Source organism: Toxotes jaculatrix, chromosome 8 (assembly GCF_017976425.1).
Source record: "Toxotes jaculatrix isolate fToxJac2 chromosome 8, fToxJac2.pri, whole genome shotgun sequence".
Lineage (NCBI taxonomy): Eukaryota > Metazoa > Chordata > Actinopteri > Toxotidae > Toxotes > Toxotes jaculatrix.
Window position 1 is genome coordinate 17,191,506 of NC_054401.1, and position 72,089 is coordinate 17,263,594.

General features: G+C 40.2%; 1 protein-coding gene across 2 annotated transcripts; it reads right to left on the reverse strand.

Annotated features, from left to right (window-relative positions):
- Positions 1 to 38,248: 38,248 nt before the first annotated feature.
- irx2a (iroquois homeobox 2a) lies at positions 38,249 to 50,609 on the reverse strand. Of its 2 annotated transcripts, XR_005894357.1 has the most exons (5): positions 50,166 to 50,609; positions 48,430 to 48,835; positions 45,870 to 47,634; positions 41,778 to 41,781; positions 38,249 to 38,260 (listed from the first exon to the last, which is right to left on the reverse strand). XR_005894357.1 is itself a non-coding variant. In XM_041043377.1 (3 exons), exons 1-3 carry the CDS (start codon positions 50,403 to 50,405, stop codon positions 46,730 to 46,732), a joined length of 1,551 nt encoding a protein of 516 aa, XP_040899311.1. In that variant the 5' UTR covers positions 50,406 to 50,609; the 3' UTR covers positions 44,772 to 46,729. The 2 variants fall into 2 exon arrangements, 1 of the variants encoding a protein (XP_040899311.1); XM_041043377.1 differs by lacking the exons at positions 38,249 to 38,260; positions 41,778 to 41,781 and having other exon boundaries at positions 44,772 to 47,634.
- Between the last annotated feature and the right edge of the window lie 21,480 nt (positions 50,610 to 72,089).

The following is a 72,089-nucleotide window of genomic DNA, read 5'->3' on the forward strand; positions in this document are numbered from 1 at the left end:
GATGTTGGAGGAAAGAAAGGGAAAAGAGCTTATTATTACAATGGCAGAGTCAATGTCAAGAGGAGCTGCACTGACCTTTTCAAGTCTTTGCCTAGCAACTATTAAAAAAATGTATCAAGGCGGGGGATGGTGTGAGTGTGCGTGTGTGTGTGTGTGTGTGTGTGTGTGTGTGTGTGTGTGTGTGTGTGCACACATGTATGTGTTTGTGTCCACGTAGCACTGTGCACATTTGTATGTGTGTGCAAGACTCAGAGGTAGTGACATGAAGCAGCCGCTAAAAGCTAAGGTTAATGGATTGACTGTTACCTGTTCTCGAGGCTTAACATTGGCCTGTACACAAGGGGAATCATCCGAATCATCGGTGCTTCTGCTGGAAGGCTAAATTAACAGAGCTGTGGCTTGTTTGTTTTTGGAATTTTGGAGGGTTTATCTCAGTCAAGGATATAAGGTCGAGACACAGTCTTTAATCACTGTACCTCACCATGATGGCTTTATCCTGAGGCGGTGGGTGGTGCTTTCACTTTATGCTGTGTACGCGGTGGACGGAATCCTGGGAAACATTTCCGCTATGAAACAGACGACAGCTATATCTCGTAGTCAGCGTATTAAGGCAGGAATTTACTTCAACTGAAGTTCAATTTAACTTCATACACATTGGAAATATAAAATGTCCAGCTAAGAACTATGTAAAAATGTGCATACAGTGTGACACAATATTAAGGCAAACTTAGATACTATGAGAGTTTGTGCTCATATATGCAAAGTGAACGGCAAGGATTCAAGGAGGACTGTGCTAGATAAGGCCGAGGATCAGGGGCGTGTCTAAAGGGGTGGAAAGGGGTGGCACCGCCCACCTCTAGAGTACTGTCTGTCTGACAAAGCCCAACGCCACTGGAGTGCTTTTAGTAGCTGCTTGATTTTCACTGCAGAATCGCAGAGAAGATGCATACTCACACACACACACACTGCAATGTTTGTACTGAAAACAAAACAAGCTGAATGATTAATTAATGCTTATGTGATTATTTTTTATTTAATAGAACAAAACTGTGTTGTGCTATCCATGCAAAATGACTTAAAGGCTATTGTGCACTGCCGCTTTTCATGTAACACCACCTGTACTATGACACAGGACACTGTGCAAGAGCCTGAAAACTGTGCCAAATGTTTTCTATGCCAATCTTCAGCACTGTATTTATTTCTAATAGAATTTGTTTTCCAGAGATTTGTCATTACTCTCCCGTACCATTGTTGGACTTCAGATGGACAGTTTAAAAAATATATCAAAATGGAGAATTTATTTATTCTTTTATTATTATCTTTATGAAAACCCAGCGCCTACATCACCCACAATGCAACTTGACTACTCACAGTCCTGTCACACAGCCCGTACCACAGTTGCCAAGAAAAATGTTGTACAATGACCATTTTTGGGGGGGGGGGAAATTATGTAAGTATTCAGTAATACAGATTTTGCAATTGATGTCTCACCATTATGTGACTTCTGAGTGCTGCAGTACTGCAGGTTGAATTATAAAGTAGCAGGTCTACGTTTAATATATCTTTTTTTCTACACTTCCATTCCCATTCCTCTTCATCAGAGCAGCCAGGCACACCGTTTCACACCAGCTCGCTCCATACCAACTGCCCTCCACTGATAAATGAGAGGATTAGTGACTGGTACACTTTATTAAAAAGTAATAACAATTTTTGTTGGCACCCTTCACGTAGAAAGGAGTGCCATGAATCACAGGATATTGGCTGTCTGTATCTGATGAATGCATCGTTTACCAGCCGAGGAGTTATTTAGTAGCGGCTATTAATTTAAATCACATTTATCTCCCCCCTCTAGCTCGGGATGGGGGAAACACAAGCTCTGCAATGGAAGGCAAACTGAGAGCAAAGAATTATACTTCACAGAATGAATACTGAGGTATTTTATCAAGGTAATTTCCTTTAGTATGACTAAAATGACAACTGGTATTTCGATGCTGCTCTTTAATAGTGATGCTATTGTAGAAACAAGCTCTAATGTCCAACACTTAATGTTGACTCCAACAGTGAATAGATGCAACTCTCTTGGTTACATGCCACATTGTACTCCTCCAGATGTAACATATCCTTTTTTTCCCCCCGATTCTCATGCACCTAACTCCTAAGATACCCAATTAATGAAACCATTATGAAACATTCTATTGGCAGCCAGGAAACATTGGGCATGATACCTACAATTTAAAAATTATAATTTCAGTTAAGGTGCCTCTGTGCATTTCAGCTTTGTGCTGAAGTGAATCTGTTTGTGAACAATCCAATGGCTAGTTGTTCATCATAGTTAGAGTCAGGTTGGACCAAGTGTGTTTTAGACTAATAAAAACCGCAGCTGTCTTAACAACATCAAAGACATACCTATACTTGGAATTAGTCTGGTTCTCTTAAAGATATTATAGTATTAAAGGGTGGTGTTTTGAAATAATCATACAAGTCATAAAAGTCTAATAAGCTGAATTACAGCACATAGTTTGTTATGTCTAGAAGTTTTTGTCTCTGTCTATCTTTGATATCCCTCACCCACAAGACCAATTCATGAAACGCTGGTGGCCCCTCATTTCCTTTTTCCTGTAAAAGGGTTTGAAGGCTATCCAAACATAAAATGGGGAGCTCATGTAAACACATAACAGCCTTAGCCAGACATATCATCAATTATTCAATACAATAACAGTGTTTCAAGACTGAATAATTTGCCTATGGCTATGCATTTGGAATTTTGAGGCAGGCACCTGAGCAGAGGTTGGGAAATCAAAGACTTAACATTACACTTTTTATGTTGCTGCTGCGGTGTTGACAATCTTCTGCTCCATCCACTTAGATGAACTGTGTACAAATGACTTGAACTTTAGGCTTAACTATGTTATAAAAAAAAAAAAAAATCATAGGCCTTCTGTGTCTAAACATATGAGCATGTGATTCATCTTTGGACCTCAGTTTGCTATACCACAATGAAATTTAAGTTGTGATAAATACTCTTACTGGTACTGTCACTGACAAAGTACTTAGGGAATATTCACTTTACAATAAATTACTTCCCTAAACTGGGTTGAGGAGTAGATAGAGCATTTAAGCAAAGTTGACATTTATAGCTCTGATAATAAGGTAGAAAAGTCAGTTATGTGTGGATATAAAAGTTTAATGAAGCCAACATATAGTGAAAATGACTTGTGGGTGACCTTAAAGCTTTGGGGCCAGAACCCAAATTACCAGCTCCCTCATAAACAAGCCCAAGCTCATATTTACTATAAGTCTGGGCTTAAACTTAATTAAATAGGCAGATCGGAGCATTTAGGCTGGAAATGTGTGCACCTACAGCTTAAGTATATACTATGTCATGTTTGCTTAACCTTCCTGTGGACTCCTAAGGTGTGTCTGGTAATTGAAACTTAACAGAATTAGGTTACAAATGTCTAACAGTGCCCTGTGTGTACAGCAGAAGCCCATACACCACTGAGCTTAGCACATGTTTTCATTTAATTAGTTTTTCATTAGGCCCTGAATGCCTTGTGTCAATACAGGCAAACAAGTAGGTGTAGAGGATTTTCTGTGTGCATGAGACATACCCAAATATACGTGTTCGTTTTGATTTTCTGCTACCCGCATTTGCCAAAATACTGACAAGCAAGATATTCATGAATTCTAAACTGGGGCTAAGATTCCCCCATGACTCACTGCTGTGTTAACTTTACAAAGAAATCAAAAGCTGACTGTTTGTCTAAATTTATTTATTGATTGGAATTTAGCAGACATCTCTTGAATGAGTTGCATCCTTGTCTGTATGATCTTGACAGTTAAACAGTGTTTTGATTCCCTGACCCCCCCTTCTCCTCCCACACAGACACCTGAGTAAGTGTGTCAAAAGTGAAGCTCAAAGAAGTATGAAACACTAAAAGCTAAGGTACGGCTTGCAGCAAAGTGCTATTGATCTTTTTTTTTTTTTTTTTTTTATCTTTGCTGTTAAGGAAGAATGCAGCTTCCCTGTCAACTTCACTGCGTACAAGCACAGAGACACTTTCAGGTATTGACGTTTGTTGTTAAAAGAAACAGCAAAGATACATACTTCAGTTCTTATTGTTGTTAACTCTTCATATGCAACACAGGTGTGATGACAAGATGATCAACAATTGACTGCATTACTTACTGAAAGGATATTCACAGTAGGTCTGCATGTTTATGTGTTTAGAAAAATATTGTTCTACAGAATCTGCCATACTGATCCGCCAAAGCAAAGAAATAAGAAAAAAAATGTGGGGATAAATAGTAAAGGTTACCTTATTGTAACTGCAACTTTGAGAAAGTTGACTTTTTGATACTGTGGGAGGGGAGTTTGTAGTGCATTTGATGATATGTATCTGCATTCCCACTGTACTGGCACTCTGTCCTGATGATTAATGTAAAGGAATTTGACAGAATTCTGGGCCTCATGTCCCTCCTGGGCGACGAGTGATAATCTGCCTGCTTCAGGCAGCTCTCGAGCGGAAAGGGAAGCTACGCTGGGCCTCCTGTCCCAGGTGAAGAGCCCCAGGGGCTGGGGTGTGTAGCCTGGAGGCTGCCCAGGTGTTCACAGTTATTACTGACTGTCTGTCCCCAGGTGGGGAGAAAACAGCACAAATATCAGTGAATGTAACGTTTGCATTCAGTCAGGTTTGTCTAACTGACTTTCTGTCTCTCACTGCCGTCCTTTCTGACCTTTCGCACACACTCAGACAGACACTTTGTTTTGAAATAATGTTGAACATGACATTTTCATAACTTTCACTGCTGTGAAGCATTACTAGCATTGTTTCCTGTCTGATCCTGCCATCTTAAAAGCCTCGTGAGAACTTGCTGTGTTAAATATACCTGCATGAGAAAAAAAAAATAAAAATTGTGAGGCAACAAACAACCAGCATTTGCTGTGAAAATTACTCACGTTTTGGAATAATTGACTTTAAGCATCATCTGAGCTTTAAACTGATATTGAACACAGTGCTATTGTATCTGTACTGTGAAGGAATGAAAGCTGGCAGAGAGGCAGCATAATTTCTAGGGCACAAAGCCGACACTAGATGGCTGCAGATAATGGAGAAAAGGAGCTAATGATACACACATACTGTAGGCAGGGTGACAGAGAGAGAGAGGAGGGAGGAGATGAGAGTGTGAGAGAAGAGAGTAGAGTGAATAAAGCAAAAGGGAACCTGAAAAGAAGAAAGATTAAAAGAGAAAGAAAGGGAGAAAAACCAAGAGCAAATAATGGAACTGCTGTTCAGATATAATTTTTACAGGCAGCGACATAATAATTTTAACCTAGATCTATTCAAATATCTGTTCACTTGTTGAATGGAAAAGGACACAGCAGAGGCAGCCACTGTTTCACATCTGGACATGCAGAGTTATAGTTATTACCCATAGTCAAATAACCAGTGGGTGACTTCAGGTTTGAAAGTGACCCCTATCCAAAATCAACAGTTCCCACTGTGTTTAAATGGTGTGACCCTTTAAGTCAGATGTGTACTAGATCTGTCATGGATGGGGTTCCATTCAAATTTGAAAAGATCAGACAAAAAAATAAATCAGATTTTGTCTCATGTGGTTTGTGTTAATACAGTACACTCACTGACTTGTTTGTCCACATCATTATCATGTTTGAACCTTGTCTTCCTTCAAAGGATATGGTGACTGAAATATCCTTTGTTACAATATTTTGGTTTCAGAACGTTTCTCACAAAAAATATACAAACTGTATGTTACACATTATATATGTGTATATATATATATATGTGAGAATGCGTGTGTATAAAAAAATGCCAGATACTACAGAACACTCACATAAAACAGCAGAGGTGAAAAACTATACACACCTGTGAGCAGTAATATTTCAGATGAGAATATATTAATGTTTCTGGGCCAAAATGGGGGGTATACATGTCTTTGTCTATGGAAAGATTAAGCTATTTCACAATCAATAGAGCAGTCAGAATACAGTTTTATTGGGTGCATTACACCGCAAATGAATTGTAGAGCTTGGTAAAAGCCAATTGGATAGGTGATGGAATATCTGTGAGCGTCGGTCTGACAATTGGTTATATTTCCAGAACATGTAGATTAATGGTGTTCACAGTGTGCCACATCTTGGGCATTCATTACACACACACACACACACACACACACACACACACACACACACACACGCACACACATGCACACACACTTGCGCTTCATTTTATACCATTCAACATCCAAAGACGGCTGTAGTGAGAGGGATAACAAGAGTCATTGATTATCTCTAAAAGGCGAGAGGAGGATCATAATCTCACAAGAGGGGGAAGTCTTGAATGTGGTTTAAATATGTTCTCAGTGCCTCTGAAATATTTATCACTTTCAAAATGCAATTGGTGTATTTGCTTGGAGTTTATAGCATTTTCCTTTACTGGTGCTGAGGGAATAAATGGGAAAGAGGAGAATATAAAGGATATGTCTTTATCAGGATTGGCTCAGACAGACTTATTAAGAACTACTATGGTATGTACAGTGGTGGAGACTCTTGTCTAGGGCGCAGATCAGAGCATGGACATCAGTGGAGAGATTGGTCTTATAAACTGTGGGGTATAAGTAATGTAATATATTTCCATGGCTTTGGGACTTCTGTTTTATTTATGCTTTGTGATTTCAGGGGAACTATCTCCATTACTGAGATAAAGAGGCTGGTTAAAGTATGGGTATACTCTATAAGAATAACTGTTTCTCTCCTTCACACATGTGAGAGGAATGAAAAAAACATAGCCAAGCAATCAGCCAGCACATGTCATTTGAGGTTATTTATTTAGATTGACTAGGTACAAACTCTAGTGTGCTAATAGTGTTTCTATAAGCTCACAGAGATTTATGTAAGTGGTGAATTACTTACGCGTGATAATGAACTCACATCCCTGGAAAAGGATTAAACTTTTTTTTTTTTTTTAATGCTTTATATTTCTTCTTAACGTAAACGTGTTTTTCTCTGAGTTTCAAATCAGACACTATCAATATATGCAGCTGGCACCTTCAGTCACAACAGCACAAGCAAGATGTTTGGAAAGCTGTAATTGGAATTATCCAGGCAGATGAGTGGCGCTACCTGACTGACAGAATGAGGGAGGAAACTCATTTTAAGGTATATGGTCACAATTCGTAGTGAATATTTTGCTTCCTTTATAAATGAGAAACTGATGCCTGTGATGGCAGCTGAGTAACAAATGTGCTCTTCAAATAAATATCTGTCTGATTTCACAAGGCCAGTCCAGTGGGTTTTGAGGAAGTTCCTATTAGATGTTTGGATTCAGGGCACCCACACACACACATGCTCACACACAGGTTGATTCTTACATCATATGATGAGGGGCTGGGTTTGATACCAGTCTTATTTATTTATTTATTTATTTATTTATTTAAATTGCATACCTTAATACTAGATTGACTCAGTCCAGGAACCATGACTGTTACCACTCTGGAGGTTTTTTTTTTCATTGCAGAAAAGTCAAACACAGACATACACACTGCCGATACCTGTAGTGTGTATGTCTTTGTTGAGGATTGGACCCTTCTGCACAAATAAAGAAACAACTGTTTAAAAGGCATTGCTGGCGACTAACGAATGCTTCTGTTCCTCCTTTTATGACAGCCTCTTCATTCCTCTGTCTTATTATACTTTATGTATATTCAGTCTCATTCCATTTTCAGTGTGGTAATTGGATTTGATACAGAGAGCCAAATAATGCTAAACACCCTAACAGAAAAAAAGGAATTGATTCTTGAGAGCTTAAGCATCTCATCTCCAAATGCTGCTTTACAGTGTAACCCCCCCCCCCCCCCCCCCCCCCCCTCAATTTGAGGGATTTAAAGAAATCATATTCAAGTCAACCCATATGGATAGGAATTTGGGTTTGTATTTCATTATCATCTTCTAGCATATAGTATGGACTGGTTGTCTGCTTCAACAGCTACATTCAAACCCCTGTGACAGCAAACATATATATTTTAATAGAATATCTGACAAATGTGTTTTAAAAGTCCCCTTAAACATTCCATCACATTTTACTGACTCAGAGCTGTAACTCACATTTAATACTTACTTCCTAAAGAACAAAGAAGAACCACATATCCTCTGGTCTGTGTTCAGATATCACAGCAGAAGGCTGACACACATGCTCTTTGAGGGCATCTTAACAATCTAAATACAATTGCTCTCTACGAGTTAAATTAGACTCTCCCTGAATGGGAATTTGATTCTTATTTCAGAACTTCAGAGGCATGTTCATTACATCGGCAAACAACATCCAGCAATGAGTGATCTGACATCGACAGGCTTTGTTGTTACAAAAATGCAAATACTCACAATACAGGATGGGTGCAAATACAGAGACAACACACATTCCTCCTTTCAGTTCAAATTAAGGAGAAAGCAAAGAAAAGTGGTTCCATCGGGACATGTTATCCTCTTCTCTGAGTTTATCTGGGTAAAGAAATTATCAGAGTAGCTGCTTTTGGACGGAAATAAACAGAATTATAAAGAGATTGTGATAAAATTGTATTTGGGTGATACATCGATGCATCATTAAGCTTCAGAAACAAAGTTTTTGTGGTTAATTGCTGTAGCTGAGTCTCTGTAAATTGTTTTAGCTGTGCTGAAGGTTTCTCCCAAACAAACATTCATTTCAGGAAAAATAACGCTGTTGATATTCAACTGCGGCGCAGACCGAAGAAGCCAGAAAAAAAGTCTTGAAACTTCTTGAAACCCAGGGAATGTTTCTTAGTGTCTTAAAGACATTAACACTTGGCAGATATTTGCCACTGGCCTTACATATTTACATATCTCAAGGTATGTGAGGTCTTTACCTATAATCTCACCATCACGTTGATTATCCAGCTGTTGGTCTCTGAAATGTTATGCACACTATTACACGTTGATTTTATCTGCAATTTATTAGCATGAGAAATGTCTGAATTAATTAATGTTTTAATTTAATAGAGTTACTTGCTTTTCAGTTCAAAGTATGCATTGTTTTCTTTGTAGGAGGGTTACATTAATAAGTTTAGACTGTCTTTAAAAGTTACTTTCATCACTGGCATACAGGCCATTCGGTATTTGTTCTGTATTCAGGCAGAACTAATACTACAGGGAACAATGTATTTATCTCCTGATGTTGGAAGCAGGGCTCCTCTAGGGCTGGCCTGGGGCCTGAGTACCAGAGAACGGTACAGGGGGTCCCTTGTTACAGTGCTGGTAGCGCATTCAGGGGGCAAAACAAGCCACAGAAGAACAGTTATTTGAGGATGTAGCAAAACTTCCACAAGCATTTTTCACTTTTTCATTTTTGGTATTTTAGGTCATTTAGTTACATTGGCATTTTCTGAAAACACATTGATCAGTTCCCGTTGTGGATAATTCTGCATATTTCCAATCAAATGTGGGATTGGTAAAGCTAGGTTCACATTTTACCTCTTGCTATATAAATGTTTCTTAGTTCAAATCAAATATCAAAGCCAACAGCAGCGGTTTAATTGCATTCGGCCATAAAGGTTAACCAAACAATCACTTTATGCTTTTTTCTTGTCATATGATCCTTTTGTTAACAGCCTAAATAACTCACACAGGCACACACAAACCGTTCCTACTTCACACTTGGCTGCCTAGAGAGATAGAAAAACTGCCTTAATTCATCATCATGGGACTCCTATCAAGCCCTGCGGCATAATAATATAATATGCCTATGACCTATGTTAATTAACGATATATTCTTTAATATTAACATGCTATGGTCAAGGTAAACGAGGATCTGAGTTAATTTAATTAAGTGATTCACGTTCCTGTGGTTATGTTTCAGTGGTTTCATCTAATTCTAGGTTACTCATCACCCATTATTTCAGAGCACCTCTGTGGTCAGTCATCATCACTTAGGAAGAGAGAGAAAAAAAAAAGAAAGACAGAAGGAAGATAATTACCATAAATACACCCAGCATAAGGAGCCCCTGGAATCCTCTAGCTAATTAAACCATCACCTAAAAGAGAGGTGTTCATTACAGTTTGTTTGTTTTTGTTTTTTTTGTTGTTGTTTTTTTTAAATTTCAGCAGGATAAAAGTTATACTGCTTGACATTCAATGTGATATTTTAAGTTAGCTTCTTTGAATGTTCAGGGGAAAGTTGAAAAAGAATCAGTTTTAGCAGAAGCAGAATCAAAAGGTCAGCCAGGGCTGCTCTTACATTACCTTTAGAGGAACTAACCAATGAGTGTTTTTTGTTTTTTTTTTCCCCCGTGTCTTTCTCTCCTGAGGCATTTCCTCAAGCAATCCCAGCCAACATCCTTCTTGGCACCAATCTAGATCCAGTCTTTAACTTGATTTCACACTACACTTCTTCAAAACAAGATCTTGTACACTGCTTGGTTTTGTTTTTGTCAAATGTCTTGTACAAAACCACACCTGAATAATCCTTTCTGACACAAATGACCTGCTTTTGCTTTTAAAACATCATCGCACTTAGGGTAAAAACAGGACACTTTTCACTACAGTGTCCAGGATGGTTGAATCCGGAGGCATCGAGCATCTCTTTCAATTCTTTCCACTGTGATGTTTGAGACATGGAGGACGGCTAATTCGTATTAGTCATGAGAGGTTACATGAATGATCCTTTAAGCCAGGTGAGGAGAGAGAAGGACAACGGTGATATTCCAACACAGGCTTTGGTTTCTAGACCTTCTCATGTTTTCTCTACGTCATGTTAACACTGCTATTTGATATGTCGCGCAAAGTAGACATATTCATTACAAACAACTGGTACAGCTTCTAACACCCCTAGCTAAGATCCAGGCCCAGATAATGGACCAGGGAGAGGCAAAGGATGTCTTGTTGTTGTCTAAGCACTGTCATTATAACATTTAAAGGACAAAATAGGATTGCATGACTTGGTTAGGCACGGTTACAGTGTTGTCCATCTCATACAGAATGCTTGCAGAAGACTCATACTTCAGGCCCACAGGGATCAAATTGCACATAAAATAGGAAACTACTGTACAGGACGTGACAGTTTCCAAGAAAGGTCGAAACTTTATTTATCTTTTTAATATCACAGCTAAAGCAGGTCATGGGTTGCTATAGTTACCAGTTTCTCTTATAACAATCTATTCATTCATTTTCCACACCCATTTTATTCTTTCCAGGGTCACATGGGAGCTGGAGACCAACCCAGAATGTATTTTGAGGACCAGGCACAGAGAAACAACAAACAGATCTTCAGTCAATCAAAATGGTTTGAGGAAAACACACACACACACACACACACACACACACATATTTTTTCACAATCTCATCTTGGCCATTAAAATGTTCATTATCCCTTTGTTTTATTGACTAGCAATTTATTAGAGCTTTCTTCCTGCTTTGTTCTTTTCTAGTGCACTACTAAGAGAATCAAGACCCAAACAAATCAAAACAATTACTCATGCTCATTGAAAGGGGTGATATAGCAGCATATTTTCCCTCTCCCTCGCTTCCTCAGTGAAAACTGCATTTGTGCATATCTATGCATGGTTGGTCAGCCATATAGATGCTCATCTGTGTCTTTCATCAACTTGACAGCTTTTTTCTCCTCAGAAAGATAACATTTATTATAAGCGTAAGCAATACATATTGGCCCGGAGTAAGTTTGTGGCACATTCCCGTACCTCATAATCACGGCTGTCTGCAGTTAAGTATCCCCCATGATCTATTGACTCCATTTTTATTCACTGCTTTTCTGCCCTGGTAGGTAGAGGGAGTCAGTTAAGCACAGAATGCAGAGCAGCCATAATTCATAAAATAGCAGGGAGTTAAATAATAAGAGATGTCTATGCTAAACACTCAGTAATTGAGCAGATTAAGTTGTTGAGAAATTATAAATATGTTTAAAATTCACTTTTAACTATGTTGTGAATTTGTGTTGTAAATTTGTTGTGAAACGCAAAAAGTCATTTTATTGTTAAAAAAAAAAAACATATTAAATACACATTCAATAGTGACATATAATATACCCAATAATGAATATTTCTAAGAACTGTTTAAAGTCAAATACATGGGACAACAATAGACTGATGTAACTTGACTCTTCAGCATTGCTCTTGTTGCACTGGGGTTGAGTTAACCTTCATTACAAGCACGAGTTATTGTTCTTTTGTGTTTGTGGAATATGCAAATCAGGCCTCAAGAGAGCTGAACCTACAGCGAAGAAAATGAAAGGAAAAAAATATAACAGAAATCACCAGGAAATTAATGTTTTATTAATTATGTTTAAGATAATATATGATAAGGCTAATTTTACGAATTTTCATAAAATAAATACAAGGGAATCATATCTCGTGAGAGAAACCACCACGTTCTTTAATTTATCATGAAATTAGCTTTTCTACGCTAACTGCCGACGTGTCATGGGACTTCACATTGTGTTGTGTTCTGTTCTCATATTTTAATCACTCTATGGGAAAAGCCCCCAGCATTATGCTAATATTTATTTTGGTTTGTATTACCCTAGTGTTTACAGCGAATACGCAAGGGTCAAATGAGAGTCAGTATTACTAATGTGATCAAGTTTCATATAATTTTCTTCCCCTTTTCTGTTTATTTACAGTAAACTGCATCCTGAAATAACATTTGGGATCATGTGCTTGCGGTGACATTTACACAAATTCCAGGTTGAGATCATATCTTTATGGCGTGCTTCTGCAGGATTACAAGAAGCAGAAAACAAAGAACTGACAATCCACAGTTAAAAACTAGTGGTGAATGAATTCTCCTGTGGTGTTTTCGTGCACAAAAAAAAAGAAAATCCTAACATGATAATCTCACATTGTCAGTCTATCTCTCAAAACAACAAAGCCTAATTGTCATGTGGGCATGCAACATTTGTTTGGATATAGAGAGGAGAGCTGCCAGTTTTGCCAAGCCAGTATGCCATATGGCTTGTGCTGGTACGTCTCACAAGTGCCCCTTGTTATATCCCAGCCTAGCGGCTTTCGATTACCTAGCTGTGGCAGTTCCTTTCCCAAGCTGCCACTACTTCTGGCAGATTATAATAAAGATGACTCTTTCTCAGTGTGAACTGCTCTCTTATGGCCAGGAAACCAGACATACACACACACACACACGCTGTGAGTACAGGCACAGAACGCACATAATACACACAACTGTATTCGCCTCATGCAAAATACACACAGGCTGAAGCTGAGCTGGGGCTATGTGGTGACTGACTGGATGAAATGTGAGGATTAATGGATATTTATATTTCATTATGTTTTTATACTGTCCACAGAATAATGTATGACTCTCCAGGAGATGCTGAAACATATGTCAACCCCTATCCACTTACGGATATAATTCAATTAGACTTTAAATGCACTGATCAAATTGTATTATCATCTGATACATCTTCCAAAAAAAGGCACAGAAAATACAATATAACTGTCCCACATTTATCAAATAAGAGGGCACATGTAGGGTTGTAATCCAGTTTAGGGCATCACTTTGGTTGTGTTGAATGACAGAACAAAAGTGATCATGGAGAGTTATGACGTGAAGGATTTTTATTAAACTGAAGGAATTAACAATTGTATTCATGGTTCAAACTGTTAACTTATGGTCACATCAAAGGCTGCAACTAAAGGTTAATGAATTATTTTCTTGATTCATTTATTCATTGTTTGGTCAGAAAATAGTGAAAAGTATCTAAGACAATTACAGAGGGCCTAGGTTCAGTCAATTACCACAGAAAACTAGGATAACTATCAAATAGAAACAGTGAAAAATCTAAAATTAGTGGCATTTTTTTGGCATTTGTGCTTAAAAAAATATTTTTTTGTTCATCAATTAAAATAATAATTGACAAATTGTTTTAGCTGTAGTTTCTGTGTGCTGCACACATAAAAAACGCAAACTAATCATGGAACAAATTATTGTTTTTTTAACAATATTTACTCAGTGATTTATTCATGCATCAGACAAATACTTTGCCTTCCTAATTTAACACATGGTAGATGTTAAACATATGTTGCATATTAAGGGAAATTTCCTACTGTGGCCACCACTGTGAGAAATTGACATTTTTCAAAAGATCAGCTTAGCAATAACTTTTTGTACTTTATGTTAAATTTTTAGGGAAATCTATGCTTTCTTGAACAATATTTAGCCTAACCCTGCATCAGGAGTTTCATCACTGTCTGATAAAAGCAATGCTTTCTTCATTGCTTTTTTTTTTTAATACATGGTCATGAAATATTTTCCTCCGGTGACAAGGCACTTGCAGATCCTCTTCTCCTCCACCCAACTATCGGCAACAATAGGCTCCAATCAGTTACCTGACCACAAACAAAAACGGCGCGCCACATTAGTTAGCCATCAACTTCCTGACTGAGGTAACCTTCCACCCTCCTCAGCCAAATGACTCACCTCAGTGAAAGACCATCACAACAGCTGAGACAATATGCTTCAAAGGCAATGACAATGGCCATTCTGCGGCCATGGTCCGTTTGTGTGTGTGTGTGTGTGTGTGTGTGTGTGTGTGTCTGTGTGTGTGTGTGTGTGTGTGTGTGTGTGTGTGTGTGTGTGTGTGTGTGTGTGTGTGTGTGTGTGTGTGTGTGTTTGTGAGTGTGCGTCTGTGAATGTGTGTGTGTGTGTTCTGCAGGTTTTGTTCAACCCGTCACACTACACTTGGCTCCTGGTGTTGCCAGTAATCAATACAGGGTTGAAATCACCTACTGTTACCCGCCTCCCATACTGCCTGTTTTGTCTCTGACTTAATAATGAATTAGATCCCCCTTCAAATGCAGTGGTGACTCTCTTTGTAGCCTCTCATGACACAAACCCACACACACACACACAACTGTCATGTAAATGCTTAAATGTACACAATATACAAACACACACAAATGCTTACTCGTGCACATGAAAATGAACATTCTGTAGCTGCACACGTGCATTTATGTTTATATGAACATACAAACATGAACTTTTGAGGGGCTGACCAAGTGGTAGAGCGGTGACACACACATGCACACAAACACAGACACACACACTCAGCCAGCCAACATCAAGGCTAACATTTCTATTGCATTTGCTAATCACTGATCAATAATTCAGAGCCCCCTTCTCATCTTGAAGGGTCCCTGGCTTCCTGCAACATATGGCAGCTGTATGTGTTTGCATGTGTGTGTGTGTGTGTCTGTGTGTGTGTGTGTGTGTGTGTGTGTGTGTGTGTGTGTGTGTGTGTGTGTGTGTCTGTGAGTGTGTGTGTGCGCACCCTTGCCTGACATCTTTTTATTTGCTGTTCAGGGCACAAGCTCCTTATCACAGAGGCCTGTCTGCTATGACAGCCAAACAGCGAGAGGAAACAACTTAGCTGAAGTTGTTTTTCAGAACTTGACTTTTGTTCCTTCCCTCCCCCAGCCATGTTACATCTAACGATGGAGCGTCTAATGCCAGTTATAACAGCCAGCCCAGTAATTTGCTGTGTAAGTCGACACGATGGTTATCTGTGTACAGGGCACCTTTCATTTCCTCCAAGCTGGGCTTTGCCTCGTTTCATGCTGTCGTTATCTTTCTTGCTAGGTCTTTTGGTAATTTGTCCAGCATGGGTTGATTTGCTAAAGGTCTCCTGTTCCACCCTCACCACCCACACCCATCCCTTATTTCTTTATCTGGAGAAAATTCTGATTAAACTGCTTATATCTTTTATATCATTGACTTGTGTTTCTTAAAAACCAGATAAGCACACAAGTAGTTTCAGGGAAGCAACAACTTTCACTTATGAAAACTTTGTTTGTGTGTGACTTATCTTTTTTGTACAACAAAATGTTAAGTCAAAGATTAAAATGGATCAGTTGGGCCTTTTAGAGTTATTTATTTCTATCCTCCATTCAAGCTTCGTTTCTTTATTCGTACCTTCATTTTTTTTCCTGCTTTAATCCTACAGTATTGTTCCTGTCTTCTGCTGCTTTCTCCTAATCAGAGTGAAGCATCATCTTAGCTTACTGAGGACTTGTCGTGTCTATCAATTGCTATTAATGTCACTTAAAAAAAAAAAAAAAAAAGTCCTTTCTGCCTTCCTTCATTCCTTGCCTCAGTGGTTTCTTCCTGAAAAAGGGGAAACAGACTCCTGAAACAGACTTGTCTCGATAAACAAATGCAGGCTTTTCTTCTAGTTCTTAATTTAACAAAATGTTGAATACTGTACTTTTAATTAACTGGCAAAACAAGCTACATCTTGTCTCCTCAAAGGCCAATAACAGGCCAGAAAAGTTAACACCATGAAAAGTGCAGCCACCTGAGGAAGGTTTTTTAAAGGACTTTAAGTTTCTCATGCTCTACTCTAGATGGAATAGAGGTGTCAAACGGTTTTGGCAGTCTGTTTTGTTGTGTTGTATGCTTGTGCCTGCCTATTGAAAGATGAGTCTTCTCAGGCTTGCCTAGATCATGCTGTGCACATGATAAATAGAGAGAGATGGTCTTAGTGTTTCACAGGAGGTTCAACTGTGACCCTGCAGCTCCCCTGTGGTACTACAGTACTGAGCTTTGTCCTGGAACAAACAGCTAGAGACAATGTGCTGATAAACTTTGGCTGAGTAGCTTGGTGAGAGGAGGTATAAGGCACAGAAAGAGACTCTTCTACTCAGAAACACAAGAGCCGATTAATCTAACATTTTAAAAATATAGACAAAGATTATATTTTTGCAGCAAATTGAGTTGGATTCGGTTTTTACATGTTATAATGGACCAGTCGGAAATAAAAGGAAAAACTTACTATTCACAGCCAGAGATAGTGTATGATAACTGTGTAATATCCAACAATTTCTTCAGTGATTGGTCACGAATAATTAGTGCTGATAAACTTATGAGGGGATAATCACCAATCTCCTAATGTGATCTCCTTGGATCACTGCTTAAATCACCCCAGAGGAGAGAAAGAGAGGGAGTAAAAGAAAGAAGAGGATGGAGACAGAGAGACGCACAGTGACAGTGTTATGAAACTGGATCTCATCCCTTATTTATTTATTTATTTCCCTCCCCGCTTCTCCCTCTCTTCTTGAGCTAATTCTAATGAAGAGGCCTCAAATGACTTCATTTAGAGTGAAGTTAATTGGGTTTGGTCCTACACGGTTGCACTTCCTGCCTGGATACTTTCCTATGTTTGGGGGGGAAGGGAGGGGGGTGAGGGAGTGGGGGGTGCAGAATATGAAAGAAAAATAGATAGAGATTGAGAGCAAGATAACGAATAACAGAAAGACGGAGAGTGAGATGAGAAAATTAAAGTGAACAACAGAGAATGAGAGGAAGTGACAAACACAGAGAAACAGAGATGAGTAAGGGGCTGGGGGCCCTCATATCAGGCGCGTCACCCCCGTTAGCCCAGGACTGTAATTAGATCTGGCAGCCACCCCGTAATGATAAATGCCGGGATGATGAATGGAAATGCAAATGTGTGTGAAGTAGCCCCAGCCATCAAAGGGGGAATATCATTAACACTTTCCTCTTGTCAAATCCATCATTGTCAAGGGTGGCTCCCTGCGTCCCCCCATGTCCCACCAGCTACACAGGGGCAGCTTAGGAGTTAAGGAGGAGGTAGTGGTGAAGGCAGCGAGAAAGAAAGCAAGAGAAGACGAGCATGTATGTGTGTCAGTTTACAAGTACAGTTGTGTGCATGCCCACGATTTCACATACGTGACACTCTGAGTACAATGGACACTCTGAGTGGTAATTAGTGGTCACTGAGTGCTAATGCACACATTACATTGTGTCACATGCAAATTCCAAACAAGTCAGAACATACAACAGACATAACTGTGGCAAAGTAAAGTGTATAATCAACGGTATTCTGTTCAGAAAGAAGGAGAAAATGAAATTACTGCAAAAATAAATATATATAGTTCTCATAACATGACTAAGAGTTTGCAGACACTCTAACAGCTTTGTGCTGCTGCATTTAGGCACAGTGGTACTCTGAGCTAAATGATAACATCAGCATGCTAACATGCAGAATGACATGGTTAACGTTCTGTTTTGCAGGTAATGTTAACGATTTTCACCATGTCATCTTGTTATCTTGCTATGATTTGCTAACCAGAGGTAATGTGGTGGACATTTCTAACAAGTTATAACCATTAGCAGGGATGGTAAGGTGACATGAGCAATGCAAATAACCATAGAAGAAACAACAGATGCTTTACTTCCTCTCTCTCTCTCTCTTCCTCTGATCCCCTCTTTCTCCTTCAAACACCTGCTACATCACTTGAGCATCTTGTCCTCTGCCCTTGCCAAGTCCCTACACTGTGCCAAAAAAGAGCTAACACCACTCACATTATGCTGGATTTGATTACAGAGTACTTGCGTTTGTGCGTCCAGACAACATGCGTCTATAGCCCTTGTCAGCCTTTGCTAAGCTAACCACATGTGTTTATGTGTTCACGTGTACCTGCTGCCCTGTCAGTGTCTTCTTGTCTGACCTGCTGTCTCGCTGTCTTTATGTTTGTCTTCCTGTACAATCGTTGACCAGGCAGTGACGGAGTGATGCCTGTCTACCTGTGTGTGTTTATTTATTTCTATTTTTTTCCCCCTAAATGCAATAACTGGATTGACCTCTGAGTCCCAGACACGATCCAATTACCTGCTCAAGGACGAGTGTGTAAGTTATACGTGAATAAATCTCACACCATTAGCCACAGAAACAAAACAGCAAAAAAAAGGGCCAGGGACACAAGCTATTTAGATGCTAGTACTTATCCTTGTCATAATCTGGTTATTTGATTAAATTAATAAGGGTTGAGTGAGGGTTTCTCTGTGGTGTAGACATACAGACAGAAGACAAACGAAAGGAAAAACCTGAAAAATGAGTGGAGAAACAAGATGACAAAGCCCCTATCTACAGGGCACGAGGAGCCATTGGATGGTTTAATGAATATGAAGATGATGAGAATCATTAGCAGTCACCAGATCGCAACCAAGTTGAACACCTATGGACCGACATGTTGGACAGCGCTCTATGCTTTATTCCTGTTTCCACTACGGTTTTTGTTTGCATGCATTCACCTCTAAACACTTAGACAAATGTTTAATTGCGACAAGAAGGTGGTGGGGGGTAGAGATGTAAATCAGTGAAGCAAGCAGTGGTGTCTTTTACAGGGGTTGTATGAGCCAGGGCAGCTTTGTCTGACACCTTGCACTGAATTATTAAGTGGAGGGGGGAAAGAAGCAGAGAGGAGGACACTGTGACATTAGTGCTTGTTGTTGTGGCTGCTGCTCAGCCTAGCTTATAGCTGGACGGACATGGTGCGCGCGTGTGTGTGCACATGACATCTACAGTCAGTTACAGGAAATGGGGAGGAACTGCCGTAAAGGTTAATTGATACCTACTGTACGTGTACAGAGACTGTCTCAAAAGAATCTTTGATGCATTTATAAGGATCAGAAGAATAATAAAAAAATACAACAAATGTGAAAAAGTGTTATGCATGGAAAAATACCTTATAGCTTGCTTTCATCCAATTCCGTAACATACCTAACCTTTGCAAATATGCTGCTAAAACTTTGGATGTACTTCAATACTATAAGTGGTACTGCACATTGCTGTTTAAACGCTTTTCATAAAGTGGAGAAAAGTTACAAGGTAATATGAGGAAAAGTCTATAACTATACAAAGAAAAATCAACGGAGTGATCCCACTTTAAGATGTTGTGAAAATATGGCTCATTGTCAGACACCCTGCTATCCTCTTCCACTGACCCAGACACTGATCTCATCTGCAGTAATAAGGAGTGTGTGTGGGGACTCTCTTGGTCCTAATCAAATCACTCATTAACTATTTAGTGGATCAAAGGTTCAGTGGACCATTGTTGCTGCGTCAAGCATCTATGACAGCTAAACCACCTGAATTAAACACACACACACTCACGCAAAGAGCTACAGCAGCAAGCAAACGCATGTACACTCGAGCCACTCACTCACACAGAGAGACACACACAGACTTTGATGAAGCCAAATTAGAGTACAAGGGTGGGGGTGGTTGGCTGGTGTGCAGCTTATAAATAATTTGGTATTCGGGCGACTCTGCTTACTGCCGTCTGTCGGCGACTAAGAGGTCATCTGGGCAACTAGCAGGAAAGCAGATCAACGTCAGTCAACCTAATCCAACTCAAGATTCAAACTTTTTTTTTTGGGTTATCATTATGTCATATATAACTTGTCCATAGTATACAATTACACAGAAAGAGAGAGTGAAAATACTCAGGAAACTTATGTTTTACACTACATTTTAGCTATTGTCACCTTTCGTCGTTTGTCTTACTTGTATCTTTGTTTGCTCTAATAAATTTGTTCCAAATTTTTTTTTTTTTTTTTTTTTTTTAATGTTAATTATCAGAATTTTTGGTTTGGTACCTTGTCAGGCAAGATTTTCCACACGGGAGAAATACTATCAGCTGTCAGGGATGGCACCTGTCAAAATCAGACAGCAGAGGTTGGCTGTAGACACATAAAGCCATGTCCTTTGCGTTGCCTCTGTTAGAGGGTAAAGGATTGTCTCTGGACACTGTGCTGTATGTATCTCACTGTCAGGTATAATGTGAACGGAACTGACAAGGTCTGCAGTACAGTCTCTTCATTCACCTGTCCAGTTTAATGTGTATTTGTATTTGTGGTGTGGTGTGGTGTGGTGTGGTGTGTGTGTGTGTGTGTGTGTGTGTGTGTGTGTGTGTGTGTGTGTGTGTGTGTGTGTGTGTGTGTGTGTGTGTGTGTGGGTGTAAGTGTGTGTGTGTTCGTAGGGCAAGGTGAAACATTTCTGACACAGCAGAGGGTTAAGAGATGCACACAACATATACACACACACTATACTCCCTACCCACCCTGTCTTGTCTGGGTCCCAGAGCAGGAAATCTTGAGAGGAGTTTCTGATGGAAGAGTTTCTGCGTTTAAATCTTTCATAGACAAATGTCCACTGGGGTTTGCTGCACTGTGTCCTCAGGACATAGCCTGAAGCTAAACACACTCTTACTGTAGGTGGTCACTTCTGTATTACAATGCTTTTCCTTGTTCATCAGCCCTTCTGGGCCCCAGAAGAATGCCCTGTAATGGAATGGACTTGCATCTGAAAGGCCCACAAGCAAATGTGAACTAACAGCAGACGAAGTTAAGGAGTCATGAAAGACCATTTGTCATTTCCAATAACAGGTCATGTAACGACCACGAAGACCAGTGTTTTTTGTTTTTTGGCCATGACTTATTTAGAGTTGCTGCCATGTGTCTCTGACCCCAGAGAAAAGTTTCTTCTAAGGCACATAAATGTGGATATACCAAAGCATTTTAAACAGACTAACATTAGTATTTGTATTTAAACAATACCTACTTTATCTAAATACATAGTTTTATTGAGGCTAGTTTTGTTCATCACAAACTGTCTCATAACTGTTAAACATAAATTTCAAAAAAGTGGTATTCTTTATCGGACAGTTGTTTTAGATTACACTACAGTATAAATTTATTTTCATTTTTCTGGACATTTCCTGCATGTTAGCCTGGCAAACTTATTCCAACTAAAATACAACAATTTAAAAGTGTATTTGCCAGAGATAAAGTTACAGAGGAGTGTTTGGGGTATGGCTAAATTTTAAATCAAATAACTACAACACAGATACCAGAATAAATTGTAGGCCGACATGTTTTGTTAAATGAAAATGTGTAAACCACTAGTTCATGGCACAAGATACAGTATATTAAAGAGAATTTGTTCTGACATATGATGTGAATATGTAGATGTCCTGAATCAGCTTTTCCATTCTGCTGCATGCCCTCAAGAACTTTTTAAGAAAACTATTTGCTCGTAATCAAATTTCCAAAAAAACACACTGAAAATTACAGGCCCCTTCTTCCTTTACAGAGGAAAACTGCTTAGCAACACAACCCCAAATACACACAAACACACAGTATACACACACACACACAATGCACACTCCCATTTCTCCGGGGTTTAAGCTTTGATGTGATGCCGTCTTAAGCCTGCCAAGGAGACTGCATCAGGGTCTAAGCCAAGACTCTTCACCTGCAGCTACAGACATCTTGTCTGGCCCCAAAGAAGCGCACACACACACATACACAGTCTCAGTCTCTCTCTCTCTCTCTCTCTCTCTCTCTCTCTCTCTGTCACAAACACACACAAACACTTGCTCTGCCTTAGACATACTGCTCTTTCTCAGCCCACTAATAAACTACTTGAAGCAATGTGCGTGTGAGAGAGAAGAGAGAGGTAAAAATTCACCAATAAAACAAAAACAATGTATTAAGTTGAATCACACTGCTGAGTCTTTCTTCCTATTGCTTTGCCTTTTTTGAAGGTGATGAAGGGGGTCCTTAAGCACAGGTACAAAACACACACGCACACATACACTCGACCTTCAACATTTTAAATGTCTAGTACCCCCTACGATTCTTTGAATTTAGACCCACAGATACATACATCCAATATGAGGTTCCACTATATATATCCCCCTTTTCCTGGCGTGTGGATCCGATATATAAAGCGTAGTGTGTAGCCCTGAGGACAGGACTGGACAGTGAGAGCAACACAGCTCAGCATGTTTGCTGCAAATCCAATTATTACTCCCCACCTTTGAATTCAGGAGCGGATCCACAGAGTCCTAAAGCAATTATGAGACTTGGTGAAGGAAGGAGGGAGTCTCACATAGAGGGAGCACACAGAGAGACAGGGAAAAACCGGTCAACAGGTTAAGTCTGTGTTGTTTTCGGTTCACAGCAGAATCTCAGTGTCACTGGTGTTCAGTTTTGAGGTTTCTGGATTACTTCTTCTGTGTATTGTATTGAGTTAAAAACTGAAAACACTTTAAAGCTCCAGCTAATGCAATTTAGTACAACAGACCTGCAAGTTCTAACTTTGGGAGGCCTCCAATATTCAGGTTTTAAAAGTTTGGATTCAGTTCATGCATTTGATTGCATTAGACAGTACAGGTGTTCTCCGGTTACACTGGTAAGTTCAGTCAAAAGTCTCATTTTATGACAGTGGTGAGCTTTTGGCTCCCTGATTCACACTGTGTCAGAATGTGTAAGCAGAAACCTTCACTGCCTGTAGCCCTACCTCATGTTTGTACTGCTGCTACAAACATGATTAATGTCCTATCTCATCTTACTTTAGTCCAGACTTTCCATACAGTTTAAAATGACTGAAAAAGTCAAACGCTCCAAAAATCCTTAACAGGCTTTTACATCTATCTTAGGGAAATGCTATTGCTCTGTAATATATTCTTTGACACTAAGTCAGTAATCCAATTCACCCTAAAGCTGTATTTCATTTTAATGGAGGTACAAATGTGAATGGTTGAAATGAGAATGTTTTTTTGTTTGGGAGGATCTCCAGGTAACTGTATTTGCCTTAAGCTCTGTCTGTCTGTTTCCTGACAAAGCGCTTTCATCAAGAAAGATTCACCATCCAGACCACAAGACATTCTTTTGAAAAGGGTTCAATTTAACATCTATTTTTGTAAGCTCTTGATAGATACTGATTAACACATTATTGAATGGAAAGGTAAAACGTGTCAGATATAATGACCCAAAAACAATTAAACTGTCCAATGTCCATTTCATAGGTTAAGGATTTGATATCAGCTTTGCTATATTTATGTTTGGTGTGGTTTTTTTTTTTTTACTCTCTAAAAATTCAAACCTTTTACCACACAGAATTTAATTGTACGCTTAAAACCTGAATGGATTTAATCTACAATGTGACATACATTGAGGTAGATTTTGCATATGATGCATGTTATCATTGGCTAGGTTTTTAAACAAGAACCTAGCATTTCCAGTTAACCAACACTCAACAGACTAATTAGTCCATAAAATGCAAACTGACACATTTTTACATGGAATGACACAGCAAAACACGCAATAATAGACTCACACCGACCAATCTAGATTTTCCTGTATAAGTATATATATACATATGACCAGGGGCGCACATAACTTTTCTAGTGAGTTACTCAGGTCAGTACCAGGAGATGGTGTTTGGTACTCACCCCGTATGTAGCGTGGTCTTAATTAGTGCAGTCTTCCTCACTGTCCTTCTCGGTGTCGCCCCCACTGTCCTCTGCTTCAGCTTCCTGCATGGTAGATGATGCAGATGCTGCACATGCACCTCCCCGTACTTGGATGAGCCCCTGATTAACTGTCTCCATCCACAGGTCAACAGCTGGCTTTGGGTCAAATGTCTCTGTGGTCTGCTTTGACAGGTGAATGTGTATCAGGGCTGAGAGACGAGCATGTGACAGATGAGATCTGTACTACCTTGTTGATGTTAGAGTAAGCATCTGGGTTACTTGAATTTACTATTTGGACCAAGTCGTACATGGAAGAGGCTCCCAGGCGTTTTCCTGCCTGCTTTAAGCACATCCATTCTGTAACAGTGGTGTCTTTGTCAAGTTGCAAGGTGTCCTCATATTTCTTGAGAATACTGCAAACCGTTGTGTTTCCAAAACTGTGGAGATCTTGCATTGCCTGAGGCCATGTTGAAGGATCAAATACTAAGAAATGATCACATGACTTGAGGGAGTTTTATGTGATCTCAAACTCAAAAAAGTTTGTCTTGTCTCTGTCAGCATCAGCATCAGCATTAGAAACAGTGTGTGCCCTGTAGTGGCCTTCACCATCAAGCACCCAGTTTCACAAAGGAGATCCCATTTTCTTCACACAGCTTCCCAGAATGTGCACAAGGGAGTCTCCAACCTCAGCAAGTTGACGGTGTTTTGGCACAACGCCGTTGGACGTACCGACGTTGACAGCAGCCCAGTCTGTGCACACAGTGACAAACTTTGTTGTCCAGTCCTCCAAGCCTGTGTCCTGGAAAAGTCTCGCAAGTCCGTCTGTTAGGCTATGGCCTGCGCGGTGAGGTCAGCACCCAGTTCAATCAGTCCAAGAAAGTCCGAGGTAAACTCTCCGCTGCAGGATACAGACACAATGTAAACAATTTCCTGCTCAGTTTTTGTGAATTCCTCAGAACCATCAAAAAGCAGCCCCAAAAATTCACCAGACTACAACTTGGCTCGTAACTCCATGCTTATGGTGTGAGCGATGCTCTGCACGATCCGCGTGGCCCCTTCACGTGAATGATATGCACCTCCGACATTTACTCCTAGCCGCTTCAGTAAAGGACTATCCTCAGAATAGGAAGACATGGGACATGCGTGTTTTGCTTTATGGAAGACGAGGACAAAAAATATTAAACAGAGCTTGCCGCTGTTCGTCATTCAGCTTGTCTCTCCATCTAGTAAGTTGGCGACTGGACATTTCTTCTCGGCTAGCTTGTTTATTAGCAATGACTAGCACTACATTCACGTGCTCCTTGCTCTTTTCATGTTTGTCAAATAAAGGATGGTTGAAATTCTTTGAGCCTTTATAAAACGCACCTGTTTTGTCTGCTAGATGTGGATGCGAGCGGCAAATCTTGCACCACATTTCAGTGCGCTCATCGATACCAAGCCACGGCACATCTTTTCTGAAAAAAGTCTTTTCTTCGGCTCTGGCTCCGGTTGGAGTTTCTTTATAGGTGGCGAAATGCCAAAGAAGCTGCTTAATGTCAGTTGTTTTTTGGACATCTCCGACAGTAGTTGACAAGCAGCACGTGTAACGTAAGATGAAACAGTGATGTCGTGACGGTCAGGTACGCAGAGGCGCGTGGTAACACAGGTGCGCGTTACGCATTCCTGATTTTTGTCGCGCATGCGTACATGCGTATCAGTTATGTGCACCCCTGCATATGACAATGCCAAGACATTTTGGCAGTCTTGGCATGTAACAAACTACATATGATGCTAGACTCAGTTCTGTCTGGGTGGGATTTTTAAGGAACTGCCTTGTTTAATTACCTAGACTAAGCACAGGACAATGCCATTGTTGATTTAGTGATGATTCACTGTTAAGCCAAAGACAAAGCAAATTCTCCATATAGACAATGTTCTATGATCCCTATTCAAACGTGTAATACCAAAGGGACATAAAAGACAACTAGAGGTCTTATACAATCAAAACTAACAACAGCGCTGCATATTGCTTGCGCTGCATAATCCTGACAAGCAACCTTTTGATGGTGATGAGCCGATCATTGTTGTACAACCCTGAGATGCTTTGAAAGAGCTCCTAATGCCTCTTCTTAAAATATTTGAGTTGGCACCTTTTCCTCTTTCTGACTCCTCTAGCTACATTTGCATATCATTTGGGAGGTGGTGAAAGAGAGGGGGAAAAAAAACAAAAAAAACAGTATTTTAGAGAGATTGGCAACGCAGGTACATCAGATGATCAATCACGCTGACAGAGCTGAAATAAACAGAATGGAATGAAAATGCGGTGGTCTGTTTGAGAGCCCAGGTGTTTCTCTCCCTGATTCTTATCACTTCTGTTTAATCTGTCACTGTTTTTCTTTGTTTTTCTTCTCTCCTTCCTTTTTTTTTTAGCTCTTTCTCCGCTTCACTGTCTCTATAGCATTTTTTTTTATTTATTCTTAAAGCAGGTAGAGGTGTAGGATGATTCTTTATCTTTGAACCACTATGTTTTCAGTTGTGATTAGTTGATGAATCTCTTACCTACTTCCATTTTATTTTCTTTTAACTTTCTTGTTATGAGAAGAGCTCAATTTTCTTGTGCAGGAGAGGACTTTGTGTATCATATCAGGAGCTAGTTACTGTATATATTTATACCAAGTGTTGGGTTAGGTACATACCTGCTAAAGTGAGCTGCAGAGGATTTGTTGAGTTATTTCCCGAAAAGGACGAAGAAGCCCTGGGCATAGCCTGACTGAACAGGAAAAGAGGCATTACATAGATCATCATTATAATTCTACTGAAGCCTGACAGTTTCTGTTGGTAAAAATGTTGACAGAGCATCAGCGGTACCTCTTGCAACGTTCAAGAAAAGGCTTATTTTCACACACAATCCCAAATATTCTCCATTTCATATCAGATCTCTAAACAGTTTTTCCACATCGCCAAATTTTGCATGTCTGGGAAAAAAAAGGAAGAGTTTTTAATCTTTCAGATGAACACATCCAACAATGCCACTTTAAATTATGCGTAAAGTTACACAAAGGGCATATAGGTCCTGTGCTCTAGAACTGCAGATGTTATTTGAAGAATTGCACAACTGACACTTCATATAAGTGAAAAATTGCATTGCCAACATTTTACAATTCATCCTCTCAATAAGTAGCTGTGGCCAATTAGTCACTAAAATTAAATTATGGGTTTAAATCTAACACCAATATTCACTGCAATTTAAGGACAATAGACTCTTTTTTCTTTTTCCTTAAATGGATCATAGCTTTCTGATTTCTTCTGGTTAAAAAAAAAAAAAAACTTTAACAATAGTGCAATTGTTTTAGATGTTTCTCAGTCACAGGTGAGCAAAGGTTTGCCAGCATACACCTACACCTTCTTTGTATTCCCATGCTTCGCTAAGTTTTCAACACAGGTCATTGCAAAGGCAGGGCAGCTCACTCCACGCAAAGCACTGACCACAGGGAGCGCAGGCGTGTGAGTGTGTGCATGTGTGTAAGTGTACAGGCTTATGGACCATAAGGCTATGAATGCTTCTATATTTGTGTGTGTGTGTGTGTGTGTAAAATGTGTGTATGAGTTTGCTGCGCTGCACTGGGTTGGGCTGGCTGACTGCTGGGAGTCTCATAAAGCTCTCAGTTTGATGACCAACTGAGCAGTAAATTAATTAATCATCATTTTATGCCTCATCAAGCGCTTTGCCCGCACCTCGCCACGGGAGCCCGTCCCAATTAGCCAACAGCGGAGCCAATTGTTTTGTTTAGCTTAGGTATGAGAGAGAGAGAGGGGGAGATAAAGACTGAAAAAGAGAAAACAGAGAGCACATGAAAGAGAAGAAAGAGAAAGAAAGTGTGAGTGACTCAAGAGCGTAGATTGTAAAGTTGGCACAGTGGTAAAATAGCAGTGAGTATATTTATATGTGTGTAAGTGGATTCGAGTGCATGCCTGTGTGTCAGCTTTATTGCGATTCCCTCTTTGTGCACTTGTATGTGTTTGTGTGCATGTGAGAGTGTGTATGTGTAAACATGGGGGAGGGCAGAGAAGGATCTGACAAGCTGATAAATATGTCATCTGTCTGTGTCAAGAGACTGCAGGCCTGCAGACCTGTAAGTAACAGAGACCCACTGGCCAAGACAGGTAGAGAGTAAGAGTATGAGAGAGAGAGAGGCACATGCAGAGAGAGAGAGAGAGAGAGAGAGAGAGAGAGAGAGAGAGAGAGAGAGAGAGAGAGAGAGAGAATGTGCTTCTACAGCAACATCCTCAGTGACCTGCCCCCTACAGCTAGAGTAGTTTATTTAGAGCTGGGGCAGACACAGAGAAGCCGAGGCAGAGGGTATTGCAGCTTGTGCGTGCAGGTGTGTGGAGGAACATGAGTGGAAGCGTGATGAATGTTTTCTAATTTATTGAAGATTAGGAACCCAGTTAAATGTTACAGTGGATGAGAATTGTAACAGCTTCTAACTTAAACTTTACCATCACACAAGAAGAAACTCATTTCTAAACACAATACGTGGTTAAAAAAAAACAACAACAAAAAGCCCTGTTCCTCTCAGGGCTTTTCTTTTCTTTTTTTAAGTTTGAATAATTTAATACATTCCTTTTGTTGATGACATATTCCTGCTTTTAAACTATCACAAATACTGTAGGTACATTTGGGACACAGAAGAGCAGTTTTACAGAATCCCCTGTAAACAATAAAAACATTCTGCGTGAGCAGGTCAACAAGAAATAACTGCCAAAATTAACTGCTGGCAAGTGGAGGGAAAAAAACAAGCAGATATATAAAGACTTAGTAAAGAAGGATGTCCCAGCAGCCAATACCATCGATCAATCGATTATATTTTCATGATAAAAAGCAGGTCCCATCATGTAAATTCTGGACTGGAGCCTCTGTGGAGTCTGGAACTACTGGTCCCAGGCTGATGTGAGAGAAGGGGCCTGTGTAAAAAAAAGCCTGATTGTCACTACACATTTTAGTAATGGGTGACAGAGAGGCAGACAAGATGACATTGTGGCAGTTGAGCTAGGAGGAAGCCAGCAGCCACGCCAGGGGCAGGGACGGAGGGACGGATAAGCAGATGTTGTTCATCACCCAGGGGTGGTGGGGGTAGACTGTGTGCAGGCTCGTGTGTGTGAGGAGTTACACGTTGGACGAGATACATGAGTGTATATGAGTGAGTCTGTATGTAACATTGTTTGCGTGCACGTGATAACATGTCTGTGTGCATTAGTAAGTGAGTGAGTACACGCTATGCTGTGTGTGTGTGTCCCTGTGTGTGTGCTTGTGTGTATTCCAGCGTCCGCAAAGTGCTTGAGGGAGAGGCACCTACAAAAGGCATCTGGCAAGGAGAGCCAAAACAACAAAGGTAACCTTGCCTCTGGTGATGTTCTCCGTGTATGGCCAGTGTGGCGGTGAAATGTGTAATGTGCTGTGTGTGGATGGGTATGTATGTGTGGGATAGTGTGTTTGTGCATGTGAGTAACTTTTAAAGTGATGTACATAAAGATAAAAGTTGCTGTGAGTATTTTCCAGATGGAGAAAAGCGCAGTAACCCCCGACTGTTAAAATCTACTAATCCATCTTTTATCAAAGTAATAGTTCACGTAAAAAATAATGAAATAACCTATACCAAAAATAGTCTTCTTTGACAACTCTACGTTATTTGTAGCACCTTCCACACTGTTCAGAGCAAATCACAGAAGACTGGCGAGCACATATTGACACTGTACAGATGAAAACAGTAAAACTATTTCAGACTAATGCACACAACAATAAAAACTATGAAAATGTGAGAATAAAAGTAGAAAAAAATACAAGTAATACACGTGTGTATCTGCATGGTCTGAGTTTGTCATTGGCAGCATTAAACCTCTCCTGTAGCTTGGATCTATGTCAACATGTGCATATCTGTGTTTGTTGTGTGTTTTGTAGGGTAAGGGTGAAATACCTCTAAGAAGGTACAACAGCTGACCCAGATATAGTTGAAGGGTCAGGAAAGCATATTGGTCCTCTCACTCATCATCATCAAGTGCGTCAGAGTAAGATTTAAACTGGTGCATAGAAACTTCAGACTCATTTCTTTCCACCATCATAAGTGAATTTTAGATTTCAGAGAGGTGTAACCTGACCCTCATCAAAATCCAGGACTTCACTCAAGTGCTCTGGAGACAGATCTGCTGAAGATCACATGGTGTCGGAAAATCATTTAAGATGAGTGTTAAAAGAAAACGACACCTGACAGTTCACTAATTGGCCATTTCTAATTTCAAAGAGCCACACTCGAGCTCGCCCCACTCATCTTCCCCTCACAAAGGTTCTGATTGACAGTCGGTTCAAGATGGTAGTGTGGGAACTGCTCCTCCTACATCCTTTTCATGTTTCTGTTATCGCCTTGAGAATTTTCTCCCGGTGGAGAGAAATTTACTGTGAAAAAAAATATATATAAATATATATCTTCACCATCTGAGCTTATCTTTCCATCAAATATCCTGCAGGAGGAGTGTTGGTGGTAGAGCAGGTGCAGGTGGCAAGGTTATCAAACTCTGGGTGTGAGGCAATGTTCGACACAGTCAAACTACCCTGATGCCCTGGGTAGCGATTTGTCAAAATGAATTGTGGTCAAGAATCTTATTAATAACTTTACAGGGGAAAAAAGAGAAGGAAAAGAAGTCACTGCTCTTTCATGTCCCTACTTGCTTTTCTCTGTTTTCCTCTCATCTCTCATCTACTGTTTTCCCTCTGTGACTGAATCAGATTTAAAAGGTGAAATCAATGTGGAAATTAAGTTTTCACATTGATTCACCTCAGTCATTTGTTGTACTTACTTATATGTGTGTGTGTGTGTGTGTGTGTGTGTGTTTTTTACAGTACAGTCTGTCCTTCTTTCTCTTTCTGTTCATGTTAGTCTGTCTCTTTCTTCTCTTGCCAGGCCTCTGTAGTGATTTGAAAATACTGCTCAATGAAATATGTTGAAGTCCCTCGCAGGCAAAAAGCACCATCTCAGCTGAAGGGCTTTGATAAATCGCTAGCTAGGTGCTGCTCCAATTTGTCTTCATCATTAATTTTTACTGGGCTGTAACCTGTCTGTCATTGAGCAGAACCCCTAAGCAGAGGTTTTGATATGTTCATGTGTGTATGTGCTTGTACAGCTTGCTCTTCCTTAATCCCTCCATTAATTGAGAGAGCCTGAGGCGGATTGGTAGAAAAGTGAACTAGAAACTCTATTTTTGTTTTTTATTTTTTTGTTTTTCTTTTGTGTTTTTTGGGTGTTAATCACTGAGGGTAACATCTGTCCAGTCAGGATGTACACCAATCAGTATAGTATGTGTAGGGAACTTGTCAGCATTAGTTTGCTTGATGCACATGCCTGTGCATGACATGCTGGGATGTTCCACCCTGTGTGTGTGTGAGAGAGAATACATCCAGTACTTTCTGTGTACATTTCAAACCTGACCTAAAGGATTTCCAGATTTCCTGTTGGCAGACACCTCGACACTATGTTCAAAGCTACTGAGTGATGCATTGCACAGTCAACTAAAAATGTGTCTGTGTTGGGTGGAGGCCTGCAGGTGGGGTGAATTACAATCACTTACAAGTAAGCCTAAACCCAGTGGTTCGTTACCTGTCCCAAGGATAGCTGTGAAGGCACTGACAGAGCCAAGCTGGCCCAGTACCCAGTGGTTGCCATAGCAACCGAGATCATAAAGATACAATGGATAGAGCGTCTGATAAAGGGACAGTCATAACACGGGGGCCTTTCAGCTCCAGGATAGACTGTCTCACTTGGGGAAGTATTGCATGAAATATACAATGTGACTTAGGTAAAGGTGATTTAAAGTTCAGGATTTGTTAACAATAGAATCTTCATGGACATGTGCTGTGGTCCCATGAAGAATATCTATATTCGGACAAGTTGTATGTTTTGTTTGAGTTTTTTGTGAGTTTAAATGTGCCCTGTAACGAAGATGACCTTCAGAATTGGATGGCATTACACAGTGTTAAGTTGTATTGCTCACCTCTTTTCTCCTCTATGCATTGAGCTTCAAGTAATACTCCTACTTAAGACATTTTGGGTCTCATGAAACTTCTTCTATCACAAGTTAACAGATTTGTGCAGTGCTGAACGAGAGTGTGTGTATCACATCAAAGATGAGGTTTGTGAAGAGGAAGAGGAGGAGATAAAGATGAAGGACGACAATGGGATGGTAAACGATTAGTGTCTCTCTCACAGACACAGACAGACACAGACACAGACACAGACACAGACACACACACACACACACACACACACACACACACACACACACACACACACACACACACACACACACAAACACACACACACACTACTTAATGCATCCCTGCAGACACACTTCTGGGTAAACTCTATGCTATCTGCCCCAGCCTGCAGATTCTTATAAAAACCTAATTCCCTAGGTTGCATGTGTGTGTGTGTGTGTACTCATGTGTGTCAAGTAAAAGCAGAGAGGATTTAAACAGCATCCTGCTATATCTGCATTGCAAAGCTCATGTGGTAATTAACAGTGGAGAAGCAGCAGAAAAAAATCAGAGAAGGGTGAAAGGGGGGTTGGCTGGGACATGGGACATGGGGTGGACGCTTTTTCAGATTAGATGGTTTGTGTGTAAAGAAATGAAGAACACAGATATCATTCACACTTTTCCCAGAGCCTGTAACCAAGCCTGACATCATGGGCTTTAGCAATCAGGAAAAACTGGACTAAAAATTCCTGAATAGGACTTCTACTTTCCCATCTTTTTTGGCCTGGCACAGCTAGTGTGGTCTTTTGTACTGCAATTTCCAAGTTTAAGATTTGTTGTATTGTCATTTAGGCCTGTATTCAGTGTGGAAACAAACACATTTATCTTGTTAAAAAACTCTAACTGTGATTTCTATCTTCTAGGATTTGAAACGTTGTTATCTCCTCCCTTTGGAATGTCTCCTTTATAACATTACAAAAGCATAATGTTTCAGTGTGGCTCTTTATCAATTCTATTGATCTTGCAAGATTTCTTGAAATATTGTTGGTAACAGCACAATTAATTTTAATAGCATGGCCATCCTGTCAACAATAAGCACCTTCATCTCTTGCTGTGCACATTGCACCGCCACATTGCACACTCAGGTTTGATGAGCAGTGAGAGTAAACATAACATCACATGCCAAACATACTTTACAATGTTTTTTTATTCTTTCTTTCTTTCTTTCTTTCTTTCTTTCTTTCTTTCTTTTTTTTTTTTTAGAAAGAACTAACTTTATTATCTTAATGTTTAAAATTATTGTTTGATTATTTTTGATGTAGATTAGATCTCTATTACTCTCTATTAATTTTATATTTGGACAATATTTTCATTTGGGCCATTGTCTCACAACATGTTCAACATAGAGAAGGAGATGGATATTGTGTTTAGTGTGAACTTTGACCTGCTTTACCCCATCATCTGTGAATGTGCTATAAATATTCAAAATGAAAAACACCACAGCGCAGTGTGGTTTGATGATCAAAGTTGAATGCTGAAGACATACAGGAATATCAATTATACATTATACATGCAAACATTATCAAAGAGGCAACATGGCAATACATGATGAACTTAAACAAAGGCGTTCTTCCACCATTCTGTTAATCGGCACTGACGGTTAATGAAGTTTTAATTTACACCTAATCAGATCTTGTAAGCCATGCCCAGTTGCCTCGGACTGTATGGGGAGGCAGAAGGGCCAAAAGACTGGCTCCTGAGAGACCACCACTCCACTCTCATTAATGTTCACAGGTCTGTGCTTCTCCTTGTTGGCACAGGGCTCTTCAAATGTATGCTTTGAGCAAGTCAGCGTGTAATTCAAATGTTATTTTTATGTCAGATCCTCTTTGTTACGTAGTTAACAAATTAGATTGACAGGCAAAATGAGAAAAAAGAGAGAGACGACACACATGTAAAACCATCAGCTGGATTTGGAACATCCAATGTTTGCACTGAAACCAGATGGGATACCAATAATTTATAAGTCTTTACTTACCACACATTATTCTCCTGATGTTTGATAGTTAATGCAGAACCATCAAAAAATGCTGAAAACTGAACATTCACAACTCTTATCCAAATCATGCAAGTTTTGCATTTTAAACTTAACAAAATGAAAGTCACATTCTAAAGTCAGGTAATTTCTTCTTTCTGCCTAATAGAGACTAGACACATAGTGACAATACTCATTCATAAATTTAAAAAAATAATAGCACAGCGACAAATGTGATATGAGTAACATCATCAGTGTGTTCAATGAAAGGTTACCCAGGGTTTGGAACATACAGTGCATTTCAGAAGATTTCCACACGCTCTGTGTCTCTACACACTTTACATTTAGTGAGATAATCATAATGAACTCTCTCAGTAGGGGGCTAGTTAGAACTGGCAAAAGACAAAATGATGGAAAGAAAGTTCTTGTCAAGAAACTCGTGTTCTCTATGGCATTATTTCCTTGTCTGACTGTGGTGTTGACTCCTATACAGTTCCCCTTTGTGGAGAATTCTCAGCACAGCCATAATACTCGAAACTGTCAGGTTTCTTTTATCTGTATTTTCCCCAGTTCCAATAGTCTACAAGACAGTGTGTTACTCAATATTATGGGTTCTTCAAAATAGCTTGTCAGCCGTAGCAGTGCAGCTAACTGTTTGTCAAATGATCCATATTCCTGGACTGAAAATATTTTCAACTCTTTGAAGTGAATAACCTTATTTTTATTTACACTATTCCAGACTTCTAACACTTTGGTGAGGCACATGGTGAAGACAGGCATTTGTTTCTATAAGATATCTTATTTACCACCGTACAATAAAACCAAGCCGGCCTGAGACAAGTGGGTGTGTGTTGTGAAAGGACACTCATTTTCTTCCTCCCATTTTCTCCTCCTGAAATCCTCTCTCAACCTCTACCTTTTTTTTCTATTTATAGAAAAAAAACTTCTTTATCATTCTCTCTCACACAAAAACAAACCACAAGCAAACTCATCCATATCCCAACATATTAATTGTCACACCTGGGTCAGCTTCAGTGAACATTGCCGGTGACGCCTCGTTTACTGGGAAAAACAACTGCAGCCTATTGGATCAGTTTCTTCTCCAGCCGACCACAGAGAGTTTGAGTTGTTTTCATTTGGCTCAGTAAACACTTAAGAATGTGGTACTATCAACTATAACAAAAATGGGCTAAAGAGACTGAAGTCAGGTGAAGGCATTTCACTTGAGGTTGCACTGACATGCTTTTAATTAAAGCTTTCCCACACATCTCTGTTCCAAAGACCCGTGAGGTAAAATGAATCATAATGTGCTATCATAATGTGAGTGTGTGTGTGCGCATAAATGTGTAAATGTAGAAGCCAATAAGAGGCGTTATTTTCAGTGTTTGATGGTTGCGCAGAGGTTTTTTTTTTTTTTTTTTTAAAGCTGGGAGGCCTGCAAAGACATCACCTCTCCCATTTAATATGTCTGAGTTGGAATTACATGAGAGTTCATGTCTCTTTGTATACAGACAAAATATTACTGGAAAAAACACAAATTAATTAATTAATACTACAGGGTAATTCATAAAACATTACTTGATATTTGCCATTCTCAGTTTTTTCATAGTGAGGGTGGCTCAACTAAAACTTTTTACATTTCCTGTTAGGGACGTCTAATGAAGTATTGTATGGCAAAGTGCTGGGAGAAGTCTGAACATCAACCCTAAGCTTGAAAGAGCAGTCATATGCATGGGAGGAGTATTATATGGTGCAAATATCACACTGACAAAAACTTCAACAGTGTTATGGAAACTGATTTATAAATAGAAATGCTTCTCAGGGTTGACACCTCTATAAGTGTGCATTCTGATCTATAAAACACCCCCCCCCCCTCCCTCATCCCAGTCACCTATACTTGAATAACAGTGTATGTGTTTCCTTGATATTCTATCTCCTCTATAGTCCCTCTCGCTGATTTTTGGTCTCCTCTTAAATGTGATTCAGTGGATCATATAAGTCATACCCTTCATAGGCCAAATGCCCTAACTGCATACTTTCTCATGAGAGGGAGAATTCAATCTGTGTGTAGTGTGAAATCTACGATATGTCATAGCAGAGCCATCAGCTGTGCCGTTCATTCACATACTGTATTGTTGACTCAAAATAAAGATGGTTTGGTTTCAGTCTTCGTAAAAGAAGAGGAGAGCTGCTGGATCAGGTTCCAGTTAAGGCACTGTCAACTGCAAAGTGTATTACCCAAGGAATGTCACATTTGTGATCTTTGAGATGTGCGTTGGTGGAGGAGAATGGTTATCAAATGAAATGAAACACCGTGCTTGGTGACAGACTGGGGAAACATATCCCAGTATGGTTGAGTTTTGTTTTTTTGCAAATGGATCATATTTTCTTTGGAGTGGCTCCTAAAGTGAAAATTTACAGTCTTCTACTACAAAATGATATCTGTTTTTAAACATTTTTAATATCCTTTACAAAACTTGACTCTTGGGGTGTATTTAGTTGCTGAACAGCTGCATGTCAATCATTTTTATCAAGTCAACTATAACTGAGTTTACTGACAACACAGAGTCAACACAGTCACAAGGTCATGAGCAGTTTCTCATTCATGTCTTAAGTTTTCTAAAATGCTTGTGCTATTGCTGTTGCATTCATGGCAGACGTGAGTACAATAGTGATGTACTCTCTCCTTACATATGCTTTTAAATACTGCGGCATATAAAATGACGAACCTTGACTATGAAAAACACTGTCTAAACCTTGCTGTATATTTAATATCCCTTTGCCTTTCAGTGTAAAAATATGTCTAAGAAGAAAATATAACTAAAATATAAAATATAAACTATAACAAACATGTAAACAGTCAGTCACCAAAGCCTGAGACAATGTTAAGAGGTAAGAGGGAACTTTTAGTCCTTTAGCATAAGAGCTCATAATAAAGATGCTGCACTATGCTTAGTCCCACATTTTAAAAGCACTTTTGGATTAAGCATTTGATAAAAAAAAAAAAAAATAATAATCATAAAAAATCATTGGTTTGAGTGAGGCATCTCTCTCTCCCCCCATACCCCCCTCCCTCTTGACTTCTGCTCATTCAAACAGAAGTAACAGCAACTGCCAGCAACACATTTTGACATCTGCTGTTGGTGGCAGTATTTCATGACAAACATCCACACTGCCTGTCTACATCCACATTTGACACGAATGTGTAGCCGTCATCACCGCTTCCACAAAGCAGCTACAGGCCGGTAAGCCGCAAATCCTATTTTTGACCACAGCCGATAATTCTTGCAAAAACCAGAGAGTCAATATTTTATCACAGGGGTACAGCAAACACATGCAGATGCATTGTTGGTATGTTTTCCTCTTAAATATTGATTCCTAAGCCACTCTGCAGCCATCTGGTGTGTGGAGTATATTCTCCATAAAAAGCACACACACACACACACAGGTGCACACACACATACAGACACACGCACACACAAACACACAAACAAAGCCACATGTGCAAATGTAGCTCCCTCAAACACACACAGGGATATAAAGTTGAGCACACACACACATAAGTGTGCAGAGACAAAATTACATGATTCTTTCTCACAAGTATTCACACAAAGACACGTAAGGACACACACACGCAAACACTTGCACTTGCACTCGCCTCACACTCGTCCTTGCTCAGAGGGAGGGAGTCTTCTTTCCAAAAACGGGTAACAAAACACATAAAAGGAACTCCAATTTGTTTTGTCCTGGACTCCAAATGTAATTTTCTCTAAACCACAGCCATGTTGCCTGCAACAATGGCCTTGTTCCACTCATTTCCCTCTTTCTCTATATGTCACCAGTGAAGTGTCTTTGGACAGCTTCAAGCTGCAGATGTTGCTACAGCTCCTCCTTCCTACTGTACAAGCACTTTTTTTTTTCGTCAGCGTAATTGTATTAGAATGCACCTCCAATCCTCTGTAACAGAAAGATGTAAGCCGCTTCGCTTGCTTGTGGAGGGATCAACAGTCTCTCCTTTTAAAAGCCTTGCAAAGCTGTGTGTGTGTGTACATATACAGTATGTGCACGCACAGTTGTATGCGTACACAGACTGTGCACTCCTCTACACACATTCCTCCACCTGAAGCACACATACAATCACACAGTATAAGCAGAACCACCTCTGTGTAGTGTGATTAGGTATAGCTGTCGCTGAATTGTGCTGAGCACAGCCAGGGCATTGCTGAGGATTGGGTTGCCCTGTCTCCACAGAGAAAAAAAAAGAGAGAGAGAGAGAACACACACAGACACACACCCCCCCACACGCACACACACTCACAGAGCCTGTCTGTCTCCACCTTGTCTTTAGCCAGTCGCCAGGAAGCAGCTGGCCTGAATATCTGAGTGCCTTTAATGAATTGAAATCTTTTGGGTGCGAGGATTCAGTGATTAAATGCAATAAGACTAATATTCCTGGGTGGGTTCGGAGTCAAAAGAGGATTGTCCTCAGAGAGAGAGATGGAGGAAGACAGAGAGGAGAGAAGAGTGTGCTTGGCTCAAAGTGCAGTCTCCCTGTTCTCCTTCCCCCCACCCCACCTCTTGGGGAATAACCCTATTTAGAGCAGGGGAGTACAGTTGGAGATTTTGAAGAGAGAAGGGGCGGGGGGGGGGTGGGGGGGGGGGGGGGGGGGGGGGTCTGCTGGTGGGTGGTAAAGATGGGGGGGCATTAGTGACTATGGCTTGAAGATTATGTTTCATTTAGATTGTGGTGGGGACTTTGGATTTGACATTCCAAAACTAGTGCTTAAAACAATGGCAATATACATAAAAACCCTACAAACCCACTATACCAAGTAATACAGTAAATCACATTAGATGACACAACAATTTCAAACTCTAACCTAGAATTAAGTTTTTTTCAAAGGGAAACGGTAAGTTGGTTTCTGCACCTCATGAATTATGTCAAATGCCTATGTCCAATGACAGTACAGGAAGTGGTGTGACCTTTACACAGAGAGGTGGGAAGGGTGTGGAGGTTAGGTTGTCTCATGTCCAACTTTCGCAGAGAAGATCAGAAATCCTTGTCTTATCATAGGGTTGTTTCAGAAACATCAACTCATCTGAAAATTTAAAATGGGCCCTGCTTCTCTTTTTCCCGGTCATATTGTGCAGTCAAAACAACTTGACATTTCGCAACTCAGTCAAGACGCTTCTTCAGCTGCCTTTGATTTATTACATCTAGGTATAATTTGAAGTGATGCAACATGTTTAAAGAGTTTCCCTAAAATAAACAGTTGGGCAGCTTATATAAATGGCCTCAAACTGTGCCTCAAGGCTTGTATTCTGGATTATTTTCATTAAATGAGCATCTCAGGTCAGAGTCTTTCTTCAATACATTTACATTTAATGCTGTTTGATTTGCACGCCATCCCATTACTCAGTGAAAGTAGCTTAGGTTGAAAGCTGTAGAATCAAGTGAAAAGTCATGACACTAAAGTGCACGCTTAAAGCAAAGCTTCATTTAATTAACCGACAAGTCTGACAGATACTATTTAACATGAATCACTTCCCTGATATGTCTTGCAGAGTACGTGATGGGAAAAAAGGTTCTGTGCAGACATGTTGGGCTCATTTATAAAACACTCCAGACAGACAGGAGGAGAAAACCATGTTTTCTAATGTCTGCCTCATCCACTTTTTGGACTCACTGATCTTAAATGCTGACAGTTTGCAATTCAGGATGGAGGTTTAACTGAGTGTTAACTGCTCTGAGACACATATCACCGTGTGTAGAGAAGCAGTCATTTACTGTGGCTATAGAAGATGAAAAGTATAGATAAACACATGGAAACACATGTGTTGCCAGTTGGGATGAAATCACACCAGGAGTTTTACCTGCTGCACATACACACTGTGCAAAAGTGCTGCAATACATATAAAATAAATGCTGAAAGTTTAAGTGTATGCTGCTTTTACATATTTTAAATTCTGACTTACTCTTTGTCTGTGCAATCATGAGTGTATGTGTGTAATGTGTGACTGTACTGAATATATAGGCATTGCAACATGAGGGTGTGACATAATGACATAGAGAGGGGGACGCTGGTGACACTTATGTAACAGCAGCATCCTTTTACAGTTCTTAACTTGTGTCACATGTCACCACTCTGTCACTCATACTGTTTCTTACTGTTAAGATGGTCCGGCACTATGACTGTGTGTGTTGGTGTGCCAGCATGATTGTGTGTGCTATTAAAAATGGTGAAATGGCCCATTAAATTTAACAATATCTAAATTCACATTATGTTTTATATCTTGAATGTCGTCCTTGTGTTGTTAAATTAAGCACAACAACTGAGCAATACTCAGACCTATGAGTGGAGTTTCACAATAAAATACATATGCAAACACCATGGTATTAATCATACATTCTGTCGGTCACTGGTCACACATTCAAAGTGCAAATCACAATTTATGCAGCCTATTTGATTAGACTTCACTGCCCTGAACACATTTATGTATATATGTATATTTACATGTTATTAATAAAGGATATTGAAGTGATTGTGTGGAATAGAATGTATTGTATGTGTTGTACAGCTGCATGAGCACTGTAACAATAATGATAATGATCATGATATTTCGCAACTACACCACAATGATAAAAATAATTCAATTCAATTCAATTCAATTTTATTTATATAGCGCCTTCCACAATCAAAATTGTCTCAAAGCGCTTTACAGAGACCCAGAGCCTGACCCCAGAGCAAGCACTTAAGGCGACAGTGGCAAGGAAAACTCCCTTTTAACAGGAAGAAACCTTGAGCAGAACCTGGCTCAGATGGGGGACCCTCCTGCCGATGGCCGGGCTGGGTGAAAGGAGGAAAAGGAGGAAGATAGGACAGCTAGGAATGGAGGAGAGGGGGAGAAAGACATGCAGCATAATACAGACAATGTGGGTCAGTATTTACATTACAGTTAGTGAACAGTTATTGGATAATGTGTGCTCAGCAGATTAGAATAAGCTCCTAAGTACACTTGCAAGCACTAGCAAACAAATGCACCTATGTTGTGTTGTGTTTATACTTTTCAATAATAAGTGCACAACACGCCGAAGACATATACACACACACACACACAGACAGAGACTGCATTAATCATGCCGGTGGTTTCATAAAGTATATTGAATGTCTTTTGCACCTCACCTTTTACATTCACCTTTACATGAGTTTTCACAACCGCCTCCAACACGGGCTTCCAGTTTTTGCCTGATTTACAGCCCAAGGGTTCAGTCCACTACTCTGAAGTGTTTACTCACCACAGGCATTAAACATAACTGTCAATTAGGAGTGGAAGTCAGAGCTCCTAATGGCCTTGTTTGGGCTGTTGTGTGGACAAGCATTAGCGTCTCTAAGTCTGAGACAGTGTGTGTGCGTGTACGCTAGGGTAGGGAGTGAGAAGCGGCATCAGTATGTATGTGTATCTTTGTGTGTGTGCGTGAGTGTGTCAAAATCCTGCACAGCTTATTCCCCTTGATCATCCAGAGTAGTGAACATTTCACCTGACACCTTTACGAGAGGACAGGACCCCGGATTCATTTTTAAAGTCCCCCATCCACTTTGATGTGTGTTATTAAACACACCTGTACCTGATTTGTACGCCGCTTTCTTTCGTCTCTCACTCTCCCCTGAATATTAGTCCTACTCACGGTTAAGTCTGAACATCAGCAGTATTTATGGTTGGGTCTTAATGGGTGGATTTACCATGAACGATATAAGAGTGTCAGAAAGGGTGTGGTGCTCACATTTATTCCTTCTTTATTTAATAAAGGGCTGCAAATATGCTATGAAAAATAATTGGAATTGTTGCTGATATCATTGGTTTGTGTAATGCCTATTAAAGTAAAATTCATACCTTTGAATTTCAGTGGGATAATATAAACTTCTGATGTTTCTTATTCTTTGAAGAACCCTTGAAAAGTGTTCAGCTTTCTTTTACAATTTTCTCTCAATGGATTGTCCAAGGAGATAGCTGTATTACATCCTAGATTAAAGAAAGGGATAATTATTCAAGCTTGTGTCTGCCCATGAGAGACACAAGTGGAAGTCTGCTCATACAGACTGTCAAATGATATGGAAGTTGAATTTCAGTATTTATTTTTTCTTGTAAAGCCTTGGCATCTGTAGCTGATTCATTAATTCCTACTGGTATTATTTAACATCCCACCCCATTAACTACTAGAGTTGCTGTTTGTGAAACATAATAAACCCCCTATTGCCATAATAAAACTTTAGCTGCATTAACTTCCTGTTGGAGAGACACGCAGGTGTGCGTCAGAGATTAATGTCTGAAGCATTTTGGAGGAGAAAGGGTTGATGGGAGGATAAAGGATACAAAGAGCTCATGAATTATCTGCATATACGAGCTGCTTATTTGATCAAAGATAAGGGGAATGAGTCCACTTGCTCTCCAGTCTACACTCACATGATGCCTATGAGCCTTGTGATACCATCAGTTTAGCTTTCAATGACAACTAGTCCTTAGCATGGATGAACACACCCTCATTGGTAAGCTATATGATAGGATTATGACTGTATTTGATATGCAATGCATGGAATTAAAGAATATCTAGATAAGTTAAAATTGGTCCCTCACTCTAAAGCACAGGCTTAACTGGGCCTGATACTCTACAGTAGTCTCGGCAACGCAGCAAATTGTCTGTTTTGCCCTTGAGGATCAATATCTAGGTTGTGTCAAGGGCACCCTGGTTTCTTCTGCTAATAGTTGAACGTATGTGAGGCAAAGAGCAGGTTCTTCAAAAGGGACAGAAATGCCTCTGTACAATTGAGACTAATTGTGGCATAAATTCACAATCGTTTCATAACGGGTTTCACAGCTTGAGGTTTGTCATGTGCAAAGGACGCCTTGCTCCTATTTTCACCTGCCCTTGCTCTCAATCAAACAAAGAGGTGGGGTGGAAGTTTCTTTTCATGAGTTCAAAGGCGACCGGTTGCTGAGCATTTCTTATTTTTTTTAAACAGAAACAATAACTCTTTTTATTGAGAACAAATGTTGACATTTGGAGGGAGCAGCAGCGGGTAAGAGAAAGAAAGAGAGAGAGAGAGAAAGCGAGAGGGAAAGAGAGGCAGGGCCCCTGTGTGCTTTGCAGAGTGCCTCTGGTGCTATTTGACAACAGTGTTGAGTCCCCAGGGGAGCCCACCTGAGAATAAAGCGTGCATTTCAATAAATCAACTCCTAATGAAAGCATTTGGGCTGTGGAAGACGAAGCTGGCCAGAGGCTATAGCGTCCATATAGGTGGCTGCCAGTGAGGTACAGGTAAATAAAAAGGTAGGTAAAATATATCCGTTTCAGACAGTGAAGATCAAAAGAAGAACACTGAATTTAAACAAAAATCAATAATACTTTCAAGAACTCATCCTTGAATGCTTCCTTTTTAATCTTAAAAGACTCCTTTATAACATTTCTGACAGTGTGACACTATTCACTGCAAAGTATACCGTGGACTTATGTCACAAAGACTTCTGTCAGCCTAAAAGGTGGGTTAACTGAGTTTAGGTGGGTTTACCCTTCCACTACATCCCTGGTGGCAGTCAAATATTACTTCCTTGGATGAAGCACGGGGGAGGGAGGAGGAGGAAAACCAAGGTGAAAGGGAGTCCCGTGAGATTTGGACAACACTCAAGCTCAAATTCAACTGGAAAATGAAGGATTAGCTTTTAGTCTGGCTGGGAGCGATGATGGAGGCCTCTTCTAGGAGGATGGGAATATTATGTATTTGATCTTTGAGTTTTTCACACTTTGCAAGGCCACAGCTGTGAGAGACAAAATGTTGGAATTAATTTCACTGTACAAATAAAACAAGAAAATCAAGATGCGTAAAAACATATAATAATAATAATAATAATAATAATAATAATAATAATAATAATAATAATAATAATAATCCTTTCCATAGACCACTTTCCCCCTAAATTGTTTAATTAGCTGTGTCCTAAAGCTGCTATAATAACCAAGCCATGATGAAAAGCAGAGGAAAGCCTGTCCGATTAGGGCCCATCACACAGCCCATTGGAGCTGGCAGATGCTTAGATAGACTTTTATGGATTGCTCAATGCCGTGCCGTAATGAAGCAGGCAGGGCTGACCCATCCTGAACCGGGCTAAAAAGCTCCAGGGACGGGCCCCGCTGGGAGCCCATAATGCCCGATGCGTCTCACGGCTGTATTAATCACACTGAAAAATAAATGTGTGGCAGGGCGAAGTGAGAGGGGGGAGAAAGGGGGGAGAAAAATGAAATAAGTATGTCGTTTATCCCAATCAAGGTCGTGAATATGTGGCCGAGGGAGATTCCCTGACCAGAATGAGGCCCTAAAAGAAAATGATGGTCCATTTAGAAAGAATGGATTGTGCAATCTGTGAAAACTCATAATGTTTATGATGAGCGAGATTCATCAAGCATTTCCCATCTGCGTTTGACTGACAAAATAAAAGAACAAAATGAGCAGAGTGAATAAAAAATGCCTCGGTGTTAAATACAAGTCTGTTATGAATGAAAGAATGACGCCCCGAGATTTATGTCATAGTTGGGAAAACAGTTTAATATTTTCTCCTTTGAATAATGGATATCATACCCCGCCAGTACATCTATACCGGCGCGTTTTATTTTATTTACATTCAAAGATATAAATTAGTAAAAGTACTCCTGATAACAAGATTGTGTAGCTTTTTTTCCCAAATGCGTCTCAAATAAAAACCGTCCATAATATATATATTTACAAAACAAACAGACGATGTCAGTTTCCCATTTTTGCAATACAACTTGCATAAATTATAGGCATCATTTCGCCATCATTTAAAAAAATAAATATCAAATGTAGGCTATTCCACTTTGAAGTCCACAAGTTCACTTCAGTTCCGTCTGCCTTGCGTCCCAAGACACCTCCTTTTTTTACGAATACGGTTTCACAGAAAGGCCAAATTATGTTTTCCACACGTAGATATATACTAAAATAATATACCGTGGCAAATAAGCAAACTATAGGAACCTGAGAAATAACATGTAAATCACATATAATGGGAGATCTTTTCTTTTTCAAACCAGCATATGAAATTATTATCCGCAATGCATCAAAACAAAACAAGTGAAATAATACAATGGTAATCTGACAAACGTGTGTGCTGTAGAGTGTCTCAGCCTGTGTGTGGAGCTGAGGAAGCGGTAGCAGCGTTCATTCCGACTAATATGGTGGCACTAGATCCGGTTTGGAGTAAAGGTTATGGGGGTTAAAACATGAGGCTAAAAGGTGGTGTCATTTCTCGTTTTATAGTCAAAGCAATTGTGACACCTACCTGCAGACCATGGAAATAAAAAAGACAAAAAAAAAAAAATCCAACACGATCAAACGATCAGTTCCTCTGCAAACACAAAGTTTGTCAGGCTCACTCTCACCAAAAACAGCTCTATATACTGCAAGTGCTTATTAAAAATCCCCACAGCCTAATTGCCGGTACACCCTCTGATCCAGCGGCATGTAGGCAACGCTTTGAATGTGTGCAAGGAAAAGTAACCACCACAATCACCTAAGTGACATTTGAAGATGTGAGGTTGCTCGATGAATGCACACAGCAAACTAACTGATTTGTTTGCTTTTGGCTGACCCAGAGTCATTTATAATTATACTAAGCTGACAGATAAGGTTTGGGGCCGACACACACACACACACACATCAGAGGAAACATTAAAAATAGGATTCCTGCTCAAAGCTATGGCAACATTTCTCTGCTTACTGGATTCACAGGCTGCCACTGAGTGAGTGCACGCACGCGCATGCCCGTGCGCGTGGTTAGGCTGATTTGAGGCCTGTCCTTCATGGACTTATTTTAATGTCTATATCTGTAGGTGTCCTCTTGCACGTTTGTTTGCAACAGGCTTTTCTTGTTATATCCCTACTGGTTCCTACTGCGAGCTTGTTGCAAAACGAAAATCCCGTGGCCTCATGCTTAATGATTTTATAAAATTCTGATAAGACCAAAAGAAATATGCATATAGTTTAAAAAAACGGAGAACAATTGTAAATGGATTATTCCAGAAAATTAACTGCACTGAAAACGAATTATAGGCCATAATACGCGTTCATCTGCTTAGACTGTGCTGCAAAAAATGTCCATCTTAATAAATCATTTAGTCTCATATTCAGTCCTAAAATCGTATTTATCTTAAAACAAGTAAAAAAAAAAAAAAAAAGTGTCAGATAATGCCACTTGTTTCTCATGCAAGGTTGCTTGAAAGAGTCTCAATTTTATTGGGACAAAGCAAAAACAGCCCAGTCATCCCATGGTGCCACGACAATGACTTATGAAAGTGACACACACAAAAAAAAAGAAGAAGAAAGAAAGAAAGAAAACCCAGTTAATTTGCATTGGAAACAAGTGAACTCATTTTACTTCTACCACGAAGAGATTTGCCCCTCCCCGGTGTTTCAGAAAAATACAATCTCAAGATTCAACACTAGATTAAATAAGTTTTCAAAATGGTTATCATTTTGGTAACAGTGTACCGCATCGTGTTATTACGTACCTTTCTTTGCTTCTAAATTTGCGGATCTGAAATGCTGTTGTTGCTGCTGCTGTTCGACAACAACAATCTGGTTTGGGTTATTTTTAACGAGGGGTGAGTCTGGTCTGTGTTTGGGGTTTGTGCTCGCCTCCAGAGCCTGGTGTGAGGAGTTGAGACCCTCGTTTGCAGCAGCAGCAGCGGCGGCGGCGGCAGCGGCGGCAGCCAGACTCACTCCAGATGAATTAGTGTACCGCAGGATCCCTTGGCCCTGCAGGGGGCTGAAGTTGCCATAGTTTGTGTAATTGCTATAAAAGGGAGAAGTGTAATAAATAGGTCTTCCAAGGATGGAGGGGGCCGGGTAGAGGGAGGGGGAACTGACAGCCGGGGAGGTGGTGGAAGGCGTGGGGGGAGTGAGGAGGCCACCGCTGGAGGAGGGGCAATTTGGTTGCCCAGGCTGCCCCAGTTGCTGTTGCTGATGTTGCTGCTTTTGGTCCGAGGTAGCAATCTCCGCCAGCGACCACAATTTGGGCTTGACTGTGGGGTTCTGAGGCACCCCCGAAGAGGGTCTGCTATCAAGGCATGAAGACGATTTATTGGTGTTAATATTGTTGCTATTGACGAGGCTCCGGGCCAAATCCTCGCGCTGGCTGTGGAGATGGTGGAGGTGATGGAGGTGGTGGTGATGATGGTGTTGGTGATGGCTGAGAACCGGCGCTTCTACTCCCGTTAAAGGCGACGATGTGACGGGTTTGGGAGAGAGCTGAACCCGCGGGTCGTGGTCCTGGTCCTCGCCGTCCTCATCGCATTTGTCGCCGGCTCGGTCAGAGCCCAGCTCGCCCACACGACAGCTGACCTTCTCTCCATCAGACTCTGCGGAGCAGGAGTGGTCCGTCAGAGTGTCGACGTGCAAACTGATTCCTAAGACACGAGGAAAAAATAAAAATAAAAATTTAAATACATAATTACGTAAAAAAAAAAATACTGATCTAAGAATATATAACAAGGAAACAATGAAAAAAGAAAATTAAACAGTAAAAAACAGACACATTTATCTAATAAATATTAATGACCGGTAATAATGAGGTGGAAATTTATGAAATAAACAAATAAACAATCTGAAAACTTGTTTCTTAGTCAAAATACATATTCACAGCAGTCACTAATGTTTTACAACTAACCAGGCTTGAATAATATCTTCATTATTTATATCAGTTTAAACAGCCACAACGAAAAGCCTTTTTTCCTGATAACAATGATGCTCTTTTTGTATTTTTTTTTTTTAAGAGAATAACATTTATTGTATTTTTTTATTTTATTTTTATTGGGGCCACTCTCCTTTATTGCTATGTTGTGTGTCTACTTTGCCACTGACCTTCCATTAATCATGTTAAAGAAAAATAAAGTGTTCATCTTAACAGGTAATTTAGTACAGTGTTCAGTCTCAGAACCTCGTTTTTATTAGAAAATGATATCTATCAACGTGGTTACTAAAGTAATACATGGAGCAAGATATCTTCCATAAAGAGAAAAAATATAATTTGGCTTTATCATTTTATCATTTTGTATCTTTGATATATTTTACTAGTTGATTATTGCACTAAATAACTTGAGCAGTAAATAAGAAGGGGCATCCACCCCTCCCTTCCCTTTTACCCCCATCCTACCCTGAATTGTTAAATGGATCATTGGCTCGGTCGCCAGATTATACCCCACCTTCATCCTCCGCAGAAGCCTCGCTGTTATCCAGGGTTTTCTCAGAGCGCTCCACCTCTTTCCTCTCTCCGTCCCCGTCTTCCTCGTCCTCGTCTTCGCTCTTATTCCTGGGCGCCCAGGTCATCTTGTTCTCCTTCTTGAGCCTCCGCCTGGCGTTGGCGAACCATGTAGAGACCTGCGTCAGGGTCATCTTGGTGATAATAGCCAGCATGATCTTTTCCCCTTTTGTCGGGTATGGGTTCTTCCTGTGCTCCTGCAGCCAGGCCTTCAGGGTGGCCGTGGCGTCCCTGGTGGCGTTTTTGCGGTAAGCCGGGTCGTTGAGTTGGTAGGGGTACCCTGGACTCCCGTATGGATGGTAACTTAATGCCCCCGCCATGCCAGTCGTGTGTGCGTCATATGGAGAGCTCTGGAGTAAAGTGGTAAAATAAGTAATAAATCTTCGATGTGCTGTCTAGTGCTGTGTATTAAAATTATATTCTCCCTTAAGGTTGTTTTAAAATTGTGACAGCATTGTTGCCTTGCAATAAGCTCACTTATTCACAAGGCAACTTCGTATAGTTTCAAGGTCTTGTTAATGCTCATATCACATGCACAACACATAATATTACAATTATTTTAAAACTAAGAAAACAATCAATTTGATCTTGCTACGTGTAGCGTGTGTGGCCAGTTGGTTCTGGAAACCTGGAAAGTGGTATAAATTCATTGACATAATCGAGCTTCACTTTTTTGTTTTCTAATATATGGGCTTCACATGACGACTAGCAGGGCAAAGTTAAAAATTAAACACATGCATATTTATCTATTTATTTATTTTTACCTTGATCATTAGTCATATCTGCTCACAAAGCTTGCAATAAATATCTGTAATTATAAGCAGGGGTAGTAAACGCACCGTGCGTAAAAGCAGGCCGCAGAAAGCCACGAACTAATGGTTAACTAATGGTTAAGATCATTATCGGATTAACTAATAACAGAGCTCCCGTTAATATAGCCTTTAAGATAATAAAAGGGAATTTTAATTTTCTGTAATCACCTATTAACTTCCTCATTTTCTCTGTGGCTGCTTTTTGTTTTGTTGTGGCAGCCCCAATGTGTTAACATATCTTCTCTTTGCAGCATTACAAATCCCATTAGCAAATCACTTGATATGCACCTTTCCTAAAACGCTTGAAGTGCCCTGTGACATTAGCAATGCGAGTCATGCTTTTCATGTTAAAACTCCGTTTATTCAACTCAGGAATAAAGTCAGCGACTTCATCCCCTGGTGATTTTAACGACTGGTGAAGAAGAAGGGGTTACACTTTGTGTTATATCCATTTTCTATGACCCATGCGTTCGCAGCTTGGAGGCTGAACGTCCAAGAAAAAAAAATCTTAGTTGGTGTTCAGTTCTACATAATTAGCTGCGCAGCGAGTGTTAAGCGTTGGTCAAGCCATCACAATTTGCAGCTCGTGCTTAAAAAATCCCATATAAGCCAGTGGGGGTGAAGGATTTTAAAGTACACGAGGAGTAGGCCACTAGATATATGAATGTGCAGCGCTCAATGGAAAAGTTCCGCGAGCACTTACTGATTAGTCAATCATAACAATAACATTGTAAATCCGCACCGATTCACTCGCGCCGTATGCCTGGGAGAGACAGCTAAGCATTTTGCGTATTTAAAGACTTAAACACACCGACACATTCGTCTGCTTTAGAAAACTACTCTATGAAATATTATGAAATGTTTTTACCATGTAGGATGGGAATCCCGTAGTTGGATCCGTGGAGTATGACAGTGGACTGGAGAAGCCTGCACCGGCCGAGGCGGAGAAAGCGGCCGATCCAGGGTAAGGACTGAACGCTGAGCCAGAGGACGACCTCGCCAAGTCTTCACTCCGCGGGGCAGCCAGAGCCGAGGCCCCGTAAGCCGGACACGAATAAAGAGCCAGAGAGCCCGGGGGCTGGTAGAGGTAACCCTGAGGATAGGACATTGGGGAGCGCGGTATAGGTCGCCGATTCCAAAAAGAGAGGAAAAAAAACGCGCAGGGCGGCGGGCAACAACAGCCAAAATAATAAACAATCAACTCAATAATCAGCCGTGCAAACAGTCATCAGACAATGAAAATAAAAAAAAAGTCCTCCCTCCACAGCCCCCTTACTGGGAAAAAAAACCCCGAAAGATCTGTTAAAGTGCCCACATAGAGGCAATGTGGCATGCGTCTTGATCCCCTAGCGTCCGATGTTTTTAGTACGCAGCACTATGAAGTGAGGAGTTAGGAGGGAAGGAGCCAGTGGAGTTTCAGACACAGAGCATTGGGGGAAACTGGAGCTGTCACTCCGGCTCATCTGAATATCCCATCCCCGCCCCCTTTCTGCCTCACAGACATGGAGCCTCGGAACAAAACCAGGACTCCACATTGCAAAAAAAGTGAGGTCTATTCATCTCAACGAGATTCCTTTAGTTTAGTGTAGGATTATAAAACTTTTTGTTTATTAAAATCAGACGAATCTAACAACCGAATGAGGCAGTAATGTGATTACTTCTAATGCAAATGAATTGGTCCACAGCTGCTAGCTGCCTTATTTCTTATGTTTCAGGGAAATTCGCCACCCAGGTGAAATTGAAATCAAGTCATTTTGAAAATGTCTTTTTGATTCAATTTTAGTTTCAGTTATGGTTAAAATCCCCAACAGTGCATAACGTTACTTGTTAATACAGCTGTTATTTAAAGTACAGGACATAAATAGACTGACAGGGAGCGAAAGAGAAGCATGAAAAAATACATCACCTATTTTACTCATTGCTTTTTGTGCCGTCGGCTCATTTCTTTGAATTGTTCTAAGGTCAGGTTGGTTTTGAGTCTTTCCGATCAAAACTTGAGCTTAACGCTCCCATAAGAACTGTGCAAGAGAGGAGGAGAGAGAGAGAGACAGGGAGAGAGGGGGGGGAGAGAGGAAGAGAGAGAGAGAGAGAGAGTATAAAATGACCAGTGCTCTCCACTTGCAGCTGGTTATTTTGTCAGTCCAGCTATTAAAACGCAGACACATCCGTGGAAGTATGCGAGCACCGATAAGAGCGCGCGCTCCTCAGGCAGTAGTGCGCGCTCTGACCTGCGGGAGGCGTACCCTGCTCCTTAATTTCCACCACTTAGCGAATCTCAAACACGCTCATCCCTTATTATTGCAATTACATTCATCAGCAATAATAAAGCTGTTGGTGGTGGGTGACTGTCGCTTTATGAGGGGCAGACTCTCCTTCTATACCGAGGCTAACCACCAGCACTGTGTGCGACTGTGTGTGTGCGCGCGCACTGGTATGAGGTGAGTTTGACAGCTGATGCACTTTTGCCAGTGCGTTTGGGCACTCACCTGTCTACGATGCTGCGAACCTTTGTGCGCGCTTTTGGACTTGCAAAACAGGCCATATCCTTGTCCTTTATTATTGTGATTACAGGCATTATGACCTCTGTTGGAGACAAGCGATACAGCACAGCATGGTGGAAACCTGAAGCTGTGACAGCGGTTTTGGAACGGGCAGTCAAGGTGGCAACTGTTGTGAGGAAGAGTGGCCTAGCAGTGTTTCTCATCAGTATTCATCCGAATGAATGTATTCATCCATCAGGTGCTTGTTCCTCCACTGCAGTGTGGTCTGGTAGTGTTGTAAACAGCAGCAGCACAATTTGAAAAGGCGCAATACAGCTTGCTTGTTAGCAGGAATGACTAATTTATAGATAGATCACCGAAATACATGCACGCATTAAGTCTAGTAAGTAATATTTACACATTCAGTTTTGTTAATTAATACACAATATTACACAAAGTCCTGTATTCAAGTGACTCAATTATAGCCATGATGGGGGGAGTTTTTTTTTCTATGTCGAGGAAACATGGCAGTGTTATGACTATTACATGACGTGTAATTGCACATATTGTTATCACAACTTATTATATACATCTCTGTATCAGGTAGTTTCATCAGAAGCACCTTGTCAGGAAATGCAGTATTTTTTGTTTCAAATAAACATAATAAGCACACACCTAAAACAAATGCCAAATCAAATAAACCATTTTTTAAAAAATAAAATGTTGATAATGTTTTCACAATCAAAGCACTATCCTTAGTTTGTGACTAAATGTGATACATCATATTAACCAAAAAGAGATAAAGCTTTGAATGTACAAAACACTGCTGCATACTGAGTAATATCCAATGTATTTCTATTATGTATGAATATGAATATGAAGCAATAACACCAGTCACTATGATATGATAGTCAAACAGACAGAGATTGACATGAAAGGATATTAACTTGTTGTCTTATTATTTTCTGACAGCAATGTATATATATACCAGACTAAATAAATGTTTGAAGCCTGATCCATATTCAACACTTTGTATTTGAAGCTATAATATTGGTCTAAGCATATCCTGAAACTGGACAGTGAACGGCTACATTAGTTATGTTGTTTTGCCAAGTGAATACAAACATCACAGAAACACATAAAACATTAGTGTCAACCAGCCCTGGATATTCAAGGTTATATCATTAAATATTTACCGTAACTGCAAAAATCTTCATTGTGCTCATCTTAAGAAAGTTTAACGTGGTTTTGGAGGCATGAATTATTTTACTCTATCACCTGTTATTTTAATAGTCTGCTTGCTATGAGTTACAGGAAATGGTTTGTATTTCTTAGTAAGATGTAGGCTGTTTCTCTGTTTCAGGCAGGACTAATCAATCCCAGAAGAGTAAATGAGTACTCTCAACATAGATTGGGTCAAGATATGGCTGACTGGGAGTACTGTTTGGCCCACACCAGGGGGCACTGTCTCCTCTACACACAGACCATGGGCTAACCATCAGTACTGTACCATCCCTGTGCAGGGTCTGAGAGTTTTTTTTTCCTGCTTGTATGTGTGTAAGTGTGTATAATGGTGAGAGTATGTGTGTGCATGTAAATATATCTGTCCGCATATGCATATTGTCAGTGTGGAAGTGCACTGGTTGTATAACTTTGTGTGTGTGTTTGTGTGTGGTCTCAGTTTCAAAAAGGCTGGAGCACCTAAGATATTTTTGTCCCTGCCTGATGGAGATACAGGAGATGGGAGAGAAGAGATTGACAAGCAGACATACAGAGAGATTGGCAGAAAGACAAGACAGACAGAGAGACAGACAGACAGATAAAGACAGTATGGAGAGTGCAGGGGCAGTAAAGCTGGTGGATGTAGAGAGACAGAAAAAGCATCAGGTCAGACAGACAGATGCATGCAGGGAAAAAAAAAGATAAAGAGTCAGACATATAAATAAGCCTCCCTTTATGACCTTATCAGAAATTGAAACTAATATAATTTAATTGTAGAAGTGATTTTCAACCCTGTGTAAATATGGTATGCACATTTTTGCTGGTGATGTTGAGATAAATGATGATGAGCTATATAAACACCTGCTTGACAAACAGCATATGCTGTATGTTTAGGTCAGTTTTATTGACTTAGTATCCAAAATGAGGTTGAATGTCTGAGAGCAACTGCACTTTGTGAAATGAAAACACCAAATAAATGTAATGTGATTTAATACAGGTACAGTAACAAAAATGATAATAACAACAATAATTTGGTTTTTAATTTCTCAAGTTTGCAGGCCCTCACCATCAATACACCCTGCACTATCACACAATTTAAAAAAAAAAATGTTGATTTGGCTCAAGCTTGTGTGTTAATTTCCTTAAATTTATTCACATTTAATATTTGTTAACAAATAAATAAAAGACACTTCTAATTGATGTCATATTATAAATACGTGTGATTTCTCAATAGATGGAAGTAGTTTTTCTACTTCTGCTCACTGATGATAACGCCATACCAGATACAGTCATTTCATGACAAATTTCATCCTTCTTGAATGAAGGAAACAGCTATTGATTTCTCATCTATTCCCTCCCAACAGAATTCACCACTGAATAATGTAGAACTGGCAGAGTTGCTTGTATTGTATTTTTGGATGATTACTAACTACTAACCCTTTTGAGGTAGACTAAATTGCACAGAGTTAAACTGAATAGCTAAATGATATAGCTTTGATGTCATGCCCTTTGTTTATTACATCTATGACTAAATAAATATGGATTTAAAAAAAAATTCCAAATCCTTTTGAACCTCTTCAATGCAACTGTTATGAGCATTTTGCATTCAAAACATGTGACATGCGTCGCAGTACAGTATTGCGTTTATGTGTTTACTATGTGAGTGCATTTGGGGGCAGTGTGGGGTGGAACTGGGTAAATGTGGGAAAAAAAATGCATGTGTGTCTGTCTATCACTCTAACTCTATGCGTGGCTGTAGGTGCATGACTAACAGTGCAGTGGTGTACCAGAGAAATGGACTAGTTATGTAGTCATATTGAGCTGGTCTGAAATCAATACGGTCTGGAATATAGCAGCATGATTAAAGCTTGAGCCTGGCTATTGTTCACAGTAACCACTGCCCCCACCTTGTTGTGACTTATTAGAACCTACATTGAAGTTGTCCACCTTTTTTGTCCTGTTTTTGTCTTCTGGTCTGTCTCCTTGTAGCTTCGGTCTAATCCTAGTGGTTTTATACTGAGCGAGGTGTTGTTCTCATCGTTGCTGGACAAAGTCCCAATTTTGCCTCAGTTAAGAACGGTGTATTATGCTCCAACCGCACGACAATTTACTCTCCTGAATTTTGAAACATTTTTGAAAGAGCTCAAGATGTTTTATCCTCTGTGGGCTGGTGAAGGAATGTTCAGTATCTCAAACTTGTACAAAGTACAGCATGCGTGTGTTTGTGTGCTCATGTTTGTGCGTGGGTTTGCAGAGAGAAGGAGAAAAACTGCATTGTGATCTTTCATTGTGCAACTTAGTTAGCTAGGCAGTCTTATTGTCAGCCTCATATGATCAAAACAACTCCTCAAAACTCTTGAGATCAGTCAAAAAAAAAAAAAAAAGACAAAATGTTGCACTACATGTTTTTTCGTATCTGTCTGACAGCATTGTCACATTTGCTGCATTTTGATACAAAGCACTACTACAATTCATCCCCTCCCCCCTTTGGGTTTGTCGCAAAAATGTCTTTGGTCTTTTTTTTTTGTACAACAGGGGAGGGGTTAGTAGGGGAGGGGGGCAACTACGGGGGACGAGGGGTTGGGTGGCAGACTGGCGACAGGCCGTCATCTCTCTCCCCGCCTGGCATCTGCCCACTGCTGCCAACCCTCTTCTAATCAGCAGTCGTCCATGTGCTTGGCAGCAGAGGGGGTTTCAAATCAGCCCCTCGCCCCGAGTTAAAAACCCTAAGCCCTATCACTTTGTAAACGGCTACCTTTAGGGCGACTGAGGCAGGGACACCTCTGATGTGCTGAAGTGGAGAACATCGGTTGCCACGTTGCCTCACATATGTTGTGCTGCTAGCGCTGTTGTTGCTGTTGTTCTAGTTCTTGTTTGTCATAGTTTTTTTTTTTTTAAACAAAATCACAAGGCAGCCCTTTCTTTAGGTTTGATTTGTTTAACATGCTACTAACTGACATGGATGTTGGGAAAACAGTTCTTGGGGAGGAAAGTGAAGCAGTAAACTGATGGGCTTGAAGTGTAATTCTTTTTAAAAGAAAAGCAGCTGAACAACAACTGCACTTGTAGTGAAACACAAGTATTTTGTGTCATTCTGACATGTTGTCTGAACTGGTAAGACAAGGAGAACAATGTGCCTGCTTCCTAATTCATGGTTGAAAAAACTTCTCTCACAAGCGCTGCCTCGCAAACTAAAAACATCCAAGTTTTTTTTTTTTTTGACAAATACTGTCTCACAGATTCCAAGTCTGACAATAAGCATCACATATATATGTTGAAAGGTGATGACAACTGGAATATTTGGCTTACAACTCTGATTACTACTATTATTTAACAAATGTTTGTTTGAGGACAAATCATGGGGTGTACAGCATGAAGCTACAGGGCTGATTCATCCACAGGGTGGAGAGTGGGGGATTTAGGTGGGATGGCTGTTGGCTTCAGAAGTAACAAGCACAAAGAATGGTCTATGTGGAAGGGGAAGAGGAAAAAAAATCCACAAATTATAGGAATTATGTGCAGCATGGGTTTCAAACACACACACATCCAGACAGGCTGATTGATGAACCAAACGAGTCGCCGAAAATCAAAGGGAGGAAATAAAGGGAGACACAAAGGGGGAACAATTTGAAATGGACTAACCCTCTCCGGTGGCTCTCTAACCAAGGGTCGGGCAGATAGGGTTGCCTAGAAAGAGTCTGCTGACAGCCAGTGTCACTGGGCTTTGTAATCATTGTGCTGGACCTGATAGGGTTACTAGCGGCTAATCCAGGCTGACCTTGGTTAGGTGCCCTGAATGAGGATGGCTTTGTACAGTTGGGACAAGCTAACAGTATGACGGTGATGCTGACATATAATGTCTGCGTGGGGACTTGCCACCACAGCTCTTTTGTTGTGCTATCGAGTTGCAAGTCCCAGCCACACACACACAAAAAAATGTTTTTCTCTGTCTCTCTGGGTGGAAGAAAGGTGGCATTTAAATTGTCACTGGGGAGAAGGTAAGGTTGTATCTCAAGGTTCAAGAGGTCAGCGCTTGTGTTGGATGGTGTTTGAATGACTTCAAAACAAATCCTATCGTGATGAAATTTCATGTTGTTGCCACGTAATGGCCTGTGTGTGTGTGTTACCACCTAAGTGTGTGTGTCTGTGCAAGATGTGGATAGAAATGCCACCACGCATCTACAACATACAAAGAGTATCTCTGAGACAAGGCCAAACTGATACCCCCCCCCCCCCCACCCCACTGAAAGACCATGTGTTTTCACAAGAGGAGAAAAAGGAGAAAGTGTTTGCTTGTCCAGTTTTTACCACTCAGCCTTGATGTGACTGCTTAAAAATGCACAGAAGTAATAGAAAAAAAAATAAAGGTTTTTTGATTTTAGAATTTTTCTGCAATTTTTATTCATTAGGGTAACCAAATACTGTGTGTCACTGAGTGATAGTAATTTTATATTGACTAAAAATTTACTTAAACTATTAACGCAATAACTTTATTAATAAAAAATGGTCATGCACCATCTAATACACACGATGAAACAAATGACCAGAAAACCAAGTGTATGACACCAATATAAGAAAAGGGGACAGAAAGAAAGTTGAATTAAATGTTAGCAATATATGTATAGCGATACATAATACACACCCACCAACATCCATTCGACATCCACAAATACGCAGCATCTCCACAACAAACACACACACATACACACCTTCAGGCTCCAACTGGTGTGAAGGCAGTAGAGAGAAGGCATCCTTGCCTTTCTTTCTGCCAGGGAGAGCTGTAAACGGGAATGGGATTCCCATCCCCTGGAGCCTGCTACTAATCCACAACAGGCCCATACTGCTGGATTACTGGAGACATCATCAGCTGACATGCCAGCGAGTGCACAAATATGCGTGCACGCACACACACAGGAGCACAAATGCATATGCACACTCACCTATGCACATGCATGATCTGATGCACACACACATCAATGCGTACACACACAAATGTGCCAGTTACACAATATATGTAATGCACACACACATGCGTGCACATCAGTGCACCAAATGCATAGGCTAAAACAGACAAATCACACACATAATCAAGACCTGGAATGCAGCTCATGGCTTTAATACATTGGCAGGACATTATAGAGATTGCCATATTTCTACAGTCAGGAGCTGGCAGTCATGGGTAAGTCTCTATTGTCCCAGCTGGTCTGGATGCTCACTGATGTATATGATTATAGAGTTCCTCTCTGTGCCATTATATGCAGCTATCCTGCACTATGTACGATTGCATGCTCATTATTCCTGTGATTATTTTCTAACTACAGCAGAAAATTAAACTTATGTTTCTGACCATGTTATTCATCAGATTGTTACCAAAACTACAAAGTGAAAATTGAAATGTCCAAAAAATATTGAGGAAAACAACTTTAGAGTGAAGTTTGGCTGAGTTTGTTCCCACACACACACACACACACTTTCATGTTGATTGCTCTTATTATTGTAACAACCATACAGAGAGATAAACAGATATAGAGTGATTATCTACAACAACAGCTGTACAAATAATACATTTTTTAAAAATTATCTTACAATTTTGAACGCACATGTATTCTTTCTGTGTTTGTTCAGTATAATTTGTGAATTTTTGCTCATTTTTATTGTACTTTACATTGGCCAAAACAAGGCCCACAGTTACCTTATTACCCTGCATGAATGTAGCTGATTTAATGTGGATTGATTTCTACTGTGGTGCACCATGAGCTGATGAGAAGCTGCTCAGAAGAAACACATTTACAAGCTGCTGTATGTTCTATGAAAAAAAACAAATGCAGGAGACACAAGCAAACACTGACATTGTGAAAAGGATAAAGTGATTTTGACAGCTCAGTGTGTCATGTGAACAAACAAAGCTACAATGAGCAAATACTGACACAGCAACAACAGACAAAACAAAAATCGGGCAATATGCAGTAAGTGCAAATGCACATATTGTCGTCATTCATGTTCAGCCTTTGGATAGTGGCTGTTTTATATAATGTGTATCCTGCTTATTTTCATCTGATGATAGTAAATATATAGATTCATATTTCTTCATGCCATTGTAAAAGTTTCAAACAAATATCACTGTCTGTCATTACTGGCAGTAATGTGGGAGATCAAATGCTGCACTGAGTCAGGACACACAGTGAGCTGATTGCTAGAAAATATCAGCTCCAACACACAAATCAGCTGTAACGCATTTCAAATGCAGTCAGGTAAATCTCAGCCCATGATTAGGTCAAGCGTGGTGGCGGTATTTGTGGTAAACACTGTTCCGCTCTGGGGGCTAAACGTTTGTGTCAGTAAAGAATAATTACACCCTTCGACGTTGTATCTATCGTGTTAATCTCAGTCCGCAGCAGCCACTTTATTCTCTCGTTTGTTTAATAGCTCACTGGCAGCTTTATTGTTTCAAAGTGCTCGATAGCAAACCTGTAAATTCTCTGTTCAACATTTGCCCCCGTGGCGTTGTGGTTCACCGGTGCTGAATGTTGAAATAAAGCAAACAGTCATTGATCTGCAATCAAAGATCCAGGACAGGAGGTCATTTACATGTGGAGAAGGGAGCCATTAGGAATTGTGCTGCAAGGCATGTATGGTGTTAAATTCATTTAGCAGTGGTTCGCTGACCCTATTGACTTACCTACACTAGGTATATATTTAAAAGAAAAAAAATCACTAAGCCCTTCTAAAATATTGTGTGTTGCAGTAGTAGATGTTGTCTGTCACTAATTAGAAATGGATGTGCATGTGTGCTGTATACAACAAAGCCAAGCTAATTATCTAGGGACCACGGACAGGCTTTATACCGTGGGTCTTGATATGAAGCAAAGGAATCAGATAGCAGGAAAACGGCTCTTAAAAATTAGGCACAACCACTTATTGGCAGTTGGTCAAGTTTGCAACTGTCCCATGAGTCCTGAGTGCTTATGCAATGTGTTGCAGCTTCTGTTAAAATGTGATGATTAAATGGGCAAATACTTCCTAGATTTGTAGACTGAGAGCCGGGCCTGTTTATTTTATTTATTCATAGCGTGAATATGAATAATTTAGCGGTCAGCAGTTTTTGTCAGAGGAGAATCATTATTGTGTGTGGCGGGCTAAAGGTTTGTGATTTTTATACTTGGCACTTTTCTTCTGCATTGACAGCCGCCAGCTTCTATCAGGGTCAGGTCTCTCTGTTTGCTTAGAAAGCAGTCAGTTACTCCTAGAACTGGTTGAACAGGTTGTCATAATTTATCTCTGTATCTATGTATCTATGTATCTATCTATGTATCTATCTATCTATGTATCTATCTATCTATCTATCTATCATCTATCCATCTTTCTATCCTTTGTTTAATACCTCAGTTTTACAAGACATGTATCAACAAAAACTGAACATGAACAAACCTTCATGAAGATACAATTGCCACTTTATCAAGAAATAAGTGAAATTCACATTAAAACATTAAAAACACATTAGTATCTCACCTCAAGTGACCTGAGTCTCATGTTAATCCTTGCCAACCTACTGCTCCCTCGTTACAAGTGACATTTGAGGAAACAGACAGTGAGACAGTTTCCTTTGCCCTCTTTTCCACAGGACTACAAGCGTCTACTCTCCTACACTCAGACAAGGTCAATTGAGTTCTTCAGTCCGTTATCAGTGTGGTTTTTGATGGAATAGAGCAGATAACGGAGTTGTCAGAAAAGATGGAAGGAAACTGGAGATCAGGAACTACTGGTTCTGAAATAATTATTGCGCCTTCTGCTCATAGCAACAGATTTATTTCTACCCTTTAACATACCATATAGCTTTCGACACACTCAGCTGTGCTCAAAGTGGTTAGCAGGAGGATGGATTTATTGGACTATCGGTTTGGAAATAGCTTGAAGTGTTTTTATGGAAAAATAAATATGGATTTGAAATATTTGCTGTCCTTTCCTGTTTTGATTTTAGTCAGAGGATTGTGACTTATTGACACAAGTGTGGCTAAAACAATGAAATAAAAGAGAACTGTTACATTTAAAGTCAAAACAGTGTACAGTATCTTGGAAATACAGAGCTATTCTAGCCTCAGAAGCACAGCATAAGTTTTGACATTGGCTACCTCTGAAAGAATTCCTGAGAGCATATCTTCCAGATGTAACTGCTTCTTGCCAACATCACAGAGGAGAAATCATTGGCTCTTAACTGGCAGACAATAGTTGTTGCAAGGCCTTGACTAGATTGAACGAGGGCCTGTGAAATGACAGTTGTCTTGTATCTGAGCCACAACCCTGTATGTTTACATTTTATATTTTTTTTAACTCAAGCTTTTAATTAGTAACAAATTCATAGGGGCCAATGGGGTCATTGCTGTGTGGATGTACCATTGCATCTGATAAGACCACATCATTTAACAAAGCATTACTACTTCACACAAAGAAATCACAGTCTTGGTTTTGATGGTATAAGCTAAGAAATATTTTTGGTGTAGTTCCAAGCTTTGGTTTGTGTCTTCTGTGAGAAAAAACAAACAACAGTAAAATAGACGTCTGCTGGTTTACAATTGCAACAATACACAAACACACACACACAGAGTAATCACGACCTGCCTCAGTCAATGGGATCATCACTAAAAAGTACCGACAACACTTTGACGGACCTCGATCTAAGCAGGCCTTTTCCCATCAAGGCACGATTATGTGACTAGCCCCGAGTTACAAGCAATAAAAGAAATGTCTCTCTTTTTTATTACATCTCCCAATCGTGAACAATGGAACGTTTGCCTCTGAGCCATTTATTCAGCTCTGATGTATGATTAGCACAGGGCAAATCAATACCATGTTGGATGATCCTAACGGAAAAGTACTGTGATTTCCCCTCCGTCACAGGGCCAAGCGCTGATATTTGTCTGTCAGCAGTGACATGCTATCTCTGGCAGGGGCACCGGGGCCAAAACACAGGTATTGATCCTGTCAACATTGATGGCCCTAATGGTATGGAGGATGAGGGAAACTGCCTGCCACTGGAAATGTAATGCACCACATGGAACGACCTCCTGGACCAATGGAAGGAACATGATGTTTATCTGTTTTTATAGTGAATTATACTGAAGGTCCACAGTGAACACTGTGCAAAGTGAATACGCTAACAAGGATAAACTTGAATGATCATTACTTGAGCATAACCTTTTTTTTTCTGCTGGCACAATAGAAGTAAACTGACATAAACAGGCAGCTAAGCAGAAAGTAAAAAAAAAAAATACTATGTTGTGCCTGATTGCTTAAACCAGGTGCTATTGGAACTCCAGGGAAATGCATATCAGACACATTCTTAGGGGTGTTAACTGACTCCTATATGTGTTCCTTTTCAGCAGCTTTAATTTGAGTCAGTGAGGAAGAAAGACTTTAAACATATGTGAAAACAAGCAACCTTTATCATAAAGCTGGCAGCTGCACTCCAGAGTCTCCATGTTGGACCCCAACCCCATACACACACAAACCTCCGATCTTATATTTATAATTGAATAGCATGGTAAGTCTGGCTAAACAGTTAATCCACTAGTTTGGTGTAACTTGTGAGAAAAATATGAAAAATGGGGTGTAATGAACACGACCTGCCATCAGGACGCAGTGCCTTTCATATAAGGAATCAAAACCCAACACTGAAGCTTCTGATCACATAAAACATTCAGCTTGCTGACCATTAACTTTCCAGCATGTGCACATGTGTGTGTGGAGGGGAGACTGGCATGGTGACTGCCAAGTACATACAGTACAGGCCTATTATTGTGCATATGTAGTACATGTGCATGTCTGTATATGGGTGTGTGTGTGCTCCTGTGTCAGTGTGTGTGTACGGTCAGTGCCCCTGGCTAAGTCTCTTCAGATCTTTTCTTGTTTATGTATTTCCCTTCCTCGTCCGAGGCCCCGGGAAAATGCTGGGGGCTATACAGCCACAGAAGAGTAGGGGGAACACTATATATTTATTGTCAAGAATTATCACTCAGCATAAATATCAGCACAGTCAAAGGATGGGAAGATTGGAGTTCTAATAGCATGGAAAATGACTGGAGAACTGCAAGTTTATATGCAGAGGGTTTGATACAGACATTGAGAGTCATACTGCATACAGACGGGAGTTGCAACAGCTGGCCCCATGCAGTGTTCACAATAACCTGAGCTGAACACATTCAAAACTGTGGAGATGACAGTGGACTTCAGGAGGAACCCAACTCCGTCCAGGATATGCACACCTCCACAATCAAGAGGCAGGAAACATGATTGCAGACCCTGACACCCTGGACACAACGTGTTCCAACTACTGCATTCAGGTGGGTGCTACAGAACATTGTAAGTCTTTCTCTGGTGGATCCTAACATGGCAAGTTTACTGCTAAATACAGTTAATGTGACATCATAACATCATCATCTGGAGCCTAAAGAACCAAAAGATTAGTCTTATTTTCTGTGCCAGTCATCATTTCAGTCAGTTCCCCCCAAAGTCAAAATAGCACCCAATACAAAATTATATTATCATATACTTGTAGGTCATTACACCTGTTATTCCAGCTCTTCAAGTTTTCAAGGAAAAGCCATCATTGAGGTTAAGCTACAGTACATAACACAGAGCACAATGCCATCAGATAACTTGTCAGTCACGGACAGCTGAAAACGGCACATACACACAAACGCAGACACTAAGATGTGCCAACACATACTCTGAGTGCTTCTGGATAGAAACAGAGAGTGACAGTGATAGAATTTACTGTGATGGTATCAGCAAAGCAGCCATCACAGCTTTGGCAGATTGGAAGGCCATCAGGACCCATCTCCCTGGCTCTGATCAGTGCTCGCATCCTGACATCAGCCCGCGATGTTAACTCCAGGCCCTGAAAGGGGGCTATGAACCATGATCAGCGATATCAAGCCACCAGAAATAGAAATCCATTTTCCTGCCTCGAGGAGAAGGGGAGTTGGGGGGGGTGGGGGGTGAATGAATATCAGTGGCCTCCTGGTCTGGTCTGGTCTGGTTGGGTCTTAGTTGGGTGTCTGTCTCTCTCCCTCAGCTTCACCACGCAGGGCCCTTCAGCTGTTTTTCCCTCTCCTCTTGTTCTGAAGGTTAAAGGATTAGGAGCTGTGTTTTCAGACCGGATTGCTGTCCTGGCATGGATTTAGATTTTGGCCACACACACTAGAAACTAGAGCCCCAACACACGTGCAGGTGCACATATGTACATGCAAGCACACACACACACACACACACACAGACCACCAGCACCACCGCTGAGCAGGAGGTTGTGGGGATTAGCAGGAAATACCACAAGATGGTGGCCAAAGCATTTTTTCTTTCTTCATGGAGCTAAATAACAAAACGAGAACAAACCAGAGGTGCTTGTATGAAGTTGTTTTTCACTCCATCCCCCCCACCCCCCCCCCCACCCACCCACTCCAGTCTTCCATCCTCCTTCCTTCCTCTGGTCTTGTCTAAACATGCTGACCAAGTGCCTTGTGGCATTTCCAAAAGCAAAAAAGCCATTAAATATAAACACACTGTGTCTGTTTCTTTTTTCCTGATCCTTCTGCTTTCATTTGATTCTTTTCTGTTTTGCTTAGAAACATATTGAGATGCCTGTATAGCCAAGCAAAGTTGTGATGAATTATTGATCCATGACAGCTTCATCAAAACACCTTGCTGTACACGTATTTGGCATTTCTTAACATTGAATTTACAGAGAACCGACACTAATGCTCTCATGTCGTCCATGCCTGTTTACAAATTGGGGTGAGTCGCTGGACCTTTCGCTTTAAAAAAAAAAAAAAAAAAGACGTCCAGGTACTGACAGAACTGCCCTGAAAGCAGAGGAGAAAGTGTGTCTGTGTGTACGGCTGTGTGTGTTTGGGTTTGCATGAGGGAACATACACCAGACTTTAAAAAATGTATGAAGAACACAGCCTTTTTCTTTCTCGACACAGAGAAAAAGAGCAAACGGTTCCCAGAATGCCAGGGGAAAACACAGTTCAAATAGTGTGAGGTCGAAGGGAGCAGATCAGAGAGAAAGCTGTTTGCAGTTCAGGCCTACAAGGCAATTCTTCCCTCGACTCCCAGGTGAGAGAGCTCAAAGAGAAATAAACCTGAGGTACCAATTTGCCGAGTTTTGTTCAATAGATGGGAGAGTGCCTAGAGATTTTACCCCGAGTGCACAGGAGCCACGGCCAGTAAACAAAATTACTTAAGGATGGTTACATATTCTCTCTCTGTCTTCCTTCATGCTTGAAGGAGACAAGCTCTTTGTCTTTGCTCTGCCCAACTTGTGTTTCATGTGAGAGCAGGTAGATAGAGCACAGGCGACATGTACTCTATCGTCTCAATCTTGACAACTTCTGGGCTGTTTTTCTTGTCTTTTTTACAAATCTTTCTTTCTTTCTTTTTTTTTCTTCACTTACGTGTAGTGCAGCCTCGAAAGCTGAATAGAAAACTTTATCAAAGCAGATTTAACTTTGGAGGGCTCCTAAACTGGGATTTATTTACAGTACACTTCGAATTCTCTACCGCCTTGCAGGTAGCATTTCTTATGAACTGTGAAGTTTTATGTAGCTGTGTGTTGATTTTCATAATGTGATGCCGATTTATGTACAGACAATTGTGAATAACTTTTCATACACCGTATCTTCTCCTCAGTACACATAAACGCGGACAGGAGCTCTGCAGGTTTGAATAATTGTGGCAATGAATATTCCACAGCCAAGATAACACACGGTGTTATTTCAAACCCCACAGACACAGAAGTTTCATCATAACGCACATGATAAAACTGACTGTGACATACATCGCAGGACACCCCTCGCCCATTTTACAATATGCCCTTCCATGCTAAACAGTGAAATGAATTCCCACACATCACCATCGCCCAACCTGGGGCCCCTCCATTCGCATCAGCCCCTTGGAACAATCCATTAATCCACCCAGATCACAATCTGCACAGATTTAATTATTCCTGAAACCATAACCATAATACAGAGCGATGACAGGGCTATATATTCAAACCAATATTTATTTGTAATAATGCCAGCACTCCCTCTGTCAAAGCCCCAGCAGACAGGTGGAAAAGGCACTGAGCGGAAACAGGACATAGTCTATTGAAAGGCCCTGCTGATTTATTAATGCTCACCCATTTAAAAGTCACTTCATTTTTCCATGCCTTCAGTCCGCATAACCCTATATGTGTGTATGTTTGTGTCCATGAATCATTGTTGTTGAAATACACAGTATTTTCCTGTGTTAACATTTTTCTGTTGGTATGCAGAGGCTGTATCATTTCAGCACACTCAAGCTAAAAGTTCACACAGAGCTCAGGACATGAGGTTTATATTGCCTATGTTTAAATATTTTGATGAAGCCTTCTGCACATTGGTGATGCTTGAGAGGCCAGAGCTCAGAGCTGGGCATTTTTTTTTTTTTTTTATGATTGACTGCAAAGGGGAAAAGAAAAAAAAAGATAAATGGTTGTGAATTAGAAAGAAAGTGAGTGAATGCCTCAGAGACTCGAGATGTAGAATTCAGATGTATGGTAACAGATGGCAAACCATGCAGAAATCAAAAAATAGTTTTCACTTTTCTTTGATTTGGCAGTGGTAATATTAGATGCAAATGGAACCCATACTACAGAATGGATGGTCTCAGAAACAAAGACAAACATCGCTTGAAGTTTGCTTTCCCCGGCGCCACTTTTTGTGAAAATGAGTATTGCAGATTGCCTCACCTGTTTGTGTTCAGCACATTCATTTCTGGGAGCTGGAAACTACAGAGGAGCAGACTCCAAACAATCATCTGTCAAATGCAGAGAAGGTCTGGAAAAAAGCCATCATTGTTTACACTTGACCAACATTACCAAAGCCAGATGAAGAGCAAAGTAAAAATAAATAAATAAATAAATAAATAAAATAAAACAAATAAATCCTGTGAACACACACACACACACACACACACACACAAAGTGAAATCATTCCTATATAACTCCTCTCTGAGTTGTTTGATCCTAATTGCAATATGTCTCAAAAGCCAGGTTCTAGCACCACGTAGCTGTTTTCAGAGTGAGAGAAATTAATTCTCATTGTGCGGCTGTTGTAATGTCACAGATGAGGACCACCCTGACCTGAGCTTGAACTCATCAGTTGAAATGAAGTTGTTCACTCAGCTGTAGAAGACAAACCATAGTTGCTGCGGATTAATCAACCCCATCAGGGCGCGTGCGGTAGAGGGCTCCTGCTGGAAATGGCTTCCACTCACTTCCACTTTGACCCCAGGAAATGTTGGATTAGAGGGAGAGTGCATGAGTAAAGAGCAAGACCCTGACATATGTATGATATACTAAATTATATAGAGACTTAGATTAGATGTCTCACCTAATGTGTGGTTTTGGATTGGTGTGCCTGTGTGTGACTGTGTTTTATGAAGTGCAGTTCCTGTCTGCCACCATTTTTTTTTTTGGTCATTCTGTCATTGTGTGTGTGTATATAGGGGCATTTTTACAATGCAATTACGGCACCAGGCATGTTATGATTTCCTTATGATTTCTATTCTGTGCCATATGCAGCACAGCTGTCGAAGAGTGCAACCATGCAACCATACTGTAACATTTTCTACGGTCGGTGCTGCCTTCCAGATGTCCTTGAAAACACGCTTCAGACATGCACGCACGCATGCACACACAAAAGGGAGAGAAGACAAGTTGGTTTTGGAAGGAGTTGTCATTTCTGGTGAAGCTGGAGTTGGAGTAGTCTGTCTGGCTATTTATCAGTCAGCAGGAAGCATCTCTGCTGAATCTGACTGCTTATAGTAAAGCCAAATGGTTGTATTGTAGACAGAGATATCAAGACAGAATTGTAAACATTTGGAAACCACTCAAGTTTTTTTTGACAAGAGACAAACAATGCTTGTGCTTCATCAAAAGTACAGGCTGTGATGTTTCAGAATCTCAGATGACACACTTCTGAATTTTCATGAGGATGTTTTCTACACTCATTACTTTGTAAACCAAAAAGAAAAAAAAAAATTTTGGTTGCGAAATCTACCAAGTCCATCAAAGCTTGCAAAGCAGATGTCCTTTGCTTAACTTATGTTTTCAAGTACTTTTCATACACTGTAAACTAAACTCCAATCCTTTGCCTTCGGTCCAATGTCGTTGGCAGTATGTGTAGGTAAGTCAGTGTAGCTATCATAGGCTGTGATGGGGCTTCACAGGCTAGATACTAAAAGCCATATATTATGTAGCTGTCAAGGGATGGTGATTTGTCAGAGTCTTTAGAATTTCCTGGGTATTGAAACGAGAAGCTTTTTGCTTTTGTATGAAACTTTGATAGGCGGAAGAGAATGGAATATGATCCCATTATTTTCTGGCTTTGCACAAGCCTGACCATATGATTTACTCACCGCCTTCTAAACACAGAGAGAGGAAGCGCAAGGGAAAGAAAGGAAACGAGAGAGGGAGAGAGAGCCTGCTTGAGTCATTGCATTTGCATGCATTAGAGTTTGCAAGACTAATGTTTTGGAAAACAAGAATAGGGAAAAGTAGAATGCTGCAAATGGCTGTGCGTGACTGGATTTGGTTTGAAAAGGATATGTACGCTTCTGAGGAAAGGTTCCCAGTGATATATCCAACTGGAAATTTTTAATCTCACAGCTGAAAACTTTAAACACAAAAGTCGCTCCTCAGGTTCACTCACTCTGCCTGTGTTCACAATTGCTACAGCTTACAGTCTAAAAAACCGATTACTCCTCCCAGCTAGACAACTTCGACCAGTGTTTGGGTAAACTTAGACAACACAGAGCGATTACAAATGCTAGGCTCTTAACCAGAGCCATTAAATATTTAAAAAAGTCAGTTTAATTTCCTGAGCCACACAGGTTAATTCGTTTTAATGGATTTTACTCTTTGTTACCGCAAGCTGCTGTAATACAGTATTTTTCCCCATCACATGAAACAATGAGTAAACATTGGCTAAGGATAAGTGCAGTTGGATTGTTGTTTTCCAAAGCTGCTGGGCGATGTTACAATACAGGGAGCACTTCACGTCTCCATCCAGCACCAAATCTCTTCCAGTGTTTGTCATACACACCATTGTTGAAGTACTTACAAAGATTGAAGATTATCTTCCCCTCGCTGGGCAGCGCATGTTTGCAGCCGAGTCTCACATGTATAATTCATTGGGAAAATAAATTGTCAAGACTTTAAAAGAACACAATGCATTTTGTACTGGGCAACACTTTGCTTTTTACTCTCCAAATTATTTATTGTTTCCTCTACTCCCTCAGGCCCTGGCCTGACCTTAAGCAACTTCTAATTGGCTCTGCTGCCACACTGCTCCGTGTATTTACCCACCCCTCTGGTGTTTAGTGTGACACAGTCTAACAAAAGTGGTGCAGCTTTGTCTGTAAATGTTGGATTATAATACAAAAACCCATCAGAAAAAAATCAACTTTTTCTTCTCCTGGCTCTGTTATGAACTAGCACATTCCTGTTTATTGTTTAAAGGCCCAACATTCAGATACGTACATTTGTGTACATTGCTTATTTTCAGGTCAAAATCTGACTCACTTAAAAGGTTACTTGTCTTATTTGCAGAAAAGCAGACAGTGTTTATTTTTATTTATTTATTTTTCATGGTTTGGCATAAAAATCATGTTAAATATCAAGATATTGTCTAAAAATTATGATTAATTATACATTTTTGATTTTCTTTTCCAGACAAAATTGCCAGAAATAAGCATGAATGGAACTCTAATTTGCTTGGTTTAGAAGACTTGCTGCCTTCTATGAGAATAAACTGAATATCTTTGGGTTATTGACTTTTTAATTAGGAAACAAACACATTACTTTTTGTGGCAATGAAGCTGTACTGTTGTGCGCACACTGTTACATTTGTCAAAAATGTTGTCTTTCATGCACAGCATACATGGTGCAGTCCTTGCCAGGACAATATAATGTATATTAACACAACATATCCAGGTAAAAACATTCTACTAACCAATGTGGTGAAAAGGGAGCAGCACAACTCCGTGTTGTTCTATAGAGAGATGGATGATTCTTTGAGTACAAGAGATAAAAAAAATATGTATATGAAGAAATGGAAATGTTTCCCTCATATCTCCAGATAACCCAATGAGAAAACTTTATAGGCTAATAGAATTATCTGCGCTGTTCCCCATCTATTGTTTGATGCAAGAACTCATCAGTCATGCTGCCTTTATACTATTACACACACAAGAAGGGGGAGATAGGAGGGCTGTTGATGCAGCACCTCACACAGTGTAATTACATAAACAATGGTATGTGATATGTTATTAGGAGTGGAGAGGGGAGTTTGGGGAAGCAGTGGCTGTGTGGGGCGGGGGGGGTTGACTCCTCTGAGGTCTTTGTAATTCCCTATTTGATAGTAAGGCTTACAGCAATTAAGATGTTTAATTTAAGGATTTAAGCACTAAGAATTCAGACAAGAAGAAAAAAAAATAATAATCATTGGGTGGTGGCTGAAGTTTGGGGATGGATCTGACTACATTTGAATGTTGATAATTCTCTTTCTCCCTCTTCATCTCTCTCTCTCATTCTGCCGTTACCCCCCCCCCCCCCCCCCACACACACACACACACACACACACAATTCATCGCCCCCCCCCTCCACCCCAGTCCCTCTTGAAGTCTCCAAGGGACTGAGAGGATGTGAGGAGAGTTGATCGTTGCGTTGCACTGATAAGCAAAAATGTTTCCAGAGCGTAAAAGAACTCTGTGGTGTGTGAGAGGGATAAACTATAATCTGCAACCACACACTGAACTTGACTGCTAATATTTGCATTGGAAATCAGACGGAAGTTATGCTAAGCTTTCCCCATTATAGCTCGGTGTGCGTGTGAAAGGTCTTCCCCTCCTTCATTTGAATATGGCCTCTCATGCATTCGAAAAATACCCATTTGGATGAGTGGAGGATGGGATGACAATTTATGAGGATGCATTTTTGAAATGATCTCTTAGCGAGGTGGACCCCCCCCCACACACATACACACACACACACTCCCCCCACTCGCTCTTGCTTTTGCTTACTCTAGCTTCATATACTGTGTATATAAAGCTATTTAAAAAGGTAAGTGAAATGTTTTATTGGGATTAACGTGATTGAATTTCTTATTTTTTTCTTATTTCTTTTCTAAAATTATTCTCACCCTTAATATAGTGTCAATATGTAGCAATTTATATGTTGCTGATTTAAACAGTTTTTTTTTTTCCTAGAACAGAGGTTTTTATTCATTTGTTTATTTATTTTGACGTACAAGTGAGCTGAGATGAGCTGATTGGTTCATTACATCTTAGAAACCCAGCACATCAATGCAAATTCAGAACCCCTTTTGTTGCTTTTATTTTCTTAAATTGCTGTTTTTTTTATCTCTTTCATTTTCCTCTTAACTTTCACATTTCTTAGAACTGCTTTTTTTCTTCTTATTATTATTAATCCAGTAACTTTTTTTTTCTTCTCCCAAGACCCACCACAGGAAATGTGGTCATTTGATCAACCCAGTGTTGTGCAGGATTGATAAGATTAGCAATCAAAAGCATTAGTGATTCAAAGCGTTACAATTAATGTTCTCATTATTAAAAATCAGTGAATTAAAGGGGGTGTTTCTAGAGGGGAAATCACACTGCCGCCGTCATGCATATCTGTTAACATGAAGAACCACACAGTAGAGGGTGAAGCTGAAGGGGAATACTTGGAGGAAACCCTGTGATATGTTGACTATTTTGTCAATGATATGAACAATTTTCCTCTTTACGTAATTCAACCCGACAACTATTCTCATTTTTCCCAGTCAACTGCTTTGATTTCGGTGTAATGGACACTTGCACCTGCGTTTAACAACTGTTTATAACAGGAATGCAAACTGTCATTGTGGTTTTTGTCATTGCATTAGACTTGGTGTTTTTGGACCACACAGGCAGCTTCCTATATGCTATAGTAATTTTCTCACTGACTTAACCTTATAATCATTGTTTTCAGTCCTCTGCCCACAGGATGTCTATAACGACTTGATGTACATTGA

What these genes read in the sequence shown, in the direction of transcription:
- irx2a (XM_041043377.1), bottom strand. Translation starts at nt 50,405, where the DNA reads ATGTCCTATCCTCAGGGTTACCTCTACCAGCCCCCGGGCTCTCTGGCT. An exon ending in CGGGATTCCCATCCTACATG is followed by an intron (nt 48,836 to 50,165) that starts GTAAAAACATTT and finishes ACTTTACTCCAG; the next exon opens with AGCTCTCCATATGACGCACA. An exon ending in GGCTTCTGCGGAGGATGAAG is followed by an intron (nt 47,635 to 48,429) that starts GTGGGGTATAAT and finishes CTCGTGTCTTAG; the next exon opens with GAATCAGTTTGCACGTCGAC.